Source organism: Ranitomeya imitator, chromosome 4, assembly GCF_032444005.1.
Source record: "Ranitomeya imitator isolate aRanImi1 chromosome 4, aRanImi1.pri, whole genome shotgun sequence".
Classification (NCBI taxonomy): Eukaryota; Metazoa; Chordata; class Amphibia; order Anura; family Dendrobatidae; genus Ranitomeya; species Ranitomeya imitator.
The window spans coordinates 490,643,702-490,715,790 of record NC_091285.1 but is presented as its reverse complement, the minus strand read 5'-3'; positions in this window follow the sequence as shown (position 1 = coordinate 490,715,790).

Below are 72,089 nucleotides of genomic sequence, written 5' to 3'. Positions count from 1 at the left end.
ATATGGTAGTAGTAACACAGTTTAATTAATACATTTACAAATTCATAAATTTATAGTTAGCATATATCATGGCCCACACAGTGTACTTCTGTGCTCTTTGTATTTGTAAAAATAATTTAATTAGCCTTGGCACATGATTTAGGATAAAAATCCAAAACAGACACTCTATCTACAGTCACATGTTTCTGGGTGTTATACCCCTTTTCAGTGCAAATCAAGAGATCTGACTTGGCAAGGTTAGTGGCCTTTGACACAGGTTGTAAGAGGGAATATGTATTCTTGTGGAGAGTACCAATCACGCATAAGAAAAATTACTGGCCATTCAATGCTCTTCAGCGAATTTAAGGGAGTTTAACCCCTTAGGGACCAACACAATTTTGCCCTTAATTACCAGGCCAAACTTTTGAAATATGACCAATGTCACTTTATATGGTTATAACTCTGGAACGCTTCAACGGATCCCAATGATTCTGAGAATGTTTTTACATGGCTTATTGTACTCCATAATAGTGGTAATGTTTGTTCGATATGACGTGTTTATTTGTGAAAATATCGGAAATTTGGCAAAAGTTTTGAAAATTTAGCATTTTTCCAACTTTTAATTGCTATGCCCTTAAATCAGAAAGTTTATTACACAAAATAGTTAATAAATAAAAATTTTCAAACGTCTACTTTACATCTGCATCAATGTTTAAACTTTTTTGGTTGTTATGAAGTTATAAGGGTTAAAAGTTGATTAGCCATTTCTCGTTTTTCATACAAAATTACAAACCATTTTTTTAGGGACCACCTCACATTTCATGTGACTTTTGTGGGTGTATATGGCAGAAAATACCCAAAAGTGACACCTTTCCAAAAACTGCACCCTTAAAATCCTCAAAACCACACTCAAGAGATTTATTAACCCTTCTGGTGCTTCACAGGAACTAAAGCAATATGGAAGAAAAAAATAAACATTTAACTTTTTTCACAAATATTTTAATTCAGTTCCAAATTAGTTATTTTCACAAAGGAAACAGGTTAAAATTAACCTTACAATTTATTGTGCAATTTCTCCGATACCCCATATTTGGGGGAAATCCACTGTTTGTTCACATGGCAGGTCTCAGGATGGAAGTAACACAGTTTGATTTTTTAAACTCAAAAATTGCTTGAATCGAAAGCGGCATATCATGTCGCATTTGGAGAGACCCTGATGTGCTTAAACAGTGGAAACTCCCACCATTGACCCCATTTTGGAAAATAGACCCCTTAAGGAACTTATCTAGATGTGTCATGAGCACCTGGAACCCCCAAGTGTTTCACAGAAGTTTATAAAGTAGAGGTGTGGAAAAAAAATTACCCACAAAAATGTACATTTAGCTCCAAATTTTTTATTTTCACAAGGGTAACAAGAAAAAATGGACAATTTCTCCTGAGTATGCTGATACCCCATATGTGGTGGAAAGCCACTGTTTGGGTGCACGGCAGGGCTCAGAAAGGAAGGAATGATGTTTTAGAATGCAAACTTTGATGGAATGGTCGGCTTGCGTCGTGTGAAAACCCCCCCACAAGTGATGCCATATAAGAAACTATACCCCTGTAGGGTTTTATTCAGGGGTATAGTGTACATTTTGAACCCACAGGTACTACAGAGAATTTGATAACATTAAGTGCTCATATTGAAAATTTTCATATTTTTCACGAAAATGTTGTTTTAGCTAAAAATTTGTAATTTTCCCAATGGATAAAACAGACCTCATAATTTGTTGCTCAATTTGTCCTCATATGTTGTCCAAAACTTCTGCTTTGGCACATGGCTGGGCTAGAAAAGGAAAAAGCGCTATTTGCCTGGGATAGATTGTGAATGCCATGTCGCATATGAAGAGCCCATGACAAGAAATAAAAACAGCGGAAACCCCCCATAATTGACCCAATTTTGGAAAGTAGGCCCCTCAAGGAATTCATCTAGGGGTATAGTGAGTAATTTGAACCCATAGGTAGCTCACAGAATTTTATAACATTGAGATGTGGAAATATGACATTTTAGTTGTAAAACTTTTTGTTTGTATTTGTTGTAAATTTGTCAGGTACACAAGGGTTAATAGGTGAAACTAGACCCCTCAATTTATTGCGCAATTTCTCCTGAATGCAGTGCTGCCCCATATGTTATCAGAAATGACTGTTTAGCCACAAGTCAGGGCCGAGAAGGAAGAAGCGCTATTTGGATTTTGGTGCACAGATTTTGATAGAATAGTTTACGGTGACTAAGGTGCCAGAACAGCAGAAAACAAACAAAAGTGACCTCATTGTAGATACTGCACCTCTCAATGAATTCATCTACTGCAGCAATGACTGTTTTGTAACATCCACGCCAAGCTTTTTTTCTGGAGAATTGCAAGTCTGCCAGTCTAGTACCCATACATTATGTCCCCATACAGTGTAGAGCCCCAATATAATGCAGTGCCCCCATACACTGTAGTCATTGGTATTCTGAGTCACAGAGCAAAAATGTATAAAATGAAATATATCAGAAAAAAAAGAAGTCACATATTGTTGCTGTATTATAACTTAACCTACTTTACTATCATTTTGCCTTGTTGTTTAGATTTTTATTTCCTTCTTTATTTTTATTTCGTTATTTTTTTACCTTTATTTTTCCAATGTTAAGACAAGCCGTTTAATATACTGTAAGAGGCAACTAGAAGAATCCTGTCAGCATACTAGTTATAGTGAGAGATGGGCTAACATTTAACGATTAAACATGAGATAGAATTAATTCTGTTGATTTTTTTGCATTGTTCCCATAGGTTTTTTTTTGCTGTCACAGCAGCTACACTAACATAACATAAATAATTATAGCTGTTACTTGTTTTATGGTATTTATAGAATTGCAGTTATAGCATCTTGTAAATGTTTGTCTATGGACACTTTATATGAGATAAAATGACAATCAATTAAATGTGACATAAAAACATTTGTCTGCATTTTGTTAAAGGGAATCTGTCACCTCATTTTTCGCATATAAGCTGCGGCCACCGCCATTAGGGGCTTATCTACAGCATTCTGTAATGCTGTAAATAAGCCCCGATGTAGCTTGAAAGATAAGAAAAACAAGTGAGAGTAATCTCAGCCAGGGACGGTCCGGTGCGGTCCGGGTCCGATGGTCGTCGCGGGTCTGGGTCCGGCACCTCCCATCTTCATGCAATGATGTCCTCTTCCTTGCTTCTGTTGCGGCTCTTGCACAGGCAAACTGATTTGCTCTGTTGAGGGCAGCATAAGGTACTGCAGTGCACAGGCGCGGGGTCTCTCTGACTTTTCCCAGTACTTTGCTCTGCCCTCAACAAGGCAGAGAATTACGCCTGCGCAGGAGTTGCAGCAGAAGCAAGGAAGAGGACATCATCGCATGAAGATGGGAGGCGCCGGACCCAGACCTGCGATGCCCATCGGACCCGGACCACACCGGATCGCCCCTGGGTGAGTATAATCTAACTTGTTTTTCTTATCTTTTAGGTTACATCGGGGGCTTATCTACAGCAATACAGAATGCTGTCAATAAGCCCCTAATGGCAGTGGCCGCAGCTTATATGCTAAAAATTAGGTGCCAGATTCCCTTTAAGTGAAGTCTAGTGAGCCTAACCGATAAAGCAGTCTCTGTTCTTAAACAGGAACACAAGAAATTTATTGTTACCAAGGAATTCATTTAGAAGAAATATTCATTGAACAACGTCACCTTCTCTCCTTGTACCCGAACTGTAGAAATCAAAGACTTTTAACTAGAGATTAGCAGGTGTTTTAAAATTAATTAAGAATTAGCTGAATTTTCCCCCATAATTTGATTTGTCAGGGGATAAATTTATGCTAATCTCCACACTTAAAAGAAATTTCACTGAAAATACATGTGTAGGAGAGGAAAGAGAACATTGCTGACAATAAGAGCTTACAATTTACATGCAAGAGAAAGGACTCCTCTGACCATAAGACCTTATACTCTACCTTATACTCTACTGGAAAGAGAAGACTTCACTGACCATAAGAACTCACGATAGGAGAGACATTACTCTGCTGACTTTAAGAGCTTATACTCTATAATTGAGAAAGGACTCCTCTGACCAGAAGAGCTTATACTCTACAGAGAGAGAGAGGACTCTGCTCACCATAAGAGCTTACACTCTACAGAAGAAAGATAGAAAGGACCCCGTTAACCATAAGTGCATACACTGTACAGAAGAAAGAGACTTATCCAGTGACTCTGGAGATTGAAAATGACTCTGCTGTAAAAATTGTGGTAGCTGCAGGAAATTATGTGGAGACTTGTGCTGCAATGTAAAATGATGTTATCCCGCTCTCTCTGATGCTTAAGCAGTGTGAGAAATAGTGCTGGTCAAGCTTTTTTTTAGCAAACCGCAAATTCGAATCTCAAAATGTTTGAATTTGCATGAATTTCAGGAAATGTTTTGATCCACTTATCTCTACTTCGTACCTAGCTTTGCATAGATTATAAGCTCTTATGAGCAGGGCCCTCATTCCTCTTGTTTGACTTTTTTCATAATTTTGCAACGATGTTATTTCTAATATTCTTCTAACTGTACACACACAATTGTAAAGTGCTTGTAATATATTGGATCTATATATATAAAGATTGTAAAGTATCTTCTGATATTCTTAATGCCAGGTCTTTATATTATAGAGTTCTGTTGTGAATTCGAATAAATCCCACAAGTTCCTGATTTTAGGACAGGGATATTCTGCAGTTTTTAATTATTTTTTCAAAACCTATATTATTTATTTTAGACTCTTTTATAACTCATATCACAGTAGTGAAAATATCTTTCTTTACAAATGAGAGTATGTTTAAAAAAGGTTGACGATGCCCCTTCTTTCATTTTATTTTTGCAATATGGGTTTCCATATTTTGTGCGAATTGTAGCCTGTAAAAGCAAAATCGATGTTCTATTGACTGCAGCGGATGATCACAATCATTTTGCCTTTTGTGGTTGGTGAAATCCATGCTGCAATTACAGAGACAGGCTGGTAGGAAAAGAGCCTCAATTGGGCTTTCAGCTCCACATTAATCCAAAACTCACCATTTTAATGCAGATATAGATTGCCGCAAGTCAATAACTGACTACTTGAATTGTGAAGTAGCTGTTCCATGGAATATTGGCAGATCTGGCTGTTACAATAACAAGTATTTTGATATTTTAAAGAGCTCCTACTTGTTGAGTGTTATTGATAGCAGAGAGTGGAAATCATTTGCATTCTGACCATGGTCTATGTTCCAAGTTCCACATGAGTTTAGGTCGTTTGATAAATGATGATGCTCACAATGTGTTTGCAAGTCATCAGTCAGAAGTATCTTTATCTCAGGCTTTGCAGTATGATGTTTAGTGGTTAACAAATGACTTAAAGGGTATACTGTGTAACTAGAGGATGAAGCAGGTTATTACGTGCATTCAACATTTATAACTTTATGACAATTATTTAATGCAAAAATCGTTCAAACCAAGCACCAATATGTGGTGCACCCTTACCATAACCAAACAGTGAAATTTACTCTCATGGGTTCTCTTTATCAGATGAATTCACTAAGAAATAGAGTTAAAGGTGATGGCAGACAGCACATGGATCAGCAAGCAGACGGGAGTGGAAAAAAAACAACAGTAGACACAAAGCCAGGAGTATGGGTCTATACAGAAAGTGTAGATGTATTAGTCAAGGACTTGCAGCAAACAAATGATTAATAGCGGAGTCGTTGTTATCAGCAAACAAATGGGGACATGCAGAAATGTAGGCAATAAATAAGCAAATGGTTAACCACAGACAACAGATAGGAACAGGTAAATGGAATGCTTGCTTTCAGAAAATTATACACACTAGAGATGAGGAAATTTATTTGAGTGGAATTGAATTCTCAAGAATACATTTTTTTTAGCAAATTCAATAACCTGTTGGTAAGCTATGACAGTTTATTAAAAAATAAATAAACAATACTGAGTACATCACTCAACTTTCCCACTGTCCCTTAATACCTCCAACTGGTCATCTACATATCATCTTTTCCCATGCTACCACATTCTTTTCACACCAGGCCATGGCTTCAGGCTCGACCAGGCCTCAGTTGCCACTGCGAACTGTGTCATAATGACGCACGTAAAGACGTCACAGAATACATTGCCTAAGTGACAGCAAGATTACCAGTGACATCAAAACTTGTTTTAAAAAGATGAAGAGGATGCATGCAACATGCATAGGGAACATAAGATGCATGAGAAGAGGGCAATGGGCTGTAAGAGCAATGGGACAGGTGATTGGTGAGTTTTTTTCTTACATCCTATGTTGTCTCACAGCTGACGCACCATGGTGGTGGAACATGTGCACTCTTTCATTGTGAGCTTGTAAGCATTAACTGAGAAAATCTGGAATCTATAGATCACACCAAGAATTCCTGATCCCAGCCAGATTCCATTCAACTGTCCTAAATGGTGCAAACCTGCCTAATAAGTAACGATTCTGACGCTTTGAATTGTTAGTTAAAAGTGTGTGCTCCACAACAATCAGAAAACTAGGAGGTTGAGGAATACTGTGTTCTTGAAGACACAAATTGAGATTAACTACTTAGGGTTAGTGGAAAAATTGTAAAGTAAAACAAAAAAAGAATAGGTACAAAAAAGATAGAAATCAAATACAGATTTCTAAAAAAAAAAAAACATTAGCACTTAGTAAGAGGGATAAGAAGAGGGAAGTTTGCATAAGGTAATAAAAAGATATCTTTTGAAATCAGGAGTACTCTCCTATCAATGAATAATGTTCACTTTGTTCACTTTGTTGATTAAATCCTTAACCCCCGAGGGTGGTTTGCACATTAATAACCGGTCAATTTTTACAATTCTGACTACTGTCCATTTATGAGGTATTAACTCTGGAATGCTTCAATGGATCCCAGTGATTCTGAGAATGTTTGCTTATGATATATTGTACTTCATGAGAGTGGTTAATTTTATTTGATATGACTAGCATTTATTTGTGAAAAAAATGTGCACCAAGACTTACTGTGATCTTTGGGAGGCAGAATGACGAAATAAACAGCATGTGAAGAATTGATTTTATTTATTTTTTACACAGTTCCTCGAGCAGTATAAGGCCTCTTTCACACTTCCGTCAGTACGGGTCCGTCGCGGGCTGACATACCGACGGACGTTGTGAATTTTGTGCATGACGTGGGCAGCGGATGCAGTTTTTCAACGCATCCGCTGCCCATTCTGAAGTCCAGGGAGGAGGGGGCAGAGTTTTGGCCGCGCATGCGCGGTCAAAAATGGCGGACGCGACGGACAAAAAAAGTTCCCTTTTTTTGTGACGACGGTCCACCAAAACATGATGGATCCGTCGCACGACGGACTCGACGTGTGGCCATCCGTCGTGATCCATCGCTAATACAAGTCTATGGGCAAAAAACATATCCTGCGAGCACATTTGCAGGATCCATTTTTTGCCCAAAACGACGGATTGTGACGGATACCAAACGACGGAAGTGTGAAAGAGGCCTAAGTGATTACATGACCTGATTCTTCTGGTCGGTGCAATTACAGCAATACCAGATTTAGGGATCCTTCACATATCCGTGTCTCTGGTATGTGTGGTGACAGTTTTCACTCAGACACGTACACATGTAGACCCATTCAAGTGAATGGATCTGTGCACATGTCTGTGTGTTTCCATGGACCGTGTGTCTGTGGGCAAAACATGCTGACATGTCCGTTTTTTAATGTCAGAATGTTCCACACATATGCACTTGGATAAGACACATAGATGTCATCAGTGTGACAGGCTTCGGTGCCGGGGAAGAAGCGTTACAGCAAGCGCTGTTCCCTGGCACCAGGTGCTGAACACAGCTCCCATTTTTCTCCTCTGCTCTGCCGATGATCAGCGTGAGCAGGCGAGAATGATGAGACTTATATGTAAGTGATAGCAGGTGAAGGCTGATGGGACTAGTACTCCCTTCAGCCTATCCCTTCTGCCGCTAATAACAGTGACAGCAGGAGCAGCTGGGGGTATTCATCAGCTGCTGCCTGCGCTAATAATAAATATGTGGCACCCCAGGAGTGCAGGTACCACAGTGGCATTGCCTTCCTCTCGGGGAGGGAGATGCCATGCCTGAAAATGAGGAGAATCCCTTTGGCAGGTAAGCTGTACATTCAACACATTCTGACTCCAAGCCAGAAGGGATAGTTCTGAATCCATTTTTCAGGTGAGCTTCCCTAGATAATATACATTCTGGTCTGGAGGAGGAGTTAGTCTGGTGCAGACAAGGAGCACAGGAGAAGTCAGGAGCTAGAGGAGAGCTGCGAGTGGGCTCCCTCTAAGCTAGAGCAAAGAAATCGGGCATCGGGAGCCTAAGGCTGTGAGGAACTACAAGTCCCATGGCAGAATAGCAGGAAACTGAAAAGGACTTGCCCTCATTACACCTGAGGCACAGCAACAACCAGAGCCTGAAGTCATCGTGAATAGAGACGCCAAGGAAATGGCTCGAGTTGCCTACCGTGCAGGTACTGTCCCAGGACGGGAGAGAAATAGGACCTTGCCAGAAAGCAGCAGGCGGCAAGGGACTATTATTCAGTGCATAGTGGAAGGCTCCCAATCTGATCTGACCAATGGGGTTCAATCCATTTCCAGGCTGCCTGGACTCCACCGTCACCTGTTGCCAGTACCCTGGACTGAAACTGACTGCCAACAATAAACCAGGTAAAGACATTGCAATCCGGTGACCTTCATTTATTCTGGCAGCACACCCCTCTGACCAAGCACATCGGGAGCCCTGGGGACCCCACTTCACCTGTGGGAAGGGAAACCATCTTTGCTGCAACACCATCACCCCAGAGGACCACTTTGACCGAGAACCACAGGTGGCATCACAAACTTTTATTATTTTCACATCCCCTTTAAAGACTGTCCCTTTTACTTTGGCGCCCACGGCCACGGACCAGGTTGCCGCAACCGTGACCTCCCCTTTAACAACGACCAGACCCGGTACCAAGTACCCCAAGGCCCTGGCGGGCGACTCAAATAAATAAATGAACAAAAACGGCACTGGTTCACCTGTATTTTCTATAACCAGACAGGCAAAACTCACAGCTGGTGGCTGCAACCATCAGATGTCAGCTTCAGCAAGGTTGTTTATCAAGAATAGAGGGGTCCCATTGTGTTTTTCTAATTATTTAAATAAATAATTTTAAAAAAGGAATGGAGTCCCCTCATTTTTGACAGTCAGCCTTGCTAAAGCTCACAGCTGTGAGCTGTATTCTTAGGCTGATAAGGGGCCATGGATATTGACCCCCCAGCCTAAAAATAGCAGCCCGCAGCTTCTCAGAAAAGGCTCATCCCCCTTGCCATGTAGCAGTGGCAAGTGGGGTTCATATTTGTGGGGTTGATGTCACCTTTGTATTGTCAAGTGACATCAAACCCATGGCTTAGTATATATATATATATATATATATATATATATATATAATACCTATAGTTATATGGTAAATAGAGACACAGCCAGAATAAAGCCTTTTATTAGAGATGAAACAAAACATTTTCCATTTTTATTTACAAATAACAAATACAGTTATACTCACCTAACGCCTATTCCATCGAAGCCCTCGTTCTCCTGTAATAAAGCAAAAATAAAAAAACCCATATCCCTCACTTGTGAGTCATTCTGGCCCATGCCGTAATCCATGTCAGGGGGATAATTAGATCTAACTAGCTCATAATAACAGACAATAGCAGTACCCCATCTCTACCTGTCAAAGTAGAGGTCTGGTCTATTGCTTATCCAGCGCTAATATTTAAAAAATTTCAGAAGTGCTGCACCCTTATGGTAGACAATTAACAATTTTTTATTCTTTACAGTGCCTTAAAAGTATTTTTTGGCCCGTTTTGCTAAAAGAAAACAAGCTGTCTAATAATTCTGCACACCTTGATAAAGAGGGGGGGCTGTATGGGGCGCAGCTAAAAGGAGGCCCCCACATGACTGCGTTGCCATGGGAGCAGTGCAGTAGGTTTTCTTTTAAAAAATAAAGGTGTTATTGAGTAAAGGAGCCCGGGGATTGGAAGAATAGGATTTGGGGTGGGGATTTATGCAAAAAGGGATGTGGGGGCTTGGGAAAGTGCGGGAAAAGGGGAGATCAGTTACCTTAGACGGGCGAAGTGAGTGGACCTGCTGCCACATCCCTCTCACCATGTCTTCTGTGGACAGCCTGGTAGCTCAGCTTCGTCGGGAGGCCAGTTCCAGGAGGGCCGGATGGCTGGAGGAGCAGCTCACAGGGCTGCTCGGAGGCAGTGGGAGCCAGGACGGCGGGAGCCGGGGCAGCAGAACCAGGCGGTCTAGGCCGCCAGACAGGCTGTCCCCCGACACTACACCGCGCGGCAGGCGCAGGCCGCGGAGCCCCTCCAGGGACCCTGCGGGGGCTGGGGGACGCGGCCGATCCACCTTGCCCGCCCCCTCCCCCGGCAGGAATCCACCTGGCGGCCCTGCCGGCGCGAGGCGGCGCGGTGCTGGGCGAGCGGTGCAGACGCGGCAGGACGCCGGCGCTGCACAGGATTTCAGGGCCGCACTTCCGGTGCGGCCTAGCAGAGGGCGCGGCGGCGCCGCAGCACCGATAGCAGCAGCTTCTACCCGCCGGGGAGCACCTCCCGCGGTGGCGGCAACACGAGCAGGGGGACGGGGAAGGAGCCCAGCGGCGGCGGCAGCATCCACCAGGCAGGAGCCGGGGAGTATCGCGGCGGGCGCAATTGCGGCGGGGGCACCCGGATCCCATCCCCCCAGTGCACCTGGCTCTGCGACAGGACGGCAGAGCAGACTATCGGGCAGGACAGCGGCGGCATCACGGCAAGGAGCGGGTCGCGGTCGGGCCGCAGGAGCGGCGTCCAGAGGAGACAGTCCAGCGGCTGGAGGCAGAGGAATCACGGAGCCGGACAGATCCAGATCCAGCAGGAGGTCGAGGGACCGGTCGCCTTCGCCAGTCTCGGTCCCCCCTGGTGACGTGGAGGCCAGGGGCGCGGGCCTGGGGCAGATGAGCGGCAGCGATGATTCCGGGAACGAACATCACGACGAAATGGACCAGCAGGATTCAGGAAGCACGGCTGGTGGGGACACAGCACCTGCGCAGCCACGTGAGTACATGTCCAGTCTTTCCCCAGTGCCGGGTGTTTCGGGTGTGGTGGAGCGGGGTGGGGGCTGTAATGAGGTCCCGGGGGTCAGAGAACTTCTAGCGGGTATGTCGCAGATTTTGCGTAGATTGGATGGGGGCGGGGGTAGCGCAGTTGCTAACAGTGTGGGATCGTCGCCCGCTGGTGCCTGGGTGTCAGTTGCCGGGGGCGTAGCAGGGGGTTCGAGCGAGATTGCGAGCTCGGGTAGCGGGACACCTGTTTCTGTGGCGGGGGTGTCGGTGTCGGTACAAACAGAAACGGGAAAAGGTGATACCGTTAAGTTAGACGACAGGGCAAAAGGCGAGGTATATGTGTGTTTTGAGGGTCCGCTGGGGGCCCATTTGAAGAAAGAAGTCAAGGAAAAGATTTGGAAAGATGAATACGTAGAGATTTTCTCTCTCCTTCCTTTAGAAAAATTTAACTTGGATAAAGGAAAGAAAGACGACAGCAAAAAGGAAGAGGAAGAAAAGAGGCGTTGGCGCCTTATTCCTCAGACGTTCGTTAACTGGCAGCAGGCCTTTGCCATTCTAGCGAGTGTTATAGGGGAGAAATTCCCCGAGAATTGCTCGGGCCTGTTTTGTTATTTGGATGCTATTGGTGAAGCGCATCGTACCTACGGGGGCCAGGCTTGGCTGAGATACGATGAACAGTTCAGGCAGCGAAAAGCAGTGAGGCCGGAGATAAGGTGGGATCAAAAAGACATCGGGTTGTGGCTGAAGGTGATGGCTCCGGTGCGTTATGGGCAGTCCTTTCAGGGGGGAGGGGGGTAGCAGTCAGCAGTCAGGACAAAGTGGAGGACACGGGTCTCAGGGTTCAAAGGAAAAATCTGGGACATGCTGGCAGTTTAATGAGGGCCAGTGCAAGTATGGCACCACTTGTAAATTTAAACACGTGTGTTCCCACTGCAACGGGGCCTCTCACGGAGCCGCTAAATGTTTCAAGAAATCACGTGGTAAGCCATCAGTGGGTGGCGGTCAAGGGGGTGACTCCGGTGAGGGTTCAAAAGATGGCCCCCTATCTAAGTAGATACCCGGATGTTAAAAAGGCGGAGGTTATTAGGGACGGTTTTTTTGAGGGGTTTAAGATCCCTCACCCGATGCATGTTGTTCCTTTTTCTACAAAAAATTTGAGATCAGCTGGCTTGCATGCGGAGGTGGTTTCGGCTAAATTGGCAAAAGAGGTTGAGCTGGGAAGAATGGCGGGGCCTTTTAGTTCGTTGCCCATGGCGGGTGTAATTGTTTTCCCGCTTGGGGTGGTGCCCAAGAAGGAGCCGAACAAGTTCCGGCTAATTCAGCATCTTTCATATCCCAAAGGATCCTCGGTTAATGACGGGATTGCGGAGGAGTTGTGCTCCGTTGTTTACACATCGTTTGATGCGGCTGTTCGGTGGGTGCGAATGTACGGGCCTGGAGCATTGCTGGCAAAAACGGACATCGAGTCGGCATTTAGGCTCTTGCCGGTGCACCCGCAGAGCATTCCTTTGTTAGGTTGTTGGTGGGAGGGTGGTTTTTACTTGGATAGGTGTTTGCCTATGGGATGTTCTATTTCCTGTGCATTGTTTGAGACTTTCAGTACCTTTTTAGAGTGGGTAGTGAGAGATGTATCGGCCGTTCCTTCTGTCATTCACTATTTGGATGATTTTTTGTTTGTTGGTCCACCGGATTCAGCAGTGTGCTGTCATTTACTTGGGACCATGGAATGGGTGGCCGGACAGTTTGGTGTTCCTTTGGCACAGGGAAAAACGGAGGGCCCCTGCACGGTCTTGAGTTTCTTAGGGATTCTCATTGATTCTGAGAAAATGGAGTGTAGGTTGCCTGATGATAAGTTGGAGTTGCTTAAGCGAGAGGTGAGTCGGATTGGAAAATTGCGGAAGACTTCATTGAAGGAGTTGCAGTCGCTGCTGGGCCGCCTGAATTTTGCTTGTCGTATTATGCCAATGGGCAGGATATTTTGCCGCAGATTGTCCAGGGCGACGGCTGGAGTTCGGTCGGCTCATCATTTTATTCGTTTGGGTAGAGAGCATAAGGAGGACCTTCTTGTTTGGCAACGTTTTTTGGAAGGCTATAATGGCAGGTCGCTTATTCAGCAGGAGGATCTGAATGCTTTTGATTGCGAGATCTACACAGACGCAGCAGGTGGAGTTGGTTATGGGGCCTACTGTGGAGGAAAATGGAGCGTCGGGGTGTGGCCAGAGGATTGGCGAAAGAAGGGGCTCACCAAGAATTTGGCATTGTTGGAGTTGTTCCCGATTGTGGTGTCAGTGTTTGTTTGGGGTGACAGCTTTCGTGATCGGCGAGTACGTTTCCATTGCGATAACTCGAGCGTGGTGGCCGTGATTAACAGCTTATCTTCTTCTTCCCCTCCAGTAATTAGGTTGGTCAGGGAGTTGGTACTGAGATGCTTGGAGTTGAATGCATGGATTACGGCGGTGCACGTGCCAGGAGTTCAGAACAATATAGCTGATGCTTTGTCTCGTTTGCAGTGGGACCGATTCCGGGATTTGGCTCCAGATTCGGAGGCGGCAGGAGCAGCATGTCCTTTGCATCTGTGGCAGGTGGTTACGGAAGGGGAGGCCGATTGATCCAAGCCTCGGTGTCAAACAGGACATGGTCAGATTATGCGGCGTCATGGGCCATGTGGGAAAGTTGGTTGTTTCAATGCGGCTCGGCTGAGTCAGATAGCGACAGGGCAATGGCGTTATTGGCACTGGTAGGTAAGGTCGTGGAGTGGGGTTGGTCCGTGTCTAGGTTAAACAAGTTTATAGCAGGTTTGGCTTTTGGTTTTCAGTTGCAAGGATTGAGGGACGTCACAAAGGACTTTGTTATACGGCAGGCGTTGAAAGGTTTTCGTAAGGGTAATTCGACTTTTGATAAGCGCAGGCCCATTTCTTTTGGGTTGTTGCAGCGGTTAGGGGAGGCCTTGGGCGTAATTTGTTCATCTCAGTTTGAGGTGGTACTGTTTCAATTGGCCTTTTCTCTAGCGTTTTTTGGTGCTTTGCGTCTGGGTGAATTGGTTTCCCCGAGCAAGGACAGGTCAGGTGGTCTTTTGGCGGAAGATGTGGTTTTTTGGGAAGGGGGAGTTGCCTTTTGGATAAGGCGTTCAAAGACGGATCAGCTAGGTAGGGGAAAGAAAGTAGTGCTAGGAAGGGTGGCGGGTAGCGGGATGTGTCCGCAACGCTGCTTAGAGGCATATTGGAATTTGTCATCAGTCAGGTCAGGCCCTCTGTTGCAACACCAAGAGGGGGATTTCTTGTCACGTTTCCAGTTTGTAGCCATTTTGAAGAAGGGCTTGGGTTTGCTGGGTGTTAACCCGGAAAATTTCGGCTCGCATTCTTTTAGGATTGGGGCCGCATCTGAGGCCGATGGTTTGGGCCTTGGGCCGGAGGTGATCAAGAAAATAGGTAGATGGAGTTCTAATCGTTACCTGTCTTATGTGCGGCATTAAATCAACAATGCGGGGTGAAGAGGGACGTCTTTGCGGATTGTTAATTATGGTTGTGTTTTTCAGGTCGTACCCCTCTTTTGGCGTGGATTGTCGGACACTCTTTCGTTTATTGGGGCGCCCTCCGGGCCGATGCGCGCGCGAATGGTAGGCAACTGGGTTTCGGCCGAGAGGCAGTGATCATCCGTTGGATGGGGACTCGTGGTATGTCGTGGCGTAGTTTTTTGCCGGAATTCTCCCGCGCCGCCCGTCTGGATCGCCCTCCGGATATTTTAGTGGTTCACTTGGGGGGTAATGATTTGGGGGCAAAACCCGTGAGGGAACTCATTCGGGATATCCGTTATGACTTGTTGAGGCTGTGGGTATCTTTTCCCGGTATGCTGACTGTGTGGTCAGACATTGTGCCGCGGAAGACGTGGCGGGAGGCCCGTTCCCATAAAGGGATTAACAGAGCCAGGGTAAAATGGAACAGGATGGTGGCGAGTTTTGTGTCCCGGAATGGGGGTATTGCCGTGAGGCATTTCGAGCTGGAGGCCGGGGTCGGTAATTTTTGGAGGGATGATGGAGTGCATCTTAACGAGATCGGGATGGATTTATGGGCGCTCGGTCTACAGGAAGGAGTTGAAAGAGCTTTGGCGGTGGTGGGGCACTCACGAGCCTGAGGTGGTCAGGGCTGTTCGTGTGTGGCGGGGGGTGGGGTTCTTGGAGTTGGTGATGATGCTGATAGGGTTGATCTGGCTTTTGGTACGGGCTCTGGACGGGGTGTTTACCTCGGGAGCTTTGTGGTTGGTTTGCCCGAAATGGGTTACATGGTGCCCTCGAGCTGGTGGTTACGGCTGAGGGTAAATACGTGTTTTTTGTAAAAATTTTGGGTAGGCTCTCTGCCTATTATGAGCCAGATTTTTTAGCTCCAAGAGCCCCCCCTCGAGGTTTTATATATTTACTGTTTACATGTTGTTATTTATGTATTTGTTTGTTAATAAAATGGCCGCTGTGGCCAAATTATCCAAAAAGAAATTAACGTGGTGGTGTGTTTTCCTGGGTAATAGATGGAGGGGTTAAGAGGGGCAAGGTAGTTGGGGGTGGGGGGATGCTTTACGGAAAGGATCCTTTATTGGCCATACGCGGTCAAGGGTTTTCATATCCTTAGGTCACACACTCACTTTTTACACAAATACACATTGCCAGATCTGCTTCAAACCAATAAGAATTCAAGTTTATACAGCTTGAAGATGGAAAATTTGCAAAAAATGTTATGGTCAAATTACTCACTTGCACACAATGTACAATTGTCAAATTGTACAACAGTACAAAAACAGGAGTGCACTCTTGTCTACATTTTTCCCATTTGTTTTCAACAAAATTCAATGCTCTTCCCAAAAATGACAAAATAAGAAATGCTAGGTAGTTAAACCCTTCACCCAAAGGGGCAATTTTCCGTTTTTCTTTTTAGTTTTTTCATCTCCTTCTTTCAAGAGCCATAACTTTTTTACTTTTCCACTCATATAGCTGTATGATGGCTTGTTTTTTGTGGGGCGAGTTTTTTATTTTGAACGACACCATTCATTCTGCCACATAATGAAAAATATTTCATTATGTGGTGAAATTGCAAAAAAAGGACAGTTCTACAATGTTTTTTTCATTTTCTATTTACCATGTGACCTAGCAATATGATTTCCCAGGTAAGTAAGAGTACCTAAGTACCAGACATGTTTAGTTTATTTTTAATTTAAAGGTGCTTCTCACAAAATTAGAATATCATCAAAAAGTTAATTTATTTCAGTTCTTCAATACAAAAGTGAAACTTTTATATTATATTGAGTCATTACAAACAGAGTGATCTATTTCAAGTGTTTTTTTTCTGTTAAGGCTTAAAGCCAATGAAAACCCAAAAGTCGTTATCTCAGTGTTAGGGCTAGCGGAACGCACCAAATAATTAGAGAGATGGTAAAGGGTGTGTTTGCAGCCCGGGGTCCACCGTGCAGAGATGGAACCTGCTGCTGAGTAATGACGGACTATATGGCGGTACAATGAGGATACACACATGGGTTAGCTTCACCCTGTATGAAAGAAGTGAACCCTGTTGCGTCACAGGGCCGCGGTACCGCACAAAGAGCGCAATCAAGTAGTCACAGAACTCAATCCCAAGACTCAGGATTAGAATTCGTCTAGACCACTTGCGCTCGACACCGCTAGTGGGTGTCAGAGTATAACTTTAACAATAATTTTTATGCACAAGGGTGCATGCAGTGCCGCTCCGGCGAACGCCACTAACCACCCAGACTTGGGTCAGGAAAGCGCTCTAATAGCGCACGGCGCTGCACTGGCGGTCACAGCAATAGACGCTGTATCGTGTGTTAAGTACTGATGGCTCTGTCGGGCGCTAGATAGCAATCATCCTCCTTACACGAGCAGTCATACACAAGGGAGGGGATGATTAATGAGTGACTTTCACACATTAACACACACACGTTTTCAAGTATACACTAGTGCATGGCCGAGCGGCCATGCAAACCTTTTATAGCAGCAGTGCTACAAGACCTTCCAGATGGTCCAATAGGAGCCGCAACAGGACCTGAGCATGTGACCCCCCGACTTCCAATGGGAGGACTTCCCGTGGGCATGCTCAGTATGGGAAAAGCAGGACTTAGTCCCCGAAAGACCTGCTCGATGCTGATCAGTGCTGGCTACAAAGGCAGGGACTGGAAAGGCAGCAGTAACCAGTTGCACAGTATCAGACTGAGCCAGACATTGGGACTGACATATAATATAAATAGACTACCAGCGCACTACCAATATAGGTAGATATATGCGGGGTGCATACAGAAGCGGTAAACAAACATGAAAAGAAAAAAGAAAAAAAAAGAGAACCACTTCATAGAATTGCACACCACACAATACAGATAAATAACAAGGTAAACTTTAATTGACACATCAAATAAAAACAATTAAAACGGTATTATACCGACATCCCCACTTACACCCGCCAAAGCAATACAATACAAGCAGGTAAAGGCGCCAATGATCACACTGCTAAATAGCAATAAATGACACAGCAACCTCATCAGTGTCCTGTGAGGCACAACATGTGTATGACTAAGCCCTGATGACATAAAGGGTATAATTAGCACCTCTACCAAATAAGCACAAATACTGTCAACTGAGAGACAGGGAGAGAACCCATATAGGTCAATGTGGCATATAAGAACAAAGAGGCGCCTAGACAACTGGGTCCAGATAATGCGGTGGTAGAAAAATAGGACAATATGAGAATAGTAAATGAGCATCCACAGCAATGCCCATATGCCGAAATATAGCTACCACCTATAAGGAGAGTGTATCCAGGTCCCAGGTCCGGCCAGACAGAACACAGAGAGGCGCTGTAAAGAAACCCACATAAGGGTAAAAGGCGCAAAGGCAGGGTGAGCGTGGGGAGGAAGCCCAACGCGTATCGCCGTTGCTAGAACGGCTTCGTCAGGGGAAGGTGTGTTACAGTGATCAACACCGGTTAAAATACCTTTCATGAGGACGAGCTGGGGCACGAGCGATGCCGAGTACCGGAACCGGAAGTGACGCCGGAAGGGCGGAAGAGTATGTAATGGCAGACGTCTCTGCCAGTACTACACAGTGCGCACGCGCTGTACCTAACCAGCGCCGCGCACTATGTAGCCAGATAAGGAGCAAGACAAATGACAGCGCAAATGAATGGACACTATGGGGGCACCCGACTAAACCGGTAATGGTAGTAAGAAACCCCAAAATGATGGGAGAACGGGACAGTACCATGTAAAACAACCACACCACAGAGACACAACCAGACAAAACATATAACGGGACATACAAGAAGGTAAATACACATACTGGGCAAGTACCAATGAGTAACATTCCCCTATGCTGGAACACCTAAAGAAGGGAAAAATATATAAATCAAAATAATAAAAAAAGGGGAAAAACAAGAAAAAAAGGGGGAAATGAAAGGAAAATCCAATGTAATAGACAATCAAACGCAACACACCCATAATGAAAATAACAATACAAAAATAACTTAAATAATAATGCAAACAAATCAACAACATGGCTCTGAAAATTTATTCAATAATTTAAACCGAACACAACGTCACTCCCATACTGTAAAAAAGTATTTATATAAGAGAACTGCCAGGAATAGGTAAGGCCGATAATAAGAAGAACCTAGGGCACAAGCCACCCGGAGAAAACCGGACGGTGTAGTTTGACCATAAGGACCTGGATACAAGGGAAAAATGGACAAAGCCTAGCAGGACATATCAAAACCTAATATATATGGGGCAGAGGATAAGAATAAGGTGACACCGCACCCAAATACAAGTGAGGGCAACAAGCCCCCACATATACGCCAAACCGTGGTAAAGTAGATGCTGGTACCACAACAAAAGATGACATAAACATACTCTGACCCAAAAAGACAGGACATAAACATATATATATACCTTATAACGATCAAAGACATAATGTCCAGATAAAGCGTCCAGCTTGCTAGTAGAAAATCCATCTTCGTTCAAGCAAGAACAAGCGCCAGAGGTTCCCAGATACATCATGGTCCAAATAATCATGAATAGAATACCAGCGTCAGGGCATATAATGCCATACCGATTCTCTTGATGACATCAGGCAGAGGTAAGGAAATCTTATTCCACTTGGGGCCATCATAAAAGCAGTCCACAAATTGCTCGCTGCCAAACGGAAAGACTTCATCCATATAAACGGAGACCTGTAACACGGATCCCAGGAACAACCTGTACCCAGGGTACTCCAAACTTCAGGGAACACAGGTAGCATCTCAAGAGCATATAGAAAATACAGAGGGCAGTCCCGATGGTCATCTGGGAGGGACATCTAGAATGAAAAGGCATTACGTTAGACTAACCCAAGAAACCGGTAAAAAGGAGGTCTTCATTAATACCAGAGGGAGCAGTAGAATGTAACATAAAAATCCAACGGGCCTCTGCTTGTAAAAGCTTACTCTCCAATGATCCACCTCTGTCAGACCCACGAATGCGCTCAAGTCCCGCCACCTTAGTGCCCGAGTATTTACCGGCATGATATTTCAAAAAGTGGGCTGCCACCGTAGTGAGCAATTTATCCTTACGGAAATCAGCCGCAGCCGTGCCAATGGTGGAAAAATGTTTCTGTATACGTCGGCGCAACTCCTGGGACGTCTGTCCCACATAAACCAGTGGGCAAGGGCATATAATGGCATAAACGACATTTGTGGTCTTGCAATTGATATAGCTCTTAAGCCTATGCTCTCTCTGATCAGTTGGATTACAAAAATTATCCCTCACTGGGTGCATAAATTGACAGACGTTACAGTCGCCACAGGGAAAAGAGCCCTTCAATGAGATACCCCTATTCAGTTTCACCGTGGGCCTAACATAGTGACTTCTTGTGAGAATGTCACGAAGATTCGGTGCTCTCCTCGCAGTAACCAATGGTCGTTCACTAACGATTTGTGATGTTGACAAATCCGTTGTGAGGATGCCCCAATGTCTCTGCAAGATGTGCCTTACCTGAGACCAATGCGTATTGAACCCAGTAATAAAGCGAACAGACTTGTCCAATATTTTCTCCCGTGGTTGTAATAGGGCCACTTGCGACTGCCCCTTAGCTCTCTGGTACGCCTGAGAAATATACTTGTTGGGATAAGTTCTCTTCTTAAATCTCTTGGTCAGATCCTGTGCTTCCCTATAGAAGTCCTCGTCCCGTGTGCAATTCCTCCTGGTTCTAAGAAATTGCCCAACAGGGATGCCTTTCTTCGTATGGGACGGGTGGAAGCTGCGGAACTCCAATAAATTGTTAGTGGCCGTAGGCTTCCGATATAGGCAAGTGGACAGGACACCATCTTGACATGCCACATTCAGGTCCAGAAAGTTAACTGAAGAGGGAGAACATGAGAAGGTAAGGAAGATGTTGTACGGATTGTTGTTAAGTGAACCAATAAAAGTCTCAACCTCATCCTGGGTACCTGTCCAAATGAAGAACACATCATCGATGTACCTACTCCAACATCGTACCTTCGATAAGAACCATACGGAGTTGTAGACCACAGTGGACTCCCACCACCCTAAGAATAAATTAGCCAGGGCCGGGGCACAGCGAGCCCCCATGGCGACACCAGAGACTTGAAGAAAAAAATTCCTGTCAAAAAGAAAAAAATTATGTCTCAAAATGAAATCAAGGAGGTCCACTATGAACGAATCATGTAGTCTGTCAGAGTTCTGCTGTTGATCAAGAAAAAAGAGCACTGCTTGCAGGCCATGGTCATGATCAATGTTAGAGTACAAAGACTCAACATCGCAGGTCACCATGATCTCACCTTGGGCCAAAGAAATATCTTGCAGAGATGCTATGAAATGGGATGAATCCCTGGTGTACGAAGGAAGGTCCAACACAAGTGGCTGCAAGAAAAAATCTATATAAGTGCAGGCCTTCTCACATAAACTCCCTATGCTGGAAACAATGGGGCGTCCAGGTGGTCTATGCATGTCCTTATGTACCTTGGGTAGCATGTAGAACGTTGATGTGGTAGGATGCTTAACCCAGATAAAGTCTCGTTCCCCAGTGTTGACGATCCCCAATTCCAAGGCCCTGTCAATCAATGTTCTTAATTTGGTAGAATAGACACCCGTAGGGTCAGATGGAAGTTTTCGATAAAATCTGGGGTTCTCAAGTTGACTATATGCTTCCCTAGTATATAGCTCATGGGGCCAGAGGACAATGTTGCCCCCCTTATCAGCTTCACGTATAATGAAGTCGCTGTTGTTTTTAAGGCGAGATAGTGCACGTTTTTCCTGTGCAGTCAAATTATCCACAAAGGGGACTTTTGAGGGCAACTTTTCAATATCCCTCCTTGCCATTTCGAAGAAAATCCTCACGGCTGGGACAATGGAAAAGGGTGGCGAAACATGGGATTTGTTTCTATGGGGAAATTTAGACCTACCTGTGTCCACTTGTCCCTCATGCAACAGGTCCATAAGGTCCTGGAAGACTCTTTGTTCCGTTTGATCCAACAATGGGGTAACCTGAGATTTGTTATGGAGCACCTGCAAAACAATTTTTCGGCAGAACAAAAAAAGATCTTTAATTAAAATAAATTTGTCAACTTGCTGGACCAGCGAGAAAGTCAGGCCCTTAGAGAGGACTGATATCTCATCTGCAGAGAGAACATATTCAGACAAATTGATCACTTGCAGGGTGTTTCCTGGATCATACTCACTGACATTATCGGAATTTAAAGGAATCACTTCTGTTGATGTCTCCGTGGATTGCGACGTGGTAGCCTGTAATTGTAATTCCTGGCGGTTCGTGTTACGCCGCTTCCTATGCCCTCGCCTGGTCCTGGGTCGATCTCGCTTTCTGCCGATGACAAAAAAATCGCTCGAGGTGTGCCCATCTGTGGGTGGTGAACGTCTTTCTGGATTGAAGTCCCTTGGTCTCCGATTATAACCCCGGCGTTTATTGCCGTGATGTGTCCAAGGGAAGGCCGTTTTTTCATCAAAGTCCGTCTTATCCCTCAAAAATTTAGAACGTTTTTTAGTCATAATCTCCCTATCATATTTATCCAACAGATCTTTAAGTCTGACTCTGAAGGGCTGGACCTGAGAAACCTCATCAAATTTACTCAGCTTAGCCTCCAAGTTGATAATCTCAGCCTTAACGGTAGTCAGAAGCTCTCTATCATGCGTGATCAATAAATTAATCAAAATATTGGAGCACCGTACCAGGCCTTGTTCCCATATTATCCGAAAATTCGGGGAGGGCTCCCAAGCCGGAAAAATGGATACCCTAAGCCCCCTAGGAATAATATTAAGCTTTAAGTACTCTTCCAAACACCGGATATTCCAAAGCAATCTGATACCATGTTTCTGTGAGGCTATTAGTTCAGTAGTAAGACTTGAAAAATCTGCATCCCCTGATACCTGATTAGTCTCAAGAAAGGCATTAGATGAAGCAGCCCTCCATGCTGCTTCCCGCGCCTCCCAGTCCATGAGAACCGGCAAAGCTCAAAGAAAACCCTCAACACGAAAATATAGATATAGTGAAAATAAAATTCAAAACACTCTGGTAAGTTGTGTGCTGCTGGCCAGAACGGCAACCAAAGGGAAACCTGCAAGACCAATAATATAAATAGACTACCAGCGCACTACCAATATAGGTAGATATATGCGGGGTGCATACAGAAGCGGTAAACAAACATGAAAAGAAAAAAGAAAAAAAAGAGAACCACTTCATAGAATTGCACACCACACAATACAGATAAATAACAAGGTAAACTTTAATTGACACATCAAATAAAAACAATTAAAACGGTATTATACCGACATCCCCACTTACACCCGCCAAAGCAATACAATACAAGCAGGTAAAGGCGCCAATGATCACACTGCTAAATAGCAATAAATGACACAGCAACCTCATCAGTGTCCCTGGGACTGACATATCCGCTGAGCAGGCTCCACTGCGGCAGGAGAAGAATGAGAGACCACAGCGGAGATGGTTTGAGATTTCCCCTGTGCAGAGTTGGGAACTCAACATCTAACACTCAGTTAATTAGAATGTTTTATAACACAAGCTTGAAAAATTATTTTAAAATCCGAAATGGAAGCCCAGGTTGCTTTGATAGCAGCCTTCAGTCCGTCTGTATTGTAGGGTCTGGTGTCTCTCATCTTCGTCTTGACAATACCTCATGGATTCTCTTTGGGGTTAAGGTCAGGCGAGTTTGCTGGACAATCAAGCACAGTGATACTGTTGTTTTTAAACCAGGTATTGGTACTTTTGGCAGTGAGAACAGGTGCCAAGTCCTGCTGGAGAATGAAATTTCCATCCCCAAAAAGCTTGTTGTCAGAGGAAAGCATAAAGTGCTCTCAAATTTCCTGGCAGACGGCTGCACTGACTTTGGTCTTGATAAAACACAGTGGACCACGGAAAAAAAATCCAGTTCTTTTTCTCCTTCGCCCAGGTAAGACGCCCAGGTAAGACGCTTCTGGCATTGCGTTGTGTATTGGTCAAGAGTGGCTTCACACAAGGAATGCGACACTTGTAGCCCATGTCCTGAATACGTCTGTGTGTGGTGGTTCTTGAAGCAATGACTCCAGCAGCAGTCCACTACTTGTGAATCCCCCCAAATTTTTGAATGGCCTTTTCTTAACAATCCTTTCAAGGCTGCGGTTATCTTGGTTGTTTGTGCACCTTTTTGTATCACACTTTTTGCTTCCACTCAACTTTCCATTAAGGTGCTTGGATACATACATGCTAGCCACCTTAGGGATACAGCACTCTGTGAATGGCCAACTTCTTAAGCAATGACCTGTTGCGGCTTACCCTCCTTGTGGAGTATGTCTTCTTGTCATATGTCAAGGGACCTTTTTAAATGCTTAGGAAGCCTTTGCAGGTGATTTTTGTTACTTTTTCTAATTTACTGAGATAAAGACTTTTGGGTTTTCATTGGCTGTAAGCCATAATCATCACCATTAACAGAAATAAACACTTGACATAGATCACTCTGTTTGTAGTGACTCTTTATAATATATGAGTTTCACTTTGTTTATTGAAGAACTGAAATAAATTAACTTTTTGATGATATTCTAATTTTGTGAAAAGCACCTGAAGTGGTGAAAAAAATCTGAAATTTGTAAAAAATAAAATAAATTGGCCATTTTCTGAAATAAATTTTGTGCCCCCCTGATGTTTTTATTAATATCATTTAAGGATAGATGTGAGGTTTTGATTGCCTCTTACTGCCTTTTATTTCACTGCTGCTGCGAGCAAAAATCCATAATGCTGCCATTTAACAATCAGACTTGAAGCTGTGATCGTCTGTTCGCCTGTGCTAGCACTGCTTTGTATAGCAAAAATCATGATCTCCTATGGCCAGCATTCATTGGAGGATTGTGATGACAGACATGGGGGCCTTATGCAGACCCCTGGCTGTCGTGACAACCCATTGGTGCCCCATAATCATGTGATGAGAGTATCGACGAGCAGGATCAATAGCGCACTTCCAGTCTGTGTGTATTAAATACTGCTGTCAGTGATTGACAGTGGTATTTAACTGATTAACAGCTGCAGGTGGATCTCTAACCCACTCATGGCTGTTTGAGGCACTTGATGGCCAATTAAGTCAGCTATCAAGTGCAGGAAATATGTGCGTTGAGCGTGTGAGCCCACATCAAAGGCAGGGGCATGGCCGATGACGTCATCTGTTGTGAAGAGTTTCAACAACCGAAAAGTCAGCACCTGCAAAAGGGAGATGAATTAATGTGGCATGTACTGTTGTAAACTGTGACTAGCACAACATATATGAAAAAACAAATAGTTGCTTGCAACACACACTTTGAGGTGGACAGTCACAGTTAAATATCTGGATTTTGAATATTTTTTTATTTTTTTTAAAAAAATTATTCCCTCTTGAGAAAAAAAATTGCATAAGAAATTAAATCTTTGTAAAGTTGCTTGTGACAATGATGCACACCCTCTCATACAGATTAGGCACTGCTTATGGTACATTCACTATACCTTTCTCTCCCTCTATCAGTTGAAGGTTTTTATTATTTTCAGATTACTTATTGGCAGCGGATTAGTCTCTGTACTGTCCAGACGTTCAACAGGGAACATATATTTATTCAAAAACAATGAAAGCACAGCTAACAACTGGTTTTTCTTACAGTTTACGATCTTGGCATCTTGTTTGTCAGCTTGCAAAAGTGAAAGAGAAAGTGTGCTCCAGATTTACAGGGTGGGCCATATGGAAATGGGAATGGTTGGTAATATCAATTTCCTGTTTGTGGCACATTAGTATAAGGGAGGGGAAAACTTTTCAAGATGGGTGGTGACCATGGTGGCCATTTTGAATTTGGCCATTTTGGATCCAACATTATTTTTTCCAATGGGATGAGGGTCATGTGACACATCAAACATATTGAGAATTTCACAAGAAAAACAATGGTGTGCTTGGTTTTTAACGTAACTTTAACTCCCATTTTATTTAGGTGTATCCATATAAATGGCCCACCCTGTATACACAAGCTGAGTGAACAGGAACTTCCTGTGCTTTTTTTAAACAGTGAAGTATTGGCAATTTAACACTATTCCTGGAGACAAAAACCCATGCACAACTAAACAGTATTAAATAGTAGTTGATGTAAAATATGCAATAATAACCAATATTTCAACACCACTACTTTCATCTTCTTCATGGCTGCAGTTATTCAACTTATAACTGTCTGGAGTATTTGTCCAATGTTTTAGACATTTTCCTTCTAGCTTCTGGTGTTGAACTGTGAATACTGACATACTCTCACTATCCTAAGTCATTCTAGAATGGCTGCTGCAATCCCTGCTTAAGCTTATAATCAGGCTATATTAGTCCTTACTGATTTGCCACACTTTAACATGTGATGTGAAATGATAGCTGTGAGTTGTTATAGCAAAGTCCATACGATCGCTCTTGAGGTCATGTTAGTCTTCTGAGACTGATGAAATCTTCTGCAATGTGTTAAAAGTTGACAGTTAATAACAAAAAAACAACGTTTTTTCTAAGCTAAACAAGCCTAACTTTTCCAACTTCTCATCATATAAGAGGCTTTCCATTCGTGTAATAATCTTGTTGCCCGTCTTTGAACTGACTCAAACTTCTGATTATCCTTTTAAAATTTGGAGCCCAAAACTGGATCCCATATTCTAGTTGTAGCCTCACAAGTGATTTATAAAGGGGTAACAATGCGTTGGGATCATTTGATTTTATCTTTTTTCATATAGACCCTAAAATGTTGGTTGCTTTTGCAGCTGCTGCTTGATATTGAGTACTGCTACTCAGTTTACTTTTAACCATACTACAGAAGTACTTCTCCTGTTCTGTAACCCATTGTATACTTCCTTTTAATATATAAGCAGCAATAGTATTCCATGCTATGTGCATTATTCTACATTTATCAACATTAAATTTCACTTGCAAAGTGTTTGCCCATGCAGACATCTTTTTCAGATCATTTTGTAATATTATACTCTCAAGGTCATTTTAATATCCTACATAGTTTAGTGATGTCATCAAAGACTGACATTTTACTCTCAATCCCATCCACAAGGTCATTAATAAAGAGATTAAAAAGAATCGGTCCCAACACAAATCCATGAGGTACTGTTAGGGTTGGCAGAACACACTAAATAAATATGAAAATAAAGTGCGTTTGCCACCCAGGGTCCACTGTGCAGAGATGGCAAACTGCAGCTAGGAGACAATGGCGAAGGCAAGCAGCGAGCGAAAGTGACTTGCACTGAGTTAATGTCACTCAGTGGAGAAGCACGTGGCTGTGCCAGTCGCACACAGCGATGGAAAGGAACTCTGCTTTAGCACCGTGTTTATCAGCACACAGCCGCACAGAAATATGGTGCTAAATGTGCACCCTGTTAACTCCAAAGGAGTACGCAAGCCACACTGGGGCAAGGGAACCGGTAGTGGACTCCAATCACTCACAGATCTCCTCTCCGGTGGGGCTGGAATTCTAAAGGCACTAGCGCCTGCCTGAATTCAACCACACAATCTCCTCTCTGCAGAAGCTGGAATTTTAAAGGCACTGAGCCAGCCCTGAGCACATACAGCTGAGTCCACACTATCGTTAGGTTCCTCACACGCACCAAACATATATGATCTTAGCGCACACCGATGGGCGCGCCAAAAATCTTTTTATAGTTTCTGTCAATCTGACAGAACCTTGCTCACTGGCCAATCCGGAGCCGGACCAGGACTTGAGCATGTGACAGGCGAGCACCAAAGAGAAGTCATCCCACGAGCCTGATCAGTAGAGCGAAACCAGGACTTAGACTCAAGAGCGATCGCTCGCTGCAGTCTATTATTGGTTTGTAAAGCAGAACCTGGGAAGGCAGCGGCAACCATGCTCGCTGAGCAACATCCACTGTGGTTGGAACAGAATGGGAGACTGCAGAGGAAGATAAGGCTTGGGATCCATCCTGTGCAAAGGGAGAATCCCGGTGCCTAACAGGTACCCCCACATTTCTCATTTAGAAAATGTCTTTGTTTCCTGTCTTTTAACTAGTTCCTTACCAATCTGCAAATAGCTTCCTCCAGTACCTGCTTCTGGAGCTTCAGTATGTGGCTGTTATGTGGTACAGTATCAAATGCATTTGCAAAGTTCAGATAAATCTGTGTTGCAACAGTTAGTTAGCCAGTGAACAGGGTTAACTGTTAGAAGTCTGCCCATGTTGGGAAGGGTTAAATGAGCACGTAGGAACTTGTTTTTGTTCCCATTAGTTAGTTGCAGAGAGAGAAGGAATTTGAGAGCAGCATATGAAGGAGAAAGAAATATTGTTGATAAGGAAAAGGCCACAAGTTGGAGAGTGTGTCTAGTTCAGATGAATGAAAGATAGCAAGTTCTCCAGCAACTGATTCTATACAGCTGGAGTGCAGAAATCGAAGAAGTGTATTAAGAAGGCTCTTTTCAATCTGCAGTGTGTACAACCATAGCACAACAGAGGATGTAATCCCCATATTCAAACACAAGAACTGGGCTAAAAAGGCAACCCTTTTTATAACAATATTCATAGAGCACAGAAAATGTAACCAGGCTGAGAACATACAGTGGATACAGAAAGTATTCAGACCCCTTTAAATTTTTCACTCTTTGTTTCATTGCAGCCATTTGGTAAATTCAAAAAAGTTCATTTTTTCACATTAATGTACACTCTGCACCCCATCTTGACTGAAAAAAAGCAGTGTAGAAATGTAGAAATTTTTGCAAATTTATTAAAAAAGGAAAACTGAAATATCACATGGTCATAAGTAGGGTTGAGCGAAATGGATCGGACAAATTCAAAAATCGCCGACTTTTGGCAAAGCCGGGTTTCATGAAACCCGACCCGATCCTAGTGTGGAATCGGCCATGAGGTCAGCGATCTTCGCGCCAAAGTCACATTTCGTATGACGCTTTCAGCTCCATTTTTCAGCCAATGAAGGAGGATGCAGAGTGTGGGCAGCGTGATGACATAGGTCTCGGTCCCCACCATCTTAGAGAAGGGCATGACAGTGATTGGCTTGCTTTCTGTGGCATCACAGGGGCTATAGAGGGACGATCACGCCGACCGCCATCTTACTTCTGCCGATTGTAGCATAGGGAGAGGTTGCCGCAGCTTCATCACAAGAAGGGATATAGTTAGGGAGGGAAGATTAAGCCCCGAAACTGCTTGTGCTGTAGCAATTTCCACTGTCCAACACCAACATTTGTTTGCAGGGACAGTGGAGGCTATATTTTTGTGCATCATCTCTGTAGCTTATTAGGCTGCCTTATTAGGCTCCCTGATAGCTGCATTGCTGTTTGCACACCGCTGTGCAAACCAACTGCTTTTTAAAAGCAAAAATCCTATTGCTCCTTTCTGCACAGTTATCTTATTTATTTGTCCACACTTTTGTGTGCAGCAGTCCTTTTTATTGCTGCCATACTTGTCCTGAGATCATTGTAGGGAGATTGAAATTGTACTACAGTCCTTGTATTTTTTCATGTATCTTCCAGCCACTTTCTGCCACTTACATTGTGTTGTTTTATGCACAGGGCCTGAGGTTTGGTTTAGTCTCCCCCCCCAAAAAAAAATGAGATTCCAATTATCACAAAGTGGATATATTTCATTCCTGTTCGTTTGTGGTATATCAGCCAGCCACTTTCTGCCACTTACATTGTGTTGTTTTATGCACAGGGCCTGAGGTTTGGTTTGGTCTCCCCCAAAAAGAGGGAGATTCAAATGATCACAAAGTGGATATATTTCAGTCGTGTTAGTTTGTGGTATATCAGCCAGCCACTTTCTGCCACTTACATTGTGTTGTTACTGACACTGGGCCTAAGTTGTGGTTCAGTCTCCCCAAAAAAAGGGGAGATTCAAATTCTCACAAAGTGGATATACTTCTGTCCTGTTAGTTTGTGGTATATCAGCCAGCCACTTTCTGCCACTTACATTGTGTTGTTTTATGCACAGGGCCTGAGGTTTGGTTTAGTCTCCCCCCCAAAAAGTGAGATTCAAATGATCACAAAGTGGATATATTTCAGTCCTGTTAGTTTGTGGTATATCAGCCAGCCAGTTTCTGCCACTTACATTGTGTTGTTTTATGCACAGGGCCTGAGGTTTGGTTTCGTCTCCCAAAAAAATAAGTGAGATTCAAATTTTCACAAAGTGGATATATTTCAGTCCTGTTAGTTTGTGGTATATCAGCCAGCCACTTTCTGCCACTTACATTGTGTTGTTTTATGCACAGGGCCTGAGGTTTGGTTTAGTCTCCCCCCAAAAAAAAGTGAGATTCAAATGATCACAAAGTGGATATATTTCAGTCCTGTTAGTTTGTGGTATATCAGCCAGCCACTTTCTGCCACTTACATTGTGTTGTTTTATGCACAGGGCCTGAGGTTTGGTTTAGTCTCCCAAAAAAATACGCGAGATTCAAATTTTCACAAAGTGGATATATTTCAGTCCTGTTAGTTTGTGGTATATCAGCCAGCCACTTTCTGCCACTTACATTGCGTTGTTTTATACACAGGGCCTGAGGTTTGGTTTGGTCTCCCCCAAAAAGAGGGAGATTCAAATGATCACAAAGTGGATATATTTCAGTCGTGTTAGTTTGTGGTATATCAGCCAGCCACTTTCTGCCACTTACATTGTGTTGTTATTGAGACTGGGCCTAAGTTGTGGTTCAGTCTCCCCCAAAAAAGGGGGGATTCAAATTCTCACAAAGTGGATATACTTCTGTCCTGTTAGTTTGTGGTATATCAGCCAGCCACTTTCTGCCACTTATATTGGGTTGTTTTATGCACAGGGCCTGAGGTTTGGTTTTGTCTCCCCCCAAAAAAAGTGAGATTCAAATGATCAGAAAGTGGATATATTTCAGTCCTGTTAGTTTGTGGTATATTAGCCAGCCACTTTCTGCCACTTACATTGTGTTGTTTTATGCACAGGGCCTGAGGTTTGGTTTACTTTCCCCCCAAAAAAAGTGAGATTCAAATTATTACAACTTGGATAGATTTCAGACCTGTTAGTTTGTGGTATATCAGCCAGCCACTTTCTGCCACTTACATTGTGTTGTTTTATGCACAGGGCCTGAGGTTTGGTTTAGTCTCCCAAAAAAATACGCGAGATTCAAATTTTCACAAAGTGGATATATTTCAGTCCTGTTAGTTTGTGGTATATCAGCCAGCCACTTTCTGCCACTTACATTGTGTTGTTTTATGCACAGGGCCGAAGTTTGGCTTAGTCTCCCAAAAAAATAAGTGAGATTCAAATTATCACAAAGTAGAAATATTTCAGTCCTGTTAGTTTGTGGTATATCAGCCAGCCACTTTCTGCCACTTACATTGTGTTGTTTTATGCACAGGGCCTGAGGTTTGGTTTAGTCTCCCCCAAAAAGAGGGAGATTCAAATTATCACAAAGTAGATATATTTCAGTCCTGTTAGTTTGTAGTATATCAGCCAGCCACTTTCTGCCACTTACATTGCGTTGTTATATACACTGTGTCTAAGTTGTGGTTCAGTCTCCCAAAAAAAGAGGGAGATTCAAATTCTCACAAAGTGGATATACTTCTGTCCTGTTAGTTTGTCATATATCAGCCAGCCACTTTCTGCCACCTAGATTGCGTTGTTATAGACACTGGGCCTAAGTTGTGGTTCAGTCTCCCAAAAAAAGGGGGAGATTCAAATTCTCACAAAGTGGATATACTTCTGTCCTGTTAGTTTGTCGTATATCAGCCAGCCACTTTCTGCCACTTACATTGTGTTGTTTTATGCACAGGGCCTGAGGTTTGGTTTAGTCTCCCCCCAAAAAAAGTGAGATTCAAATGATCACAAAGTGGATATATTTCAGTCCTGTTAGTTTGTGGTATATCAGCCAGCCAGTTTCTGCCACTTACATTGTGTTGTTTTATACACAGGGCCAGAGGTTTGGTTTCGTCTCCCCCCCAAAGAAGTGAGATTCAAATGATCACATAGTGCATATATTTCAGTCCTGTTAGTTTGTGGTATATCAGCCAGCCACTTTCTGCCACTTACATTTTGTTGTTTTATGCACAGGGCCTGAGGTTTGGTTTAGTATCCCCTCCAAAAAAGTGAGATTCAAATTATCACAACGTTGATATATTTCAGTCCTGTTAGTTTGTGGTATATCAGCCAGCCACTTTCTGCCACTTACATTGTGTTGTTTTATGCACAGGGCCTGAGGTTTGGTTTAGTCTCCCCCCAAAAAAAAGTGAGATTCAAATTATCACAAAGTGGATATATTTCAGTCGTGTTTGTGGTATATCAGCCAGCCACTTTCTTCCACTTACATTGTGTTGTTTTATGCACAGGGCCTGAGGTTTGGTTTAGTATCCCCTCCAAAAAAGTGAGATTCAAATTATCACAACGTTGATATATTTCAGTCCTGTTAGTTTGTGGTATATCAGCCAGCCACTTTCTGCCACTTACATTGTGTTGTTTTATGCACAGGGCCTGAGGTTTGGTTTAGTCTCCCCCCCAAAAAAAGTGAGATTCAAATTATCACAAAGTGGATATATTTCAGTCGTGTTTGTGGTATATCAGCCAGCCACTTTCTGCCACTTACATTGTGTTGTTTTATGCACAGGGCCTGAGGTTTGGTTTAGTCTCCCCCCAAAAAAAGTGAGATTCAAATTATCACAAAGTGGATATATTTCAGTCCTGTTAGTTTGTGGTATATCAGCCAGCCACTTTCTGCCACTTACATTGTGTTGTTTTATGCACAGGGCCGAGGTTTGGCTTAGTCTCCCAAAAAAAAAAGTGAGATTCAAATTATCACAAAGTGGAAATATTTCAGTCCTGTTAGTTTGAGGTATATCAGCCAGCCACTTTCTGCCACTTACATTGTGTTGTTTTATGCACAGGGCCTGAGGTTTGGTTTAGTCTCCCCCCCAAAAAAGTGAGATTCAAATTATCACAAAGTGGATATATTTCAGTCCTGTTAGTTTGTGGTATATCAGCCAGCCACTTTCTGCCACTTACATTGTGTTGTTTTATGCACAGGGCCGAGGTTTGGCTTAGTCTCCCAAAAAAATAAGTGAGATTCAAATTATCACAAAGTGGAAATATTTCAGTCCTGTTAGTTTGTGGTATATCAGCCAGCCACTTTCTGCCACTTATATTGTGTTGTTTTATGCACAGGGCCTGAGGTTTGGTTTAGTCTCCCCCCCAAAAAAAAGTGAGATTCAAATGATCACAAAGTGGATATATTTCAGTCCTGTTAGTTTGTGGTATATCAGCCAGCCACTTTCTGCCACTTACATTGTGTTGTTTTATGCACGGGGCCTGAGGTTTGGTTTAGTCTCCCAAAAAAATACGCGAGATTCAAATTTTCACAAAGTGGATATATTTCAGTCCTGTTAGTTTGTGGTATATCAGCCAGCCACTTTCTGCCACTTACATTGAGTTGTTTTATACACAGGGCCTGAGGTTTGGTTTGGTCTCCCCCAAAAAGAGCGAGATTCAAATGATCACAAAGTGGATATATTTCAGTCGTGTTAGTTTGTGGTATATCAGCCAGCCACTTTCTGCCACTTACATTGTGTTGTTATTGAGACTGGGCCTAAGTTGTGGTTCAGTCTCCCCTCTCCCCCAAAAAAGGGGAGATACAAATTTTCACAAAGTGGATATATTTCAGTCCTGTTAGTTTGTGGTATATCAGCCAGCCACTTTCTGCCACTTACATTGCGTTGTTTGATACACAGGGACTGAGGTTTGGTTTAGTCTCCCCCCCAAAAAAAAGTGAGATTCAAATGATCACAAAGTGGATATATTTCAGTCCTGTTAGTTTGTGGTATACCAGCCAGCCACTTTCTCCCACTTATATTGTGTTGTTTTATGCACAGGGCCTGAGGTTTGGTTTAGTCTCCCAAAAAAATACGCGAGATTCAAATTTTCACAAAGTGGATATATTTCAGTCCTGTTAGTTTGTGGTATATCAGCCAGCCACTTTCTGCCACTTACATTGTGTTGTTTTATACACAGGGCCTGAAGTTTGGTTTAGTCTCCCCCCCAAAAAAAAGTGAGATTCAAATGATCACAAAGTGGATATATTTCAGTCCTGTTAGTTTGTGGTATATCAGCCAGCCATTTTCTGCCACTTACATTGTGTTGTTTTATGCACAGGGCCGAGGTTTGGCTTAGTCTCCCAAAAAAATAAGTGAGATTCAAATTATCACAAAGTGGAAATATTTCAGTCCTGTTAGTTTGTGGTATATCAGCCAGCCACTTTCTGCCACTTACATTGTGTTGTTTTATGCACAGGGCCTGAGGTTTGGTTTAGTCTCCCAAAAAAATACGCGAGATTCAAATTTTCACAAAGTGGATATATTTCAGTCCTGTTAGTTTGTGGTATATCAGCCAGCCACTTTCTGCCACTTACATTGCGTTGTTTTATACACAGGGCCTGAGGTTTGGTTTGGTCTCCCCCAAAAAGAGGGAGATTCAAATGATCACAAAGTGGATATATTTCAGTCGTGTTAGTTTGTGGTATATCAGCCAGCCACTTTCTGCCACTTACATTGTATTGTTATTGAGACTGGGCCTAAGTTGTGGTTCAGTCTCCCCCAAAAAAGGGGAGATTCAAATTCTCACAAAGTGGATATACTTCTGTCCTGTTAGTTTGTGTTATATCAGCCAGCCACTTTCTGCCACTTACATTGGGTTGTTTTATGCACAGGGCCTGAGGTTTGGTTTCGTCTCCCCCCAAAAAAAGTGAGATTCAAATGATCAGAAAGTGGATATATTTCAGTCCTGTTAGTTTGTGGTATATTAGCCAGCCACTTTCTGCCACTTACATTGTGTTGTTTTATGCACAGGGCCTGAGGTTTGGTTTACTTTCCCCCCCAAAAAAGTGAGATTCAAATTATTACAACGTGGATATATTTCAGACCTGTTAGTTTGTGGTATATCAGCCAGCCACTTTCTGCCACTTACATTGTGTTGTTTTATGCACAGGGTCTGAGGTTTGGTTTAGTCTCCCCCCAAAAAAAGTGAGATTCAAATGATCACAAAGTGGATATATTTCAGTCCCGTTAGTTTGTGGTATATCATCCTGCCACTTTCTGCCACTTACATTGTGTTGTTTTATGCACAGGGCCTGAGGTTTGGTTTAGTCCCCCCCAAAAAAAAGTGAGATTCAAATGATCACAAAGTGGATATATTTCAGTCCTGTTAGTTTGTGGTATATCAGCCAGCCACTTTCTGCCACTTACATTTTGTTGTTTTATGCACAGGGCCTGAGGTTTGGTTTAGTCCCCCCCAAAAAAAAGTGAGATTCAAATGATCACAAAGTGCATATATTTCAGTCCTGTTAGTTTGTGGTATATCAGCCAGCCACTTTCTGCCACTTACATTTTGTTGTTTTATGCACAGGGCCTGAGGTTTGGTTTAGTATCCCCTCCAAAAAAGTGAGATTCAAATTATCACAACGTTGATATATTTCAGTCCTGTTAGTTTGTGGTATATCAGCCAGCCACTTTCTGCCACTTACATTGTGTTGTTTTATGCACAGGGCCTGAGGTTTGGTTTAGTCTCCCCCCCAAAAAAAGTGAGATTCAAATTATCACAAAGTGGATATATTTCAGTCGTGTTTGTGGTATATCAGCCAGCCACTTTCTGCCACTTACATTGTATTGTTTTATGCACAGGGCCTGAGGTTTGGTTTAGTCTCCCCCCAAAAAAAGTGAGATTCAAATTATCACAAAGTGGATATATTTCAGTCCTGTTAGTTTGTGGTATATCAGCCAGCCACTTTCTGCCACTTACATTGTGTTGTTTTATGCACAGGGCCGAAGTTTGGCTTAGTCTCCCAAAAAAATAAGTGAGATTCAAATTATCACAAAGTAGAAATATTTCAGTCCTGTTAGTTTGTGGTATATCAGCCAGCCACTTTCTGCCACTTACATTGTGTTGTTTTATGCACAGGGCCTGAGGTTTGGTTTTGTCTCCCCCAAAAAGAGGGAGATTCAAATTTTCACAAAGTAGATATATTTCAGTCCTGTTAGTTTGTAGTATATCAGCCAGCCACTTTCTGCCACTTACATTGCGTTGTTATATACACTGTGTCTAAGTTGTGGTTCAGTCTCCCAAAAAAAGAGGGAGATTCAAATTCTCACAAAGTGGATATACTTCTGTCCTGTTAGTTTGTCATATATCAGCCAGCCACTTTCTGCCACCTAGATTGCGTTGTTATAGACACTGGGCCTAAGTTGTGGTTCAGTCTCCCAAAAAAAGGGGGAGATTCAAATTCTCACAAAGTGGATATACTTCTGTCCTGTTCGTTTGTCGTATATCAGCCAGCCACTTTCTGCCACTTACATTGTGTTGTTTTATGCACAGGGCCTGAGGTTTGGTTTAGTCTCCCCCCAAAAAAAGTGAGATTCAAATGATCACAAAGTGGATATATTTCAGTCCTGTTAGTTTGTGGTATATCAGCCAGCCAGTTTCTGCCACTTACATTGTGTTGTTTTATACACAGGGCCAGAGGTTTGGTTTCGTCTCCCCCCCAAAGAAGTGAGATTCAAATGATCACATAGTGCATATATTTCAGTCCTGTTAGTTTGTGGTATATCAGCCAGCCACTTTCTGCCACTTACATTTTGTTGTTTTATGCACAGGGCCTGAGGTTTGGTTTAGTATCCCCTCCAAAAAAGTGAGATTCAAATTATCACAACGTTGATATATTTCAGTCCTGTTAGTTTGTGGTATATCAGCCAGCCACTTTCTGCCACTTACATTGTGTTGTTTTATGCACAGGGCCTGAGGTTTGGTTTAGTCTCCCCCCAAAAAAAAGTGAGATTCAAATTATCACAAAGTGGATATATTTCAGTCGTGTTTGTGGTATATCAGCCAGCCACTTTCTTCCACTTACATTGTGTTGTTTTATGCACAGGGCCTGAGGTTTGGTTTAGTATCCCCTCCAAAAAAGTGAGATTCAAATTATCACAACGTTGATATATTTCAGTCCTGTTAGTTTGTGGTATATCAGCCAGCCACTTTCTGCCACTTACATTGTGTTGTTTTATGCACAGGGCCTGAGGTTTGGTTTAGTCTCCCCCCCAAAAAAAGTGAGATTCAAATTATCACAACGTTGATATATTTCAGTCCTGTTAGTTTGTGGTATATCAGCCAGCCACTTTCTGCCACTTACATTGTGTTGTTTTATGCACAGGGCCTGAGGTTTGGTTTAGTCTCCCCCCCAAAAAAAGTGAGATTCAAATTATCACAAAGTGGATATATTTCAGTCGTGTTTGTGGTATATCAGCCAGCCACTTTCTGCCACTTACATTGTGTTGTTTTATGCACAGGGCCTGAGGTTTGGTTTAGTCTCCCCCCAAAAAAAGTGAGATTCAAATTATCACAAAGTGGATATATTTCAGTCCTGTTAGTTTGTGGTATATCAGCCAGCCACTTTCTGCCACTTACATTGTGTTGTTTTATGCACAGGGCCGAGGTTTGGCTTAGTCTCCCAAAAAAAAAAGTGAGATTCAAATTATCACAAAGTGGAAATATTTCAGTCCTGTTAGTTTGAGGTATATCAGCCAGCCACTTTCTGCCACTTACATTGTGTTGTTTTATGCACAGGGCCTGAGGTTTGGTTTAGTCTCCCCCCCAAAAAAGTGAGATTCAAATTATCACAAAGTGGATATATTTCAGTCCTGTTAGTTTGTGGTATATCAGCCAGCCACTTTCTGCCACTTACATTGTGTTGTTTTATGCACAGGGCCGAGGTTTGGCTTAGTCTCCCAAAAAAATAAGTGAGATTCAAATTATCACAAAGTGGAAATATTTCAGTCCTGTTAGTTTGTGGTATATCAGCCAGCCACTTTCTGCCACTTATATTGTGTTGTTTTATGCACAGGGCCTGAGGTTTGGTTTAGTCTCCCCCCCAAAAAAAAGTGAGATTCAAATGATCACAAAGTGGATATATTTCAGTCCTGTTAGTTTGTGGTATATCAGCCAGCCACTTTCTGCCACTTACATTGTGTTGTTTTATGCACGGGGCCTGAGGTTTGGTTTAGTCTCCCAAAAAAATACGCGAGATTCAAATTTTCACAAAGTGGATATATTTCAGTCCTGTTAGTTTGTGGTATATCAGCCAGCCACTTTCTGCCACTTACATTGAGTTGTTTTATACACAGGGCCTGAGGTTTGGTTTGGTCTCCCCCAAAAAGAGCGAGATTCAAATGATCACAAAGTGGATATATTTCAGTCGTGTTAGTTTGTGGTATATCAGCCAGCCACTTTCTGCCACTTACATTGTGTTGTTATTGAGACTGGGCCTAAGTTGTGGTTCAGTCTCCCCTCTCCCCCAAAAAAGGGGAGATACAAATTTTCACAAAGTGGATATATTTCAGTCCTGTTAGTTTGTGGTATATCAGCCAGCCACTTTCTGCCACTTACATTGCGTTGTTTGATACACAGGGACTGAGGTTTGGTTTAGTCTCCCCCCCAAAAAAAAGTGAGATTCAAATGATCACAAAGTGGATATATTTCAGTCCTGTTAGTTTGTGGTATACCAGCCAGCCACTTTCTCCCACTTATATTGTGTTGTTTTATGCACAGGGCCTGAGGTTTGGTTTAGTCTCCCAAAAAAATACGCGAGATTCAAATTTTCACAAAGTGGATATATTTCAGTCCTGTTAGTTTGTGGTATATCAGCCAGCCACTTTCTGCCACTTACATTGTGTTGTTTTATACACAGGGCCTGAAGTTTGGTTTAGTCTCCCCCCCAAAAAAAAGTGAGATTCAAATGATCACAAAGTGGATATATTTCAGTCCTGTTAGTTTGTGGTATATCAGCCAGCCATTTTCTGCCACTTACATTGTGTTGTTTTATGCACAGGGCCGAGGTTTGGCTTAGTCTCCCAAAAAAATAAGTGAGATTCAAATTATCACAAAGTGGAAATATTTCAGTCCTGTTAGTTTGTGGTATATCAGCCAGCCACTTTCTGCCACTTACATTGTGTTGTTTTATGCACAGGGCCTGAGGTTTGGTTTAGTCTCCCAAAAAAATACGCGAGATTCAAATTTTCACAAAGTGGATATATTTCAGTCCTGTTAGTTTGTGGTATATCAGCCAGCCACTTTCTGCCACTTACATTGCGTTGTTTTATACACAGGGCCTGAGGTTTGGTTTGGTCTCCCCCAAAAAGAGGGAGATTCAAATGATCACAAAGTGGATATATTTCAGTCGTGTTAGTTTGTGGTATATCAGCCAGCCACTTTCTGCCACTTACATTGTATTGTTATTGAGACTGGGCCTAAGTTGTGGTTCAGTCTCCCCCAAAAAAGGGGAGATTCAAATTCTCACAAAGTGGATATACTTCTGTCCTGTTAGTTTGTGTTATATCAGCCAGCCACTTTCTGCCACTTACATTGGGTTGTTTTATGCACAGGGCCTGAGGTTTGGTTTCTTCTCCCCCCAAAAAAAGTGAGATTCAAATGATCAGAAAGTGGATATATTTCAGTCCTGTTAGTTTGTGGTATATTAGCCAGCCACTTTCTGCCACTTACATTGTGTTGTTTTATGCACAGGGCCTGAGGTTTGGTTTACTTTCCCCCCCAAAAAAGTGAGATTCAAATTATTACAACGTGGATATATTTCAGACCTGTTAGTTTGTGGTATATCAGCCAGCCACTTTCTGCCACTTACATTGTGTTGTTTTATGCACAGGGTCTGAGGTTTGGTTTAGTCTCCCCCCAAAAAAAGTGAGATTCAAATGATCACAAAGTGGATATATTTCAGTCCCGTTAGTTTGTGGTATATCATCCTGCCACTTTCTGCCACTTACATTGTGTTGTTTTATGCACAGGGCCTGAGGTTTGGTTTAGTCCCCCCCAAAAAAAAGTGAGATTCAAATGATCACAAAGTGGATATATTTCAGTCCTGTTAGTTTGTGGTATATCAGCCAGCCACTTTCTGCCACTTACATTGTGTTGTTTTATGCACAGGGCCTGAGGTTTGGTTTAGTCTCCCCCAAAAAGAGGGAGATTCAAATTATCACAAAGTAGATATATTTCAGTCCTGTTAGTTTGTAGTATATCAGCCAGCCACTTTCTGCCACTTACATTGCGTTGTTATATACACTGGGCCTCAGTTGTGGTTCAGTCTCCCAAAAAAAGAGGGAGATTCAAATTCTCACAAAGTGGATATACTTCTGTCCTGTTAGTTTGTCATATATCAGCCAGCCACTTTCTGCCACCTAGATTGCGTTGTTATAGACACTGGGCCTAAGTTGTGGTTCAGTCTCTCAAAAAAAGGGGGAGATTAAAATTCTCACAAAGTGGATATACTTCTGTCCTGTTAGTTTGTCGTATATCAGCCAGCCACTTTCTGCCACTTACATTGTGTTGTTTTATGCACAGGGCCTGAGGTTTGGTTTAGTCTCCCCCCCAAAAAAGTGAGATTCAAATGATCACAAAGTGGATATATTTCAGTCCTGTTAGTTTGTGGTATATCAGCCAGCCAGTTTCTGCCACTTACATTGTGTTGTTTTATGCACAGGGCCAGAGGTTTGGTTTCGTCTCCCCCCCAAAGAAGTGAGATTCAAATGATCACAAAGTGGATATATTTCAGTCCTGTTAGTTTGTGGTATATCAGCCAGCCACTTTCTGCCACTTACATTGTGTTGTTGTATGCACAGGGCCTGAGGTTTGGTTTAGTATCCCCCCCCAAAAAGTGAGATTCAAATTATCACAACGTTGATATATTTCAGTCCTGTTAGTTTGTGGTATATCAGCCAGCCACTTTCTGCCACTTACATTGTGTTGTTTTATGCACAGGGCCTGAGGTTTGGTTTAGTCTCACAAAAAAAAGTGAGATTCAAATTTTCACAAAGTGGATATATTTCAGTCCTGTTAGTTTGTGGTATATCAGCCAGCCACTTTCTGCCACTTACATTGTGTTGTTTTATGCACAGGGCCTGAGGTTTGGTTTAGTCTCCCCCCCAAAAAAAAGTGAGATTCAAATTATCACAAAGTGGATATATTTCAGTCGTGTTTGTGGTATATCAGCCAGCCACTTTCTGCCACTTACATTGTGTTGTTTTATGCACGGGGCCTGAGGTTTGGTTTAGTCTCCCCCCAAAAAAAGTGAGACTCAAATTATCACAAAGTGGATATATTTCAGTCCTGTTAGTTTGTGGTATATCAGCCAGCCACTTTCTGCCACTTACATTGTGTTGTTTTATGCACAGGGCCGAGTTTTGGCTTAGTCTCTCAAAAAAATAAGTGAGATTCAAATTATCACAAAGTGGAAATATTTCAGTCCTGTTAGTTTGTGGTATATCAGCCAGCCACTTTCTGCCACTTACATTGTGTTGTTTTATGCACAGGGCCTGAGGTTTGGTTTAGTCTCCCCCCAAAAAAACTGAGATTCAAATTATCACAAAGTGGATATATTTCAGTCCTGTTAGTTTGTGGTATATCAGCCAGCCACTTTCTGCCACTTATATTGTGTTGTTTTATGCACAGGGCCTGAGGTTTGGTTTAGTCTCCCCCCCAAAAAAAGTGAGATTCAAATGATCACAAAGTGGATATATTTCAGTCCTGTTAGTTTGTGGTATATAAGCCAGCCACTTTCTGCTACTTACATTGTGTTGTTTTATGCACAGGGCCTGAGGTTTGGTTTAGTCTCCCAAAAAAATACGCGAGATTCAAATTTTCACAAAGTGGATATATTTCAGTCCTGTTAGTTTGTGGTATGTTAGCCAGCCACTTTCTGCCACTTACATTGTGTTGTTTTATGCACAGGGCCTGAGGTTTGGTTTGGTCTCCCCCAAAAAGAGGGAGATTCAAATGATCACAAAGTGGATATATTTCAGTCGTGTTAGTTTGTGGTATATCAGCCAGCCACTTTCTGCCACTTACATTGTGTTGTTATTGAGACTGGGCCTAAGTTGTGGTTCAGTCTCCCCTCTCCCCCAAAAAAGGGGAGATTCAAATTCTCACAAAGTGGATATACTTCTGTCCTGTTAGTTTGTGGTATATCAGCCAGCCACTTTCTGCCACTTACATTGTGTTGTTTTATGCACAGGGCCTGAGGTTTGGTTTACTTTCCCCCCAAAAGAAGTGAGATTCAAATTATTACAACGTGGATATATTTCAGACCTGTTAGTTTGTGGTATATCAGCCAGCCACTTTCTGCCACTTACATTGTGTTGTTTTATACACAGGGTCTGAGGTTTGGTTTAGTCTCCCCCCCAAAAAAGTGAGATTCAAATGATCACAAAGTGGATATATTTCAGTCCCGTTAGTTTGTGGTATATCATCCTGCCACTTTCTGCCACTTACATTGTGTTGTTTTATGCACAGGGCCTGAGGTTTGGTTTAGTCCCCCCCAAAAAAAAAGTGAGATTCAAATGATCACAAAGTGGATATATTTCAGTCCTGTTAGTTTGTGGTATATCAGCCAGCCACTTTCTGCCACTTACATTGTGTTGTTTTATGCACAGGGCCTGAGGTTTGGTTTAGTCTCCCCCAAAAAGAGGGAGATTCAAATTATCACAAAGTAGATATATTTCAGTCCTGTTAGTTTGTAGTATATCAGCCAGCCACTTTCTGCCACTTACATTGCGTTGTTATATACACTGGGCCTAAGTTGTGGTTCAGTCTCCCAAAAAAAGAGGGAGATTCAAATTCTCACAAAGTGGATATACTTCTGTCCTGTTAGTTTGTCATATATCAGCCAGCCACTTTCTGCCACCTAGATTGCGTTGTTATAGACACTGGGCCTAAGTTGTGGTTCAGTCTCCCAAAAAAAGAGGGAGATTCAAATTCTCACAAAGTGGATATACTTCTGTCCTGTTAGTTTGTCGTATATCAGCCAGCCACTTTCTGCCACTTACATTGTGTTGTTTTATGCACAGGGCCTGAGGTTTGGTTTCGTCTCCCCCCAAAAAAAGTTAGATTCAAATGATCACAAAGTGGATATATTTCAGTCCTGTTAGTTTGTGGTATATCAGCCAGCCACTTTCTGCCACTTACATTTTGTTGTTTTATGCACAGGGCCTGAGGTTTGGTTTAGTATCCCCCCCAAAAAGTGAGATTCAAATTATCACAACGTTGATATATTTCAGTCCTGTTAGTTTGTGGTATATCAGCCAGCCACTTTCTGCCACTTACATTGTGTTGTTTTATGCACAGGGCCTGAGGTTTGGTTTAGTCTCCCAAAAAAATAAGTGAGATTCAAATTTTCACAAAGTGGATATATTTCAGTCCTGTTAGTTTGTGGTATATCAGCCAGCCACTTTCTGCCACTTACATTGTGTTGTTTTATGCACAGGGCCTGAGGTTTGGTTTAGTCTCCCCCCCAAATATAGTGAGATTCAAATTATCACAAAGTGGATATATTTCAGTCGTGTTTGTGGTATATCAGCCAGCCACTTTCTGCCACTTACATTGTGTTGTTTTATGCACAGGGCCTGAGGTTTGGTTTAGTCTCCCCCCAAAAAAAGTGAGATTCAAATTATCACAAAGTGGATATATTTCAGTCCTGTTAGTTTGTGGTATATCAGCCAGCCACTTTCTGCCACTTACATTGTGTTGTTTTATGCACAGGGCCGAGGTTTGGCTTAGTCTCCCAAAAAAATAAGTGAGATTCAAATTATCACAAAGTGGAAATATTTCAGTCCTGTTAGTTTGTGGTATATCAGCCAGCCACTTTCTGCCACTTACATTGTGTTGTTTTATGCACAGGGCCTGAGGTTTGGTTTAGTCTCCCAAAAAAATAAGTGAGATTCTAATTTTCACAAAGTGGATATATTTCAGTCCTGTTAGTTTGTGGTATATCAGCCAGCCACTTTCTGCCACTTATATTGTGTTGTTTTATGCACAGGGCCTGAGGTTTGGTTTAGTCTCCCAAAAAAATACGCGAGATTCAAATTTTCACAAAGTGGATATATTTCAGTCCTGTTAGTTTGTGGTATATCAGCCAGCCACTTTCTGCCACTTACATTGGGTTGTTTTATACACAGGGCCTGAGGTTTGGTTTAATCTCCCCCCCAAAAAAAAGTGAGATTCAAATGATCACAAAGTTGATATATTTCAGTCCTGTTAGTTTGTGGTATATCAGCCAGCCACTTTCTGCCACTTACATTGTGTTGTTTTATGCACAGGGCCGAGGTTTGGCTTAGTCTCCCAAAAAAATAAGTGAGATTCAAATTATCACAAAGTGGAAATATTTCAGTCCTGTTAGTTTGTGGTATATCAGCCAGCCACTTTCTGCCACTTATATTGTGTTGTTTTATGCACAGGGCCTGAGGTTTGGTTTAGTCTCCCCCCCAAAAAAAAGTGAGATTCAAATGATCACAAAGTGGATATATTTCAGTCTTGTTAGTTTGTGGTATATCAGCCAGCCACTTTCTGCCACTTACATTGTGTTGTTTTATGCACAGGGCCTGAGGTTTGGTTTAGTCTCCCAAAAAAATACGCGAGATTCAAATTTTCACAAAGTGGATATATTTCAGTCCTGTTAGTTTGTGGTATATCAGCCAGCCACTTTCTGCCACTTACATTGCGTTGTTTTATACACAGGGCCTGAGGTTTGGTTTGTTCTCCCCCAAAAAGAGGGAGATTCAAATGATCACAAAGTGGATATATTTCAGTCGTGTTAGTTTGTGGTATATCAGCCAGCCACTTTCTGCCACTTACATTGTGTTGTTTTATGCACAGGGTCTGAGGTTTGGTTTAGTCTCCCCCCCAAAAAAGTGAGATTCAAATGATCACAAAGTGGATATATTTCAGTCCCGTTAGTTTGTGGTATATCATCCTGCCACTTTCTGCCACTTACATTGTGTTGTTTTATGCACAGGGCCTGAGGTTTGGTTTAGTCTCCCCCCAAAAAAAGTGAGATTCAAATGATCACAAAGTGGATATATTTCAGTCCTGTTAGTTTGTGGTATATCAGCCAGCCACTTTCTGCCACTTACATTGTGTTGTTTTATGCACAGGGCCTGAGGTTTGGTTTAGTCTCCCCCAAAAAGAGGGAGATTCAAATTATCACAAAGTAGATATATTTCAGTCCTGTTAGTTTGTGGTATATCAGCCAGCCACTTTCTGCCACTTACATTGCGCTGTTATATACACTGGGCCTAAGTTGTGGTTCAGTCTCCCCAAAAAAGAGGGAGATTCAAATTCTCACAAAGCGGATATACTTCTGTCCTGTTAGTTTGTCATATATCAGCCAGCCACTTTCTGCCACCTAGATTGCGTTGTTATAGACACTGGGCCTAAGTTGTGGTTCAGTCTCCCAAAAAAAGGGGGAGATTCAAATTCTCACAAAGTGGATATACTTCTGTCCTGTTAGTTTGTCGTATATCAGCCAGCCACTTTCTGCACTTAGATTGCGTTGTTATATACACTGGGCCTAAGTTGTGCTTCAGTCTCCCAAAAAAAAGGGAAGATTCAAATTCTCACAAAGTGAATATACTTCTGTCCTGTTAGTTTGTCGTATATCAGCCAGCCACATTTAGCCACTTACATTGTTTTGTTTTTTGCACAGGGCCTGATTTTTTGTTCAGTCTCCCCCCCAAAAAAGAGAGATTTAAAATCTCAACACGATTATATACACCTTCTACCTTGTTTTACAGTACCATATAACCGTTATTATTTTGGTTAGATTTTCCAAAAAATGAGGAAGTCAGGTGGAAGAGGCTGTGGGCGGTGGTTGCGAGCTAGTACTGATGGTGGTGGTGGTGCATCTGGTGGTAGTGGCAAAAGCACAATAGCAACTAAGGCTGGAGGTGTTGAGCCAGATTCATTGTCTGGCTACACTAGGCCACGAAGGCTCCCTTAACTGGGAGTAGGAAAACGGCTTTTAAAGCCGAAGCAGCAGGAAAAAGTTTTGGCTTTCCTTGCTGACTCAGCCTCTAGCTCTTTCACCTCCTCTTCAGAAAGTTCCAAATATAAAAGTAGCGAGTCATCAGTGGATGCTCCTGGTCAGGAACAAGACGTTTCCTTGTGTCCTTCACCCAAACCAAAAGTGTAGGATGCGTCAGGCGACACTACAGGTTACTCCATGGAGCTCTTTACACATACCGTGCCTGGGTTAGAATGGGAAATTGTTAACTGCCCATTACAAGATGAATCGGACATGGAGTGCACTAATGCACAGCCACAGCTAGATTATAATGCTGTTCCATTACACATACTGTGTCTGGGTTAGAATGGGATACTGTAAACTGCCCATTACAAGATGAATCGGACATGGAGTGCACTAATGCACAGCCACAGATAGATTATAATGCTGTCCCATTGACTCAGATCACTACATTGCCCTCGCAGTGTACTGAGCCAGAATCTGACCCTGATGAGACTATGGTGCCCCATCCCGAACGCTATAGCACCTTACACGGTGACACAGAGGAAGGTGCACATGACATTGAAGAGGAGGTGATGATAGATGACCAAGTTGTTGACCCAGATTGGCAGCCATTGGGGAAAGAGGGTGCCACTGCCAGTAGCTCAGAAGCAGAGGAGGATGATCCGCAGCAGCCATCTACATTGCAACAGCTGTAATCTGGCAGGCCCGTATCAGGCCAAAAATGTTTGTCAAAAACAAAAACAGTTTTAGGACAGCGTGGCCATCCGGTGAAAGTAACATGCGATGAAAGGTATTCCATATTAGGAAGAGTGCAGTGTGGCAATTTTTTTACCAAGATCCGAATGATCAGTCAAAAGTTATCTGTAAGAAATGCTCAAAGACCTTTAACAGAGGGAAGAATCTTCAAAATTTAAATACAACGTGCATGCTTAGACATTTAACCAGCATGCACTTTCAAGCCTGGACTAACTACCAAATGTCTCGTACCGTTGGTGCACCTGCTCAGAATGAACGTAGTCGGCAACGCTACATACTTCCCGCACTGTAAGCCCACCGGTTAGGACACCACCAGCAGCAAATGGGGAGGTATTGTCGCAAGGCCAAAGCAGTCAGGGAATCACAAGGTTATTGGTAGGAAACACTGTATGTAGGCCAACATAGAGAATACCATCGCCAATCCTCTCTCTATCTGCCATGTCCCCCACCACCACCACCACTAGTTTCACCATATGCACCTCTCCAGTCCAGCTCACCCTAAAAGAGACTCTCATTAGGAAAAGTAAGTACTCATCCTCTCATCCGCATACACAGGGTTTGAACGCCCACATTGCTAGACTAATCTCGTTAGAAATGATGCCCTACCGGTTGGTTGAAAGTGAAGTTTTCAAAGCCCTGATGGCCTACGCAGTACCACGCTATGACCTACCCAGTCGACACTTCTTTGCGAGAAAAGCCATCCAAGCCCTGCACCAGCATGTCAAAGATCACATTTTCCATGCACTGAGGCAATCAGTCAGTAGAAAGGTGCACCTCACAACAGATGGCCAGATGACATGGCCAGGAACGTTACGTGTCCATCACGGCACACTGCATTAATATGGTGGATGCAGGGTCCACAGGGGACAGCCATAGTGGGACAGTTCTGCCTAGCCCATGGTCTAGGAAACAGTTGGCTGTAGGCGTTTCCCACCCCTCCTCCTCCTCCTGAAGCGAAAGCTCGTCCACAGAGCGCAGTCGCACGTCCACTCCATCCGCAGCTGCCAGTGTTGCACAAGAGGTGTCCCATTATCGAACAGCTAGTGGTAAGCGTCAGCAGGCTGTGTTAGAAATGAAGTGTTTGGGCAACAACAGACACACCGCGGAAGTACTGGCCAAGTACTTGCAGCAACAAACTCAGTCATGGCTGGGCAGTGTACATCTTGAGGCAGGCAATGTAGTCAGTGATAACTGAAGGAATTTTATGGCTGCCATAGCCCTTTCAGAACTTAAACACATACCTTGCCTGGCTCACACCTTGAACCTGGTGGTGTAGTGCTTCCTCAAAAATTATCCGGAGTTACCAGCCCTGCTCCTGAAGGTGCGAAGACTTTGTTCGCACATACGCCGGTCGCCCGTACACTCCAGCCGTTTGCTGAACCATCAGCGATTGCTGTATCTTCCCCGGCACCGCCTAATAATCAACATTGCAACAAGGTAGAACTCCACACTGCACATGGTTCAGAGGCATGCTGTAATTAATTTGTGGGCGGATACACATACACGGACAGGCAGTTGGATGGCAGACATGGAGTTGTCTGGTGTGCAGTGGTCGAAGCTCCAAGACCTCTGTCAAGTCCTTTAGTGTTTTGAAGAATGCACACGGCGGGTAAGTGCAGACGATGCCATCATAAGCATGAGCATCCCACTAATGCGTCTGCTGATGCAAAGTTTGACTCACATTAAGGAGCAGGTGTCTGCAGCCAAGGAGGAGGGAAGCCTTCATGATAGTCAGCCATTGTCTGCTCAGGGAACTCTCCTGGACGAGGTGGCGGACGAAGAGGAGGAAGAGGAGGGGGCAATAGAAACTGGTGGCGTTGCAAGGTCAGGTACAGGGTTTTTGCAGTACACAAGTGATGTTGATTTGCAAGAAAGTGCTCCTCAACCCAGCACAAGCAGTGAATTGACACCTGGAATATTGGCCCACATGGCTGAGTATGCCTTGCGTATCCTAAAAAGTGACCCCCGCATTATCAAAATGATGACCGATGACGATTACTGGTTGGCCTGCCTCCTGGATCCACGATATAAAGGAAAATTACAAAATATCATGCCCCATGAGAACCTTGAGCAAATGTTGGCTACCAAATAAGCAACTCTTGTAGACCGTTTCGTTCAGGCATTCCCAGCACACAGCGGCGTTGATGCTTCTCACACGAGCCATAGGGGGAAACATGGCAGAGGTGTTAGAGGTGCACAAATCCAAAGTGGCGTTGGACAGAGGGATTTTATGAACAGGTTGTGGCATGATTTCGCAATGACCGCTGATACGACAGGTGGTGCTGCATCGATTCAAAGTGACAGGAGACAGCATTTGTCCAGTATGGTTACGAACTACTTTTTCTCCCTTATCTATGTTCTCCTTCACAGGTCATTCCTCTTTGATTACTGGGCATCTAAAATAGACATCTGCCCTGAATTGGCAGAATATGCATTAAAGGAGCTCGCTTGCCCTGCTTCTAGTGTGCTATCAGAAAGAGTCTTCAGTGCTGCTGGTTCAATACTGACCGAAAAAAGGACAGGTCTGGCTACCCAGAATGCGGCTTCTGATTGGTCACGTGCCGCTCATGTGACCGCCACGCGACCAATCAGAAGCCGCGACGTCATTCTCATTCACTAAACTCCTAATTCTAGGAATTTAGGACCTGCGAATGACGTCACGGCTTCTGATTGGTCGCGTGGCGGTCACATGGGCGGCACGCGACCAATCAGAAGCCGCGACGTCATTCCTCAGGTCTTAAACGCGCGCATTTTAAACAAAGAAGCCTGCCGGTTACCAGCGTGATGTCCAGGGGTCGCCAGAGAGGTGAATATATCAATATTTTTTATTTTAATTCTTTATTTTACACATCCCTATGGATCCGATACCGATACCCGATACCACAAAAGTATCGGATCTCGGTATCGAAATTCCGATTCCGACTTGCGGTATCGGAATGCTCAACACTACTCCTTAACATAAAGCCTGACTATGCTAGATCTACAACTATTCCATCGAATGTAGGTGAACAATGTGTGACCTGGGTATGTCTGATGTGGACATCCATCCATCAGGTGAGCCTAACGAATTATACTATTTAACACGACACTGTCATAAGCCAGTTGAACTCTGAAACCTCCTCTATCAAGGGATCTCGTGACATTCTTAAAAACCATACACCTTTTCAAGCAAACCATCTCATCCATCTTTTCCTTAGCCAGCCATACTTTTGTCAGATGACTCTGGTATAGCCACCCCCTCTGATAGCTTCTCACTCACCCCCCAAAGGAGAAGGTCAGGCAACCTATGGAACCCTGATGACTTGTTCGCAACCCCAGGTTCTTCGCCCTCATTCCCTCCCCTTCCAAGTCAAGGGCATTTTCAGGGAGGGCTTGGAACTGGTTGGAGAGATCTATCAGAGGGAGTTTGGCAGTTTCTTCCTCTGACACTTGGATCAGGTCCAAAGGGCAGGAGGGGTCCAATTCCAAAGAGTCCAGCCTCTGGATCATCCTACCCCTTTTTCATTTTCTTTTTGTTGCCCTTAATCAGACCAACCTTTTTATTATCTTGCCCCATTTGTTCTTCTTCATCCAGACTGTCACCACATCAGGATTCTTTAGAAGACGTGGCATCACACATGTCCTCCCTCTGAATTCTCCTGACCTCCTCATCCAGCTCATCATCCTTGGAGACCTCAACTGCAAGCACAGTGCCAGTGGCAGGGTCCAGGATTCTTACCTCCTGTTCCTCGCATCTTTCACCCTGACACTGCTTCTGTCACCTATCCCTAGAAGGCGTCAACTTTTGCTCTTCCCAAGTTCATTGATTCCTTCACCTCTGCTCTTCCTTTCCCCAGCAAATCCAGCCCCGACCTGCCTGGTTCCTGACTGCGTTGGAAAAGGAGCTTGGACAATGGCTGAAAGGGTGACCTAAGTCATCACAAAGGTTACATCAGATGTCTGTACAAGAAGCGGAAAGATAGCCTAAACCCTCACACAAAACACACTGGATGACAGTGCATTTTGAACTCAAGAGCAGGGGTCTGCCGCACTTGTAACATGCCTTCAGATGCCCCTGATAAAAGATAAGGATTCTGTCCCTTCCCAAGAAGGTTGAGAAGTGAATGTGGGTAACTTTATTACCCTGCACCTTCAACTTAACCATTAAGGTCCAGGCCCCTGACCAGATGTCATGTTCATCCTGATTTTTTTCCGGGACCTGGACCACCTAGTCTTAATGACCAATCCTGGTCATGATGTCAAAGAAAGAAACAGACTCATTACTTATTAAAATGGTCACTTTCTTCATCATATTTTGATGGGTTAATGCTGGGACAAGGAACTGCCGCCAATCAGGGCTTTCTCGAATCAGCTTGTACCTGGACCAGAAAAGTTCTAGACCTCCACCAGTAAGAAACTGATGTCAAAATAGGTTACGTAAAGATGGTTAAATTCATAGATATTAGATGACATGAAGCCCATCTTCAGCAGAAGCTCCACCACCTTTGTACTAGAAGGACATGCGCAACAGCCCATCCACCAAAGATGGTCAACATTTCTACTGTTACTTCTTGACCCTGCTGTTGGCAGAGACCCTCAGATGGCTGACAATCCATATCTTTCTGTCCAAAAGGCATTACAAGAGGCATCCCAGTAAGTCACCATTTCTAGAGTCAACAAACAGAGGTGCACCACTAGCCAGTGACAATACCAGCGTAACTCCTGGATCAAGATCCTGCCACCACCGGGGGTAGTGGACCCACCTACCCTGCTGCCACCAGCCCCACTATCACCACCACCATTATTTTCACTTTCTCTAACAACACCACTTTCATTAAACCCATTACCACTACCACCTCCCCCCTCCTCATTCTCACCAACATTCCCATTTACTGCCACTACCATCTCTGCTTCAGCCTCACCCACACTCCCGTCGTTCACATTCAGCTCATTTTCCTCTGCTGGACCAGTTGGGATACCAGGAGCATTTGCCATGGTTTCTGGGTCACCGCTGGGGGCCCAGACCAGAGCCACCTTCTCAGGTACAGCCATACTCCACCCAAATTCCCAAGTTCCAGCCCGAGCCCCAGCCCTGCATTCCATTTCATCATTATTTACATTACTATCTACATTATTTACATATTGTGCATCTTCTGCTTCTGCAGTTTTACTATTTTTACATGTGCTGATGATAGTTATAGTGATGTACTTATTTACTGATGAATGGTTCTGTTTCTGCATTTATGTACTATTACTGGTTTAGGTGTTCTATTTATGTGCTTATGTATTGATGATGATTTTGTAATTGTATTCATGTAGAGATTATGGTTCTGAGGATGAATACTTGAGATGAGCGAACTTGCTCGGAAAAAGTTTGTCAATCTCAAATTTGTTACAAATGTTACACATTTGGATTTTGTATTCGGACTCCAGAGCTTTTTTTCTAAAAGTCAGCCATAGTTCGGTAAATGACAAGTTCACCAAGTGCTCTTTCAGACATCAGTGTTTTGCACCACAAACGTGTCCCGCACACTTGCACACTTGCACACTGATGTCACAGGGATGTCATTAGTGTGTCATCAGTGTGACACATACTGACTCCTGTAAATCAGAGGTACAGTTTGTGCTCACATCACTGTCCCCTGAGCACGCTGCTTTCAGCACTAGAAAGGAGACAATGTTGAGAAGTTGAATTCAACTGTTAACAGGGAGAGCAGGCTGCACCTGTTGAAGCAATTCATCAGCTGATGCCTATGCTATACATAGATATATAAAAATAATGATGTGTGGTTCCCCTTTATTTTTGATAACCAGCAAGGAAAAACTGACCACTGTGGGCTGCAACTCTCAGCTGTCAGTGTTAGCAAGGCTGGTTATCACGAATAGAGGGGTCCTGACGCTGTATTTTTTAATTTAATTTAAATAAATAATTTAAAAAAAATGGTGTGGAGTCTCCCTCCATTTTTCACAACTAGACATGCTAAAGCAGATACCTGGGGACTGGTATTCTCAGGATGGTAAAAGGCCCATGAATATTTTCTCCTCCTAGCCTAAAAATAGCAGTCCTCAGTCATCCCAGACAAGGTGCATCTATTAGATCCGCCAGTTCTGGCTCTTTGCCCGGCTCTTCCCATTTGCCCTATGGTGGTGGCAAGTGGGGTTCATATTTGTGGGGTTGATTTCACTCTTATATTGTCCAGTGACATCAATCCCACAGCTTAGTAATGGAGGGGTGTCTATTTAGATGCCTATACATTACTAATCTTATGGTTATACTGTAAAAATCACACATCCAGAATAAAGTCCTTAAATTGAAAGAATATCACAGAATATCACGGGATCCTTTAATGAATCTAAATTTAACCATACTCAAATCACCACCCAGTCCACTGAAGCCAATGTCTCCTGTAACAGAATTAAAATAATAAACCACAATGTTCATCAAGAAGATAACATTCCATGGAAGAAAACATTAACATTCAATTTCTCCTGAGACAGGTCTAGCTCTGTTACATCTAGATGACAGGCTGCATTGTTGCATGATGCAACTGTATAGCCTGCCATCTAGCAGAGACACTGAGCCACGTATGCTACCGCTGCTCAGTATCTCCCAGTGAACTCCTAAGACCAGAATGATCACTGAGACTTTTCTCACTGTGTTAGTGGTGATTTCACCAAGGTCACCACAGTTCAGGGACCCGCCTGGGAACGCAGCCTCAGTGACTGACGAAAACCTCAATGACGTCACTGCTAGTCATTGATACTGAGCTCGCAGCAGTTGATTCCTTAGCAATTCTCAGGCTGGATGGTCAAATCTTGGCATTGTCCAAGTTGAAAACTGTTTATCACCAGAATGACCGACAGGTGAGGGATATGGTTGTTTTTTTATTTTTGTTTTATTACAGGAGACCATGGCTTGAATGGAATGGGAATGATGTGGGTATGGTTTAATTTAGATTCATTAAAGGAGTCTGTGTCATTCTCTCAATTAAAGGACTATATTCTGGCTCTGGATTTATTTACAATATAACTATAGGAATAGAAATGGATAGTTGTTTTATAGACAACTATCCATTATTTAGCCATGGGCTCGATGTCACTGATAATAAAAGGTGACATCAACCCCACAAATAGGAAACTTACTTACTACCGCCCCAGGACAAGTGGAAAGAGCCGGGCACAGCACCAAGATTGACAAATCTAATAGATGCGACTTTCTGGGGTGGCCACTGGCTGCTATTTTTATCCTGGGGCTAATATCTGTGGCCCCTTATCAGCCTGAGAATAACAGCCCCCAGCTTTCAGCTCTAGCAAGGCTGGTTGTCAAAAATGAGGGGACCCCAAGCCGTTTTTTAAAATTATTATTTATTTAAATAATTAAAAAACAGCCTGGGGACTCTTCTATTCTTGATAACTAGCCTTGTTAACGCTGACAGCTGAGGGTGGCAGCCTGTGGCTGTCAGTTTTGCCTGGCTGGTTATCAAAAATATAGGGGAACCCACCTCAATTTTTGGTTAATTTTTTTATTTATTTCACAATTGATGGGTCAATTTATGCCAATTTTCCAGGTGTATTCCCATAATTTTAGCTGTTTTGGCAGCTTTTTGTCCGTCCTGAAGTCAATAGGGTTTGGGTATGTTTGGAGAAACATCAGGACTTTCGCCGATCCAAACCGAACCTTGAAAGGTTCGCTCATCTCTAATGATTGCATCACCAGATCTGTCATCACTACATGAATACTTCACCAGAGCCATCAGTAGTACATGAGTACATCACCAGAACCATCATTAGTACATGAATACGTCATCAAAACCACTATTAGTACAGACATGCAGCACCAAAACCACAATCAGATTTGTGCAAGCTATATTTTTCCCATGATGGATGCAAAACCATCAGACATATCATGTGATATATATTGGGGTCAGTTTAGTTTCCATTAAGACATCCGCCAAATGCTGGATACCTTAATTGAAACCAAATGGCCCCCATTATAGTTAAGCTATACTAGTTTCTATGAGTGTGCTTGAGTCTTGCATTTAAAATAAAGGAAATCAGGGATGAATATTGATATTTGTCCCTCGTATCCTGTAAATAGTCCACAAATAATGTATGATTCTATATATAAGTTAAAAATTGCATTCCTTCACCCCTAAAGTACACCATGTTTTTTAGTTTTTGCTGGTATTTTTTGGCGAGAAAGGTAACAATTCTAGTGGAAATTATCATTAAAAATTGTACCTGAGCCATCATTGGGGGGATGCATTAGGGGTACTGTTGCCTTAGTCTCTGACCCATACCTTTGCTTGGGCACTGAGATGGGGGGCACCATCGGCTTCATCTGCCTAGGACACCGAAGTACCTTGTCATAGCCCTGCCTGGATGTCTTGTTCATAATATATGCGTGACTGAGCATAAAATGCTTTATGAAGGAGATCATATTCACTGACGTACTTGTTCCTAATCTTGGTTTAACACTATATGTCCTCCTAGTAGCCAGGCCTCTCTAGTTTTATCTCCTTCTGTTTCTTTCATCTTTCTGATAAAGCGGAAATACTTTCCTATTTTAAATGTTAAGCCTTTTCTTAAAATAATGTATTTAAAGGCTAAAAATGTAAACAGTGTGAGGTTTTGATTTTGTCATAAGTGAAGGAGGGCTAAAGTTGAATTGTTTGCACCAATGCCCATGAGCTTTACCTTTCTCTATTGTGACATTGACTCAAGCATCATGTTCGCTCCATTTTTCTGTATTTTGCCTGTCAGCATCTTCAGGTGACAGGGATTTAAAAGATTCTTTCTACATAACGTAAAGCTAAGTATGAGGATTACCTGCTAGGGTTTTCTTAGTGTGAATTAAAAAGTAATCCAGTTTTCTCCAGAAAAAATGGTCAATTTTTCATATGTTGCCATCTGTATGCAATATGTATGACATCCACCATATGGCATTTGTTTTTATACATAAGCAGTGAATACAATTTGTAAGACCAAGAACAGTTTATCTTAAGAACTGCAATGTATCCATAAAAATTTGGATGTTGCATGGATAATCCATACGGGATCTGATTTTTTTTTGTGCACTCATAGACTTGAGTAGCTGTGTTTCATCCGAAATACAGAAAAGAAAACAGTGTTTTTGGTGATTTTTTCACTTGGGTAATCAGTTCATGTAAAAAAAAATCTGTCATGTGAACAGCCTAATGGAATAACATTGGTCATAATAATGCTATCTGTGTGACGGAAGTTTTTTCCACAGACAGCACTTGTACCAAAAAATATGCTCATTTGAACATTTTGTTAAAAGAACTTCACAAATATAAGATGTTATTATATAGATTATATCAATTTGCGTGAAGGAACTTTCCCAGGTAAGTGCTAATTTGAAGCAGAAACTAAAATAGACGGCTTTCCTACTACCATTTGACTTAGTTATTTCTTGCCTAAACTCCTCTTTATTCTTGTTACTCAAAAGCAATATGAAAAGCATTTACACTACATGGCTATTGTGAATGAGCGTTTCTAGGATTGCTTTTTTCACGATAATTGTGGTGTCTAAACTGACTGATGACTATCCGATGAACGAGCAAAGCACTTGATCGGTGCGTGAAACAGGACCTCTGCTTCCAGAACAAAGTTAGACAATGCGCACTGAACAATCATTCAGTATACATCTGAAGAGCAGCCTGCCTGTGCAAACAGATTATTAAACGATCGCAACCAGAAAACATGCTGCTGGTTGTTTCATGGAGAATGGATCTGTAGAAGCGTTAGCCAGACGTCCGTCATCCGTGTTTCTCCCCACTCCTAAATCCCTTGTTTCTCCTACACGCAGCTAAAACACTGAGCAGATGAGTGTATTAAAGGACTTCTAACCTTAAGGATCGGTTGAGCGCTGCTTTTCTGTTTAGTTTTGAATATATTCAAGCTTCAGCTTTGCACCACTCGGAATTATCTTATAAGAAGTTGATTTGAGTAAGAATATTTTCCAGATAAGGTTTTAAAATTGGTGCCCTTTCATCTACTGTATATTCTACATGGTCTTTTGTTTTTACTATGGACTTAAACAATAGTTGCTAACTATGTAGTCAATCAGCATGATGTCAGGAGTCAAGCAATGTCAACAGAGCAGAGTGGAAAAGAAGCCACATTTATGTCCTAATTTATGTCAGGGAAAATGAGTGAATGGGCACAATATAAATTATAACTCTTTCCTAGGAAGGGGAAAAATAAGAAGTAGAAACCTAATATTAAGCCCAGTGTAAAATCTTAGTATTGTTGCATATAGTAAAAATCATGATCTCCTTCTGAGTCCAGCCACTGGATGTGATAACAGACAAGGGTGTCTTCAACAAACCCTTGGCTGTCATAGCAACCCATGGTCGCACCATGATCACTTTGCAGGCCAGTCATTGGGCGCATAAAATGATGCAAAAATGATACATTCAGCTGAAATTTTGTCACATCTATCTATATAATTGTGTAAAGGTCACTTCCGTCTGTTTGTCTGTCACGAAAATCCTGCGTCACTGATTTGTCGTGGCCGGCCACGGCCAATCAACAACGAACACAGTCCAGCCGCAATTTGGCCCCTCCCTACTCTCCTCAAGTCAGTGCCCCCTCCCTACTTCCCCCAGTCAGTGCCAGTGTGTCGCCCCATCCCGGACCAACTTTTTACTATTGATGCTGCCTTTGCAGCATCAATAGTTAAAAGATATAATGTTAAAAATAATAATAAAAAAAAATTGTGCTATTCTCAACTTCTGCCGTCCACCGACGCGCGCGATGTTGCCGCGAAATTACCCAGATGACTGAGCAGTCTCGCGAGACCGCTAAGTCATCTGGGTAATTTTGCAATGCATCACAGGGAACGGAAGCTGACGACAGCATTGCGCGCATCGGGACAGCTTCGGGAGATGCCGGAGGGTGAGTATATAACTTTTTTATTTTAATTTTTTTTAACAGGTATATGGTGCCCACACTGCTATATACTACGTGGGCTGTGTTATATACTGTGTGGGCTGTGTTATATACTGCGTGGGCTGTGTTATATACTACGTGGCCTGTGTTATATACTTTGTGGCCTATGTTATATACTGCATGGGCTGTGCTATATATTACGTGGGATGTGCTATATACTAGGTGGCTGCTATATACTAGGTGGCTGCTATATACTAGGTGGCTGCTATATGCTACATGTCTGTGCTATATCCCACATGGCTGTCTGTTACGTGAGCTGTGCTATATACTATGTGGCTGCTATATACTATGTGGCTTCTATATACTATGTGGCTGCCATATACTATGTGGCTGCTATATACTATGTGGCTGTGCTATATACTACATGGCTGTGTTATTTACTACGTGGCTGTGTTATATACTACGTGGCTGTGCTGAGCGTGATGTACATACATACATACATATTCTAGAATACCCGATGTGTTAGAATCGGGCCACCATCTAGTTGCATATAAACTGAAAATGGGAGACATTTTGCAAAGTGTTTGATTGAGCATGACATACTTTAATATAAAAAGTTGTAGTTGTGTTTCTATGAAAGGAGGAGGCAAAAAACAAACAAAAATCTTCTGTCCCTGAAGGCCACGTGCACACATTGAGTATTTGGTCAGTTTTTTACCTCAGTATTTGTAATACCAGGAGTGGGACAATCAGAGGAAAAGTGTAATAGAAACATGTAACCACTTCTGCATTTATCACCCACTCCTGGTTTGGGCTTACAAATACTGAGGTAAAAAACTGACCAAATACTAAACGTGTGAACATTACTCAATAGGTGCAGTGCCACATTTTGTGCAATCTAAAAAAAGAATAAATTACAAACAGCTTTCTATCTTCTTTTCAGGGTATGTTTAGCATAAGTGATTAGCGAGAGTCCTGATTGCTGCTGTTAACGTCAGATGTCAGCTGTATACTAAAGCCGGCATCTACCCTCTGTGGAGTGGGCTCTGCTTCTGAGCCTGCTACAAAGTTGTAGGAGACATAAGAATATTATGCACCTGTTTTCATGTCAGTTGGAGACTTTCTAGTACTCACAATTAGCTACAAAACAAACTTTTAGTAAAATTTGACAAAGCTGGAGACTTCCAACTTTAAAATATCCACAGCCCTCTAACTTGTACATACTTGTGTACAATATATATGGTAGATAAGAGAAATTGAGTCATAAGTGGGACCTTTGTGACTCTTTAGTCCAAAGGCCAGTGTATACCTGGTCCTGGCCACGATACAGGCTGTAAGTCAGTAATTCGTGTACGATAAATGCAGTGTGTTTACAAAGTTACTCAATTTTATGTAGATTAATGCTATATGTCATCCGTGAAATGGTGTTTAACGCTAGACATACACTTTACGTAGTGGCTTTTAGATCTCTGCATTTTTAGAGAGCCAGAGACAGCAGCTCTGTTTCTTTCATAAGAAGAGCAGCAGATAATACAGCTGTCAATAGATATTTACCGCAAATATATACATTTAGGCAACGAGCCAGTTTGTAAATATTACAAGCGGCCAGCAAATGCACTGGATCAAAATGCTGGCATGCAGCAGAAGATGTTAAGTAAGCAGCTCCTAAGTGTTTTATGCTGCAGATGAGTGAGGCCACACTAGTTTAAATTTCCATTAACCAATACAAAATGACAATCACAGTCAGGCTGGAGTCACACACAACGTATAAAAAAAATCGGTCCGTTTTAAACGGATGAGAATCACAGAAATGTTCCCTGAACAGTGATCCGTATGCCATCCGTGTGCAGTGTGAGGATGTGATTTCCTCGCATCTAAGCATCCGTGTGACATACGTATGGCATACGTATGGCATCCGTATGGCGAGATTTTCTCACCAGCTTGCAAAATGGACATATAATGGATCCATGGCCTCAAATATTCGTGAAAACATATATATATATACAGTGCCACCAAAAATTTACATTTGATATCTTTATGTTGGAAGCATTATATGTGGGAAAAGGTTGAAAAGTTCCAGGGAGCTGAATACTTTCGCAAGGCACTGTATACTCATTACTCAAAACGAGCACCTGAGCATTAGGAATTGCTCAGTTCAAGTAACGAGCATCCAAGCAGTTTAGTGCTCTCTCATCTCTGCTAAACAATAGTAGAAGCACTGAAGAGTTAGAGTATAGTGTCAAGAGCCAAGTAGGGTGATGGACCGTTATCCAGAATATGGTAGAGGCTTTTCAGGATTCTAATATAAAGATGAGAAAGTAGAACAGTTAAAAGAACCAGTTTAATAATCAGTTTGAAGACCACCACTGTTGAAAGCCTAGCATGTGAGGTAGCTGCCACAAATGGAGAAAATTTTTTTACTGGAGATGCATTCTGCTGGATACGGGAGGAGTCAAACTGAAGTTGAGAAAGGTCAGGAGACCTAGGAGATAGACAGCATTTTCTGTCAAATTTCGACTTTTTGTTCCTAGAAATAAGTGCTGAATCAATCTGTAACTAATTTGAATGTGTGATTTTTTTCTGTCTAGGGTCTACAGATAAAGTCGCTTGACAGCTTTGGTATGGTAGAGCAATAGGGGGAAGATAGTAGTAAATTGATCAAATGCCCAGGACCCCCATTTACACAGAGGCCAATAAGGAAAAACAGATATATTGAATGGGGTATTTTAGAAATTGAGTAACAAAACAATGCAATAGTTATATGGGCATTTATTAAGATTTCTAATATTTGCATGTTGTTTGGCCAGTATATGAATGTAAAGTATATGTATTAAGTGGTGTATTTGGCAGCAATATCTGACACTGGCTTTATTATATGTGCCTGATATATAATAACAGCTAAAAATAGCAAGTAAGGGTCCCTACTTTGCTTGTTTTCCAGGGACTAATTTTCCTGAGTGTCAGGCAATATTTTCAAAAACCTAAAACATGCTTAATACTCTAGAAGAAAAGTCATAAAGGCATGTGTCTTGGATAGTTTGCTTTGAGGCAATATTTCATTTCACTTCAAGTCAACATTTTTTGTAATTGTATTTTTAGCTCAGTCAGATCTATGTTCATTCCATGTATTAATTCTTTTATCTTCTGTGTAGTTATTGCTTTCAGTTGTCACAGAAGCAGTAATGTTAGTTGAACCATGTGATTACAATGTATATTTATCTGTGGGCTTAATGGAGCCATGGGAGCTGCTACTTGTCTTTGCCCTAGGCACCAAAAAACCTTGTACCATTATTGTGATTACTTATTACTAGAGAAATTATTGTAAAATGTATGTGCCCTGTAGATAATCATAAGTAATTAAAAAGAGATGCTGGAAAGGGGCTAATTTGTAAATCCTCACCTGATTGTATAAATTATGTTTATCAACAGGAGCTTCTATAGATGAAAAAAAACACACAATGGAGAAAGCACTAGCTCGCCGGGTTGAGAGATTCCTGGAATAAGGGTTGGTGCACGTAGACCTCAGGTTGGTTTCCTGAGTGAGTAAACCATGCAAAAAATATTGGAAAATCCAGCAACCGCAAAAGTAATAAAACATCACATTTATTGGTAGATTAAAATATGAACAAGAAAATTTTAAAAACCTTCTGCCCTTGTAGCCAGTACTGGGCAGCGGCGAGCAGACATTTTTGGCACAAAGTCCTGTTTTTCCCCTTCTGAGCATGCCCAGGGTAAGATCTCTTGTTGGAGATCAAGGGTCACTTGCTTAGATATTGCAGCTAATCCCATTGATCCTCTATTAAGGTCCTGAAGGTTCTCAACTTCTGTGGCAGCCTCCTATTGGTCCTTCTGGGAAGGTCCTGTACTTGCTGCAGCTATAAAAGGTTTGCATGACCACACAGCCATGCGCTAGTATCAATCCAAGTATGTGCTTTGCGCCAGTGTGGTTATGCGTGAATGTATTCAGGGACCCGACTGAAATATGCCCCTAGAATACCGGCACCTCCAGTAAGGAGATTGTGTGAATGTATTCAGGGACCCAGCTGAAATATGCCCCTAGAATACCGGCACCTCCGTGAGGAGATTGCGTGTTTGCATGACCACTGACTGCTATCAGTTCGGCAGTTAGCTTGTGCTCCTGTGAGGCTAACAGGGCGCAGTGCTTTCCTTTCATGGCTACTCTGTGAAGTAACAGAGCTAGTCTATACCGCCAAATAGTGCCACCATTCACTAGCAGCAAGTTCCTCCTGCACAGTGGACCCCGAGCTGCGATAGCACCAATTATAATAAACATCTATATTTACTCGCTGCGTTCCGCTAGCCCTAATAGAATACTAGCGCCTGGGTCTGGCTAGTAATGGCGGATGATCAGCATCTACAGCGGTACATCCAGCAGCTGGAGGGTAGGTTGGCGGCTGTAGAATGCACAACCTCAGCTGTTGATGTTACTGCAGTCGCTGTTCAGGCTGCGAGTGTAGCTGCAACCAGTTTGTCCTCTGCAACCCCTGCTCCAACTTTATCCTGTCTCCCACTTCCAGACAAGTTTGCTGGTGACTAGTGTTGAGCGATACCTTCCGATATCGGAAAGTATCAGTATCGGATTGGATCGGCCGATATTAAAAAAATATCGGATATCGCCGATGCCGATACCCGATCCCAATGCAAGTCAATGGGACCAAAATATCAGAATTAAAATAAACCCTTTCTTTCCTTGTAGGTTCATTCTACATCAAGGAAAACAACTAAGAATAACGTAGGATGTATTTGGTGAGGTGGCGGAGACATTAAAGGCATAGAGGTTTAGCCCAATCAAATAGAATAGCATGATTTTATTTTTTTTTCTAAAGACGTTCGGAGTGACAAAGATATTGACTATGTATATTTTTTTTTATTTTGTCCGATATTGATGTTTCACTATTCCACGCCCTTCCCCTTCTTTTTTTTTACTTTTCCCACACTTTCATCTTCATCATCATCAGCATCTTTGACATCAACTTCTTCTTCACCTTATTCACCTTCTTCATCTTCTACCTATTATTTTTTTGGATTACATTCTTCATATTAATTTTATTCAACTATTATTATTCTTCCTATTCTACTTCTTCATCATATTCTGATTTGTGACAGGCATTCCCGTAGTTGTTATCTATAAAAGTTTGAAGATTACACATTCCGTTCTGCCTGTCACAAAAGTTACATTTGTCCGCATTCAGTTTGGCCTGCAACATCAGGCTTTATCCAGGGGCACCACGAGGAGGAAAGGACTCACCCCCATACACTGCTTAGTCTTCTTCTGCATATAATTTAGATAATATCTTTTGCTCTGATATTAAGTTTTATGCTTAATGTTCTTCTGCTCTTTGTTCTGCAGCCTTTTGTTCTTCTGCTTCTCGGTCTTCCATGTCGTCGTCTCCAGGGTCGTCGTCTCCATGGTCGTCGTCTCCGCCGTCGTCGTCGTCTCCGCCGTCGTCATCGTCATCTTAGGGGTGGTCTTCTGGGTCGTCGTCTTTAGGGTCTTGAACTTGGAAATGTAGCAGAAGGTACAAGAAGGCTGAGAAATTGCCGAGAACCAGCTGATGGAACTGGAACTCGGATGGCTACCCGAAGGTCAAAGAGCCAATGGAACTACCGAGGACCAGCTGACGTTACTGGAACCCGGTTACTAAGCAGGAGGTACCCGTGCTAAAAAGCACTACCAAGTACCGCCTGATGTTGGCGGAACTCAGATACCCAGAAGGAGGCACCTAAGCCAAAGGCTCTGCCCGGAACCAGCTAACGTTACTGGAACCAGGATGGGGAGCAGAAGGTACAAGAGCAAAAGACACTGCCGCGAACCAGCTAACGGTACTGGAACCCGGATGGGTAGCCGAAGGTCCAAGAGCCAGTGGAACTACCGAGGACCAGCTGACGTTACTGGAACCCGGTTACTAAGCAGGAGGTACCCGTGCTAAAAAGCACAACCAAGGACCACCTGACGTTGGTGGAACTCGGATACCCAGAAGGAGGCACCTAAGCCAAAGGCTCTGCCCGGAACCAGCTGACGGTACTGGAACCAGGATGGGGAGCAGAAGGTACAAGAGCAAAAGACACTGCCGAGAACCAGCTGACAGTACTGGAACCCGGATGCGTTGGCCAACTGTGCAAGAGCCAATGGCACGACCGAGGACCAGCTGACGGTGCTGGAACCCGGTTACTAAGCTGTAGGTGCCCGCGCTTAAAAGCACTACCAATGACCGCCTGGCGTTGGCGGAACTCGGATACCCAGGAGGAGGCACCTAAGCCAAAGGCTCTGCCCGGAACCAGCTGACGGTGCTGGAACCAGGATGTGGACCAGAAGGCCCACAGGAGAGGAGAGAACAGCTAGGCCGTGAGGCAGCCGCAGTTACCGAACACCAAGAGTCCTACAGGGCGAGCTTGGCCTACTGGCACTACAGAACCAGCCTTGACTACCAATTCACGCAGCCCACATAGGAAGCTCCGAAACTGGAGGCACCCTGGAGTTGGCTAACCCGACCGCAACACGACGGGGCAACGCATAGGCGTCTCAGTGAGCTTGACACTACCCGGAAACAGCTGACGGTGCTGGGACCAGGCTGGGAACGAGGGAGTACCCGTGACAAAAACACTGCCGAGAACCAGCTGGCGGTGCTGGAACCCGGATGCGTTGCCCCAGTGTGCAAGAGCCAATGGCACGACCGAGGACCAGCTGACGGTGCTGGAACCCGGTTACTAAGCTGTAGGTGCCCGCGCTTAAAAGCACTACCAAGGACCGCCTGGTGTTGGCGGAACTCGGATACCCAGGAGGAGGCACCTAAGCCAAAGGCTCTGCCCGGAACCAGCTGACGGTGCTGGAACCAGGATGTGGACCAGAAGGCCCACAGGAGAGGAGAGAACAGCTAGGCCGTGAGGCAGCCGCAGTTACCGAACACCAACAGTCCTACAGGGGGAGCTTGGCCTACTGGCACTACAGAACCAGCCTTGACTACCAATTCACGCAGCCCACATAGGAAGCTCCGAAACTGGAGGCACCCTGGAGTTGGCTAACCCGACCGCAACACGACGGGGCAACGCATAGGCGTCTCAGTGAGCTTGACACTACCCGGAAACAGCTGACGGTGCTGGGACCAGGCTGGGAATGAGGGAGTACCCGTGACAAAAACACTGCCGAGAACCAGCTGGCGGTGCTGGAACCCGGATGCGTTGCCCCAGTGTGCAAGAGCCAATGGCACGACCGAGGACCAGCTGACGGTGCTGGAACCCGGTTACTAAGCTGTAGGTGCCCGCGCTTAAAAGCACTACCAAGGACCGCCTGGTGTTGGCGGAACTCGGATACCCAGGAGGAGGCACCTAAGCCAAAGGCTCTGCCCGGAACCAGCTGACGGTGCTGGAACCAGGATGTGGACCAGAAGGCCCACAGGAGAGGAGAGAACAGCTAGGCCGTGAGGCAGCCGCAGTTACCGAACACCAACAGTCCTACAGGGGGAGCTTGGCCTACTGGCACTACAGAACCAGCCTTGACTACCAATTCACGCAGCCCACATAGGAAGCTCCTAAACTGGAGGCACCCTGGAGTTGGCTAACCCGACCGCAACACGACGGGGCAAGCATAGGCGTCTCAGTGAGCATGACACAACCCGGAAACAGCTGTCGGTGCTGGAACCAGGATGCGTTGCCTATTAAAGATTGTCTTCCTACAGCCCCAACTAGCGGTGTTGGAGCAAAGGGTAAGCAGGGGGAGCAGAGTGTAGGCCGAAGCCTAGTTGAACCAATTTCAAAGGAAACCTTTAACCCCCCCTCAGGTGTTACAAAGTACAAGAGCCACACCTTGTGCAGCATTAATGCTGCACAAGTCAAAGGCAGCTCTATGAATTTTGCAACTTGCACGCGCTGAATAAAACACGTACACTATTTAGCCCATTATACTGTCAAACAGTAGTGGAGGCGTGACTTGTCTTTTTATGGAGACGCAGCACAGGTGTCCCAAATAACGCCTTGGTGCTGGGCGCAGCTTCCTGAGCGTTGTTATTTGCTGTACAGGAGTCTGCGCTCTTGTGTTATCCCTTGGCAATGCCCTGTTAGCGCTGCCCGTCTTATGACCTCATTTCATGTTGGCCGGTGCGGTTAACGATGGCCATGAATCCCAGACCCACAGTGCCTTTTCATAAAGTCACACTGCGGTGCTGTGATTCGTGGCCTTGAGCATTAAATATTTTCGCCGCTCACACACGTCCTTACACCTGCTTCAGACTGGGCGGCCTCTGCTGATCCCTTATCGCATGCCGCGGCCATGAGGCCGCACAGTCTGAAGAAGGCGGAAGGAGATGAGTGACGACAGGCGAACATATGCACTGCTCGTGCCCATAAACCACACCCTCGCTGTCAAAATAAATAAGACACCGAGGGGCGTTGTTTCGAGCAGGGCGGACGCACAGGCGCAGCCAGCTAACCAATGATGTCAAAAGACGGGCAGCGCTACCAAGGGGGGTGCTGCGTATCATTAGAAAGGAAAGTCACAACTCAGGGACAGTGGAATGATCTCAATGAGACACATTTTGTACGTGTTGAGTTCCACGTGGGCAAGTAGAAAAAGTCAGCCACCTTGTACAAATGCAGCATTACTGCTGTACAAGGTGGCTGTTATACATAGAAACACCTGGGGGTGGGGGGCAGGCTCCCTTCAGTTTCAGTTCATGTGCCTGCGTGGCGTTTGCAGGTCACGTTGCCGGCTACACAGCAGGGGAACAGCTGGCGGTGCTGAACCCCACTGACACAATGGCGGGTGTTTTTCTCTGTGCAGCCAGCACTTCCGGGCAAAAACTAGCGGTGTTAGAGCCCAGGGTCAGCAGGAGGAGGAGAGGAGCAGAGTGTAGGCCGAAGCCTGCACTGGTGGCAGCTTTTGGTCTGTTGTGCCAGCGTGGCTTGTGCTGGACACGATGCCGGCTACACAGCAGGGGAACAGCTGGCGGTGCTGAACCCCACTAACACATTGGCTGGTGTTTTTCTCTGTGCAGCTAGCAGTTCCGGGCAAAAACTGGCGGTGTCAGAGCCCAGGGTCACCAGGAGGAGGAGAGGAGCAGAGTGTAGGCCGAAGCCTAGTTGAACCAATTTCAAAGGTTACCTTTAAACCCCCCCTCAGGTGTTATAAAGTACAAGAGCCACACCTTGTGCAGCATTAATGCTGCACAAGTTAAAGGTTGCTCTATGAATTTTTCAACTTGCACACGCAGAATTAAACACGTAAACAATTCCGCCCATTCTACAGTCAAACTGTAGTGGAGGCGTGACTTGTCTTTTTATGGAGACGCAGCACAGGTGTCAAAATTTACACCTAGGTGCTAGGCGCATCCTCCTGAGCGTTGATATTTGCTGTACAGGAGTCTGCGCTCTTGCGTTATCCCTTGGCAATGCCCTGTAAGCGCTGCCCGTCTTATGACCTCATTTCATGTAGGCCGGTGCGGTTAGCGATGGCCATGAATCCCAGACACACAGTGTGTTTTCAAAAAATCACAATGCGGGGATGGGTTTCATGGCCTTGTGCAGTAAATATGCTCGCCGCTCACACATGTCCTTACACCTGCTTCAGACTAGGCGGCCTCAGCTGATCCCTTATCGCATGCCTTGGCCATGAGGCCGCCCAGTCTGAAGAAGGTGGAAGGAGATTAGTGAAGACAGGCGAACATATGCACTGCACATGCCCATCAATCACACCCTTGCTGTCAAAATAAGTAAGACACCGTTGGGCGTTGTGTCGAGCAGGGCGGACGCACAGGCGCAGCCAGTCAACCAATGATGTCAGAAGACGGGAAGCGCTACCAAGGGGGGTGCTGCGTATCATTAGAAAGGAAAGTCACACCTCAGGGACAGTGGAATGGTCTCAATGAGACACATTTTGTACGTGTTGAGTTCCACGTGGGCAAGGAGAAAAAGTCAGCCACCTTGTACAAATGCAGCAGTACTGCTGTACAAGGTGGCTGTTATACATAGGAACACCTTGGGGTGGGTGGCAGGGTCTCTTTAATTTCAGTTCATGTGCCTGCGTGGCGTTTCCAGGTCACGTTGCCGGCTACACAGCAGGGGAACAGCTGGCGGTGCTGAACCCCACTGACACAATGGCGGGTGTTTTTCTCTGTGCAGCCAGCACTTCCGGGCAAAAACTAGCGGTGTTAGACCCCAGGGTCAGCAGGAGGAGGAGATGAGCAGAGTGTAGGCCGAAGCCTGCACTGGTGGCAGCTTTTGGTCTGTTGTGCCAGCGTGGCTTGTGCTGGACACGATGCCGGCTACACAGCAGGGGAACAGCTGGCGGTGCTGAACCCCACTGACACAATGGCGGGTGTTTTTCTCTGTGCAGCCAGCACTTCCGGGCAAAAACTAGCGGTGTTAAAGCCCAGGGTCAGCAGGAGGAGGAGAGGAGCAGAGTGTAGGCCGAAGCCTGCACTGGTGGCAGCTTTTGGTCTGTTGTGCCAGCGTGGCTTGTGCTGGACACGATGCCGGCTACACAGCAGGGGAACAGCTGGCGGTGCTGAACCCCACTAACACATTGGCTGGTGTTTTTCTCTGTGCAGCTAGCACTTCCAGGCTACAAATGGCAGTTTTATAGCCCATGGGCAGCAGGAAGAGGAGAGGAGCAGAGTGTAGGCCGAAGCCTATTGGAACCAATTTCAAAGGTAACCTTTAACCCCCCCTCAGGTGTTACAAAGTACAAGAGCCACACCTTGTGCAGCATTAATGCTGCACAAGTCAAAGGTTGCTCTATTAATTTGTCTACTTGCACACGCTGAATGAAACACGTACACAATTTAGCCCATTAAACAGTCAAACTGTAGTGGAGGCGTGATTTGTCTTTTTAAGGAGACGCAGCACAGGTGTCCCAAATAACACCTTGGTGCATGGGCGCAGCTTCCTGAGCGTTGTTATTTGCTGTACAGGAGTCTGCGCTCTTGTTATCCCTTGGCCATGCGCTGTTAGTGCTGCCTGTCTTCTGACCTCATTTCATGTTGGCCGTTGCGGTTAGCGATGGCCATGAATCCCAGGCCCACAGTGTGTTTTCAAAAATTCTCTCTGCGTGGCTGGGAATCGTGGCCTTGTGCAGTAAATATGTTTGCCGCTCACACATGTCCTTACACCTGCTTCAGACTGGGCGGCCTCATCTGATCCCTTATCGCATGCCGCGGCCATGAGGCCGCCCAGTCTGAAGAAGGCGGAAGGAGATGAGTGAACACAGGCAAACATATGCACTGGACATGCCCATCAATCACACCCTCACTGTCGAAATAAATAAGACACCGAGGGGCGTTGTTTCGAGCAGGGCAGACGCACAGGCGCAGCCAGCTAACCAATGATGTCAAAAGACGGGCAGCGCTACCAGGGGTGGTGCTGCGTATCATTAGAAAGGAAAGTCACACCTCAGGGACAGTGGAATGGTCTCAATGAGACACATTTTGTACGTGTTGAGTTCCACGTGGGCAAGTAGAAAATGTCAGCCACCTTGTACAAATGCAGCATTACTGCTGTACAAGGTGGCTGTTATACATAGAAACACCTGGGGGTGGGGGGCAGGCTCCCTTCAGTTTCAGTTCATGTGCCTGCGTGGCGTTTGCAGGTCACGTTGCCGGCTACACAGCAGGGGAACAGCTGGCAGTGCTGAACCCCACTGACACAATGGCGGGTGTTTTTCTCTGTGCAGCCAGCACTTCCGGGCAAAAACTAGCGGTGTTAGAGCCCAGGGTCAGCAGGAGGAGGAGAGGAGCAGAGTGTAGGCCGAAGCCTGCACTGGTGGCAGCTTTTGGTCTGTTTTGCCAGCGTGGCTTGTGCTGGACACGATGCCGGCTACACAGCAGGGGAACAGCTGGCGGTGCTGAACCCCACTGACACAATGGCGGGTGTTTTTCTCTGTGCAGCCAGCACTTCCGGGCCCCAACTGGCGTAGTTAGAGCCCAGGGTCTGCAGGAGGAGCAGAGTGTAGGCCGAAGCCTAATTGAACCAATTTCAAAGGTAACCTTTAACCTACCCTTTTTAAGGAGACGCAGCACAGGTGCACATAAATAACACCATGGTGCTGGGCGCAGCCTCCTGAGCGTTGTTATTTGCTGTACAGGAGTCTGCGCTCTTGTTATCCCTTGGCCATGCGCTGTTAGTGCTGCCTGTCTTCTGACCTCATTTCATGTCGGACGTTGCGGTTAGCGATGGCCATGAATCCCAGGCCCACAGTGTGTTTTCAAAAATTCACACTGCGTGCCTGTGATTCATGGCCTTGTGCAGTAAATATGTTTGCCGCTCACACATGTCCTTACACCTGCTTCAGACTGGGCGGCCTCATCTGATCCCTTATCGCATGCCGCGGCCATGAGGCCGCCCAGTCTGAAGAAGGCGGAAGGAGATGAGATAAGACAGGCGAACATATGCACTGCACATGCCCATCAATCACACCCTCGCAGCCAAAATATATGAGACAACGAGGGGGGTTGTGTCAGGCAGGGCGGACGCACAGGCACAGGCAGCCAACCAATGATGTCAGAAGACGGGCAGCGCTACCAAGGGGGGTGCTGCGTGTCATTAAAAAGGAAAGTCACACCTCAGGGACATTGTAATGGTCTGTAATGAGACACATTTTGTACATGCTACATTCAACGTGGGCAAGGAGAAAAAGTAAGCCACCTTGTACAAATGCAGCATTACTGCTGTATAAGGTGACTGTTATACATAGAAACACCTGGGGGTGGGGGTCAGGGTCCCTTTAATTTCAGTTCAGGTGCCTGCGTGGCGTTTGCAGGTCACGTTGCCGGCTACACAGCAGGGGAACAGCTGGCGGTGCTGAACCCCACTAACACATTGGCTGGTGTTTTTCTCTGTGCAGCTAGCACGTCCGGGCAAAAACTGGCGGTGTTAGAGCCCAGGGTCAGCAGGAGGAGGAGAGGAGCAGAGTGTAGGCCAAAGCCTGCACTGGTGGCAGCTTTTGGTCTGTTGTGCCAGCGTGGCTTGTGCTGGAAGCGATGCCGGCTACACAGCAGGGGAACAGCTGGCGGTGCTGAACCCCACTGACACAATGGCGGGTGTTTTTCTCTGTGCAGCCAGCACTTCCGGGCAAAAACTAGCGGTGTTAGAGCCCAGGGTCAGCAGGAGGAGGAGAGGAGCAGAGTGTAGGCCGAAGCCTGCACTGGTGGCAGCTTTTGGTCTGTTGTGCCAGCGTGGCTTGTGCTGGACACGATGCCGGCTACACAGCAGGGGAAAAGCTGGCGGTGCTGAACCCCACTGACACAATGGCGGGTGTTTTTCTCTGTGCAGCCAGCACTTCCGGGCCCCAACTGGCGTAGTTAGAGCCCAGGGTCTGCAGGAGGAGCAGAGTGTAGGCCGAAGCCTAATTGAACCAATTTCAAAGGTAACCTTTAACTCACCCTCAGGTGTTACAATGTTGAAGAGCCACACCTTGTACAGCAGTAATGCTCCACAAGTTAAAGGTTGCTCTTTAAGTTTTGCTCATTGCACACGCAGAATGAAAGACGTACACAATTTAGCCCATTGTACAGTAGAACTGTATTGGAGGCGTGACTTGTCTTTTTAAGGAGACGCAGCACAGGTGCACATAAATAACACCTTAGTGCTGGGCGCAGCCTCCTGAGCGTTGTTATTTGCTGTACTGGAGTCTGCGCTATTGTGATCCCTTGGCCATGCGCTGTGAGCGCTGCCTGTCTTCTCACCTCATTTCATGTTGGCCGGTGCGGTTAGCAATGGGCATGAATCCCAGACCCGCAGTGTCTTTTAATAAAGTCACACTGCAGAGTTGGGATTTGTGGCCTTGCGCAGTAAATATGTTCGCCGCTCACACATGTCCTTACACCTGCTTCAGACTGGGCGGCCTCAGCTGATCCCTTATCGCCTACCACGGCCATGAGGCCGCACAGTCTGAAGAAGGCGGAAGGAGATGAGTTAAGACAGGCGAACATATGCTCTGCACATGCCCATCAATCACACCCTCGCAGCCAAAATATATGAGACAACGAGGGGGGTTGTGTCGGGCAGGGCGGACGCACAGGCACCGGCAGCCAACCAATGATGTCAGAAGACGGGCAGCACTACCAAGGGGGGTGCTGCATGTCATTAAAAAGGAAAGTCACACCTCAGGGACATTGTAATGGTCTGTAATGAGACACAGTTTGTACGTGTTACATTCAACGTGGGCAAAGAGAAAAAGTCAGCCACCTTGTACAAATGCAGCAGTACTGCTGTACAAGGTGGCTGTTATACATAGAAACACCTTAGGGTGGGTGGCAGGGTCCCTTTAATTTCAGTTCATGTGCCTGCGTGGCGTTTGCAGGTCACGTTGCTGGCTACACAGCAGGGGAACAGCTGGCGGTGCTGAACCCCACTAACACATTGGCTGGTGTTTTTCTCTGTGCAGCTAGCACGTCCGGGCAAAAACTGGCGGTGTTAGAGCCCAGGGTCAGCAGGAGGAGGAGAGGAGCAGAGTGTAGGCCGAAACCTGCACTGGTGGCAGCTTTTGTTCGGTTGTGCCAGCGTGGCTTGTGCTGGACACGTTGCCGACTACACAGCAGGGGAACAGCTGGCGGTGCTGAACCCCAATGACACATCAGCTAGTGTTTTTTCTGTGTAGACAACACTTCCAGGTGGCAACTGACTGGGATCACATTAGACGACACTGCGAGGTGGCATTTCGGGCAGCGTGGACGTACAGGCACAGCCAGGACGACAACAAATGATGTCAGAGGACGGGCAGCACAAGCTGTGCATGGCCAAGGGATAACATAACAGCGCAGGGTCCATGACGGAATCAAACAACGCTAAGGAGGCAGCGCACGGTGCCAAGGGGGTAGGAATGACGGCTGTGCTGCGTCACATTACAAAGGAAAGTCCCACCTCCGGGACGGTTGGACGGTGTGAGGGGACACATTACATGAGTGTGTAGTTCAGCGTTTCCAAGGAGCAT